Source organism: Phoca vitulina, unplaced genomic scaffold (genome assembly GCF_004348235.1).
Source record: "Phoca vitulina isolate PV1807 unplaced genomic scaffold, GSC_HSeal_1.0 scaffold1, whole genome shotgun sequence".
Classification (NCBI taxonomy): domain Eukaryota; kingdom Metazoa; phylum Chordata; class Mammalia; order Carnivora; family Phocidae; genus Phoca; species Phoca vitulina.
Genome location: NW_022589704.1, coordinates 44,899,968 through 44,972,056, shown reverse-complemented (window position 1 = coordinate 44,972,056; position 72,089 = coordinate 44,899,968). Strand labels below are relative to the sequence as shown.

Genomic DNA, 72,089 nt, shown 5'->3' with positions numbered 1-72,089 from the left:
GCAGGCACTACTGTTTGGCACCTCTTGATTATAAAATTGTCATTCTTATTATCCAGAGTATACATATGTGTGCATAAGGGTGTGTGCTTCTCATCAAAATGAGAACACAATAATATAAAATCTCATAGGGAATGCATTGACCTCTGAAAATTCATCTATTCCAAGTACAAGCAGGATGTGTTCTTTTCCAATTCTCTTTCTCAGGAATCTTACCGTAATTCAGAAAAAAAGAAAAGAAAAGAAAAGGATGCCGTCTTTAATAAGTTTATGCATAAGCCATTATTTTTTTTGCCCTGCAGTAGCATATGAGGCACATAAGTTTTATTTTGAAAAAATAAGTAAATATATACATTATATTAAATGCAATGTGTCCATGTTCTTCCTAATGGTATGACTCTGACTAAATATAAGGAAAAACATGAACTTAACTGACAACTTTGTTTTTTTCACATTCTTCATTTGAGTTTTGGTGGGAAGTGTACTCATTATACAGAATTATTTATTAACTAAAGAATAAATAGAGATTCAATGATCATAATCAAATTACAGGTGTAAATTAAAATTGAATTTATCCAACTACCTGTTTTCTTACATCTCTTCCTCCTGTCTTCAATTCCACGCCTAAGCCAGCGAGCACTCTGGTTCCTACTTCACAGATTTGCTCAAATGCTTTTTCCATCTCGAAATCTCACTCTAATCAGTTCCTTTTCCAAGTTAAGTCATACATTAATTTCACATTCTTTCCTCTCACTTCTCAGATTTCACTTTAACATATCAAGACTTATTGATTACATAAATCTAGAAATGGCATTGCAGTAAATTATTTATTTTGTGGTGAATTAATAGCCAACATATTATCAGATCATCTTAATAATTGCAAAAATGACAGCAAAACACTTACAGGATTACAGTCTAACAGCAACAATATAATATTAGATATTTGGCTTTAAATAATAAAATTTGATAAAGTTTTATTTTCTTACATTAATATTTCATAATTTAAGTCCTGTCTCCCACATCTTACTCTTTTATTCAGATAGGAAATGATTGCTATAGTCATAGATACCTTATGTAAGCAGCACTTAAAAAAAAAGCATTACACTAAAATGTGAGTTGGGAATATTTTGACTACAACAAAAAAATTCAAGACACAATAAAAAAAATAAGTAATAAGATATTCCTATGTAAATTCTTTTACATTTTGTAGTTATTGTGGTTTTGTTTTATTTTGTTAGTGTGAATATAATTTTGCCACTTTGGTGTGAAAGCAACAGTTCTATTTTATAATATATGGAAGTTCCTCATCAGCATACTTGTCTGAAGCATAAAGATTGAGTTTAGTTCTCTAATGATACCAGATGCTCTACTCTTCTGCAACATTAGCTCATGGTCTGAGGAGAATTGTAACATGTGGCAGACTCAGCAAAGAGATGGATTCCAAATCCTTAGCAGAGTTCTGAAAAATGGCAATAATATTTTGGCAAGGAAAAATCAATACACATGGTCTTGACAGCAGTCCCAAGCTCAGACTGGTTCCACCCTTTTTCTTCACCTACATTTCCAACTTTGTTTCAGAATGGTTATTGTTGCGGATCTGAGAGGAGGAACAAACAAAAAGCCTCTAAGGGCAAGCAGATAAAAAGTTTGATCAAAGTTGGGGGAAATAAGAGGGAAGTTGATCATTTGGTGGTTTGTGGTTGTTTAGGAAATCTGGAAATACTAGAAGTATTGTGGATCCCAGAAAGCTTTGGATAGGTAGTTTTACAACAATTGAGAACATGTATTTAACACAATGACTAATAATCTGTGGAACTTGATTGTCCAAGGGTTGATGCTTCCTGAAGATGTAGCTATTTTAATAGCAATTTTGAAGAAAATATAAATAATAAATACAGCTAGTTTAGAATTACTTTATTAAAAACCCATCATATCAAGATGATCTCTGAGGCTCTCCCATTCATTTCCTTTTTTTTACTTTTTTTATTAAAATTTTTTTATTAGCATATAATGTATTATTTGTTTCAGGGGTACAGGTCTGTGATTCATCAGTCTTACACAGTTCACATTGCTCACCCTAGTACATACCCTCCCCAGTGTCTAACTCCCATTCATTTCTATCCAAGGAGTCTCATAGTGAACACTAGGCTGGGTGAACCGTGTCCTGGCCTGGAGAGCATCTTGAATGCCCTCTCTAAAGTACAGTAAGTTTATTGAACAAACAATCTGTGTATATTCACAAAGATTACCTCTTATCTGGCTGTAAAGGAGAACAATCTTGTGAGTTATTTACCAGATATTAATTTGGTATCTGCTATGACCTAGGGAGCCTATTGGGTTATTAAAACAATAGAGTAGTTTAAAGATAATTATTGAAATGTTTTTCACTGGATTTTAGATGTGTTTTCATTATCCAATTAAAAAACCTTTAAGATAAGAAAATGTATCACCATGGGTAATCTAAGCTTGTCTTCTTTTAAATACAGAATAAAGTCTGATTGCCCCTCCACCTCACCCATTCATTCAATCTTACTCTTTCTTCAACTCTTTTATTTTCAACAAATATCAGATGCCTACTATAAGCCAGGCATTATGCTAAGCTCCAGGGACATGGGTGTGAGCACAACAAACAAGAGGACTACCTTCATGGCACTCAGACCCTGGTAGAGGACACAGAAGAATCATCAACTTAAAGAGTGTGTGAAGGCTGCATTGAGAAAGTGCAGGTGCTAAGTAGGTATTATCAGGAAAAACTGGCCTTTCTGTGTCTCAGGGAAATCTCCCCAGGGCAGGACTATCTGACAAGGAAGAATGGATAGGAATTAGTCTGATCACATGGGTTAGGAGTTAATCTGATCATGTGCATTGTGAGATGAGTGTGTGAAGCAGAATGTATGCTGTGAAGGTCTGAGGTAAAAGAGAAGGTGAGTGTGAGGAACTTAGTTTCAGATGGTCAGTGAAGACCAGAGTGTGGAGTGCTAAGACAAAGTGAAGTGAGACAAGGAAAGCTAAGGTGATTCTCCTGAAAAGGAAGGTTTTTCTTCTAAGAGTGGTGAAATGCAATTGGCAAATTATACATCAGGGAATGGCGAGGTTCAACTTGGATTTTAGAATAATTTATCAAGAGATGGGATAGAGAATAAATGTAAAAAGAAGAAAGATGGGAAACAGGACTGGAAACTAGGAGGGTGTTACTTAAATCCAGGCAAAGGGTGGACTGCAGTACTCTCTCTAGGGCAGAGATGTATGGCCCTCAGAAAAGATGTCAGAGGTGAAGTAAATGGGTAGGGTTTATTTATTCATTCACTAATTTTACAAATATTTATTGAGGATCTACCATGTCCAGGACTTGGCACTTGAGTATTACGTGTTGGTACTGCAAGAAACAACAAAACAAACAGAAGTCCTTGTCTTCACAGAACTTAGAATCTAGCTGTAAGGACAATAACAGAAAAATAAATAAAATATATATCAGAGGATATATTTTTTCACCACTTGATCAGAGGATCATAAGGGGTGAGAAAAAAATAATAAAGGAAAAAGAAGGCAGAGGGCTGGTAAGTTGTGAGATTTTAAATGAGATCGGCAAAGAAGTACTCACTGGGGTGAAATTGGAGCAAAGGTCTGTAGAAGAGGAGGGAGCAAACCATGCAGCAGATGCTGGGAAGGAGTGATCCAGTTGGAGGGACCAGCAAATGCAAAAGCCTTAAGACACGAGTATGCTCTGGGTACATCAGTATATGTTGGAGGTTAAAGCCATAGGATACACAAGAAGAAGGAAGAGGAGAAAAATGGGTATCTCAGGATAAAGGATATCTAGGTTACTCTAAAAAACAGACATTGAGACAGAACTCTTCAGGTAGAACTCATTTCTCAAATGCATTACAAAATTACCTAACTCCTTTAATAGAATATAATGTATACCATCTTTCTCGTACTGGTAAACATTATGAACAGTACTATGGAATAGCACTTGCTCAGGGGTTAAAGGCTTCATAGAGATTTGTTTGCTCCAACTCTGAATGCTTTGATGATATTGGGATTACGATCTAGAAAATAAGAAAGAAAAACGGATCTGCCTTTTAGATTTCTACCATCTATCCTCTTTTCTACTGTATCTCATAAGCAGGCTATTGGGGTATAAAATCTGAATGCAACTCTGTTTAATATCAATGAGAGGGAAGAAGTATTATGTAAGCTTTTTGATTCTCGGAATCTATCAATGTTTCTGATTTCATGTTTATAAGACTATTCTGGTTGGTTGAAGAAGTTAGAAATGGTACTATGTTCAATCTTTTCCAGATAGTGCAAGGGGGGGAGAAGGGTAGCAAGATCATTATAAAACAGGCTGAGGTTGGGATCTACATGTAACTGGATGAATCCCTTTGTGTGAGATTGGTGGAAAATATGAGGTGCATTTGCTACCTCACTTCCTCTAGAAAACCCATCTTGAGACCTAGAGAAGGAATCATGTGCCCTTCAAATGTTTTGGTACCACCTTTATCGTAGAATTTATCACTCTGAGTTGAAATTGCTTCTTGTCAGCCCTCCAGACCAGATTGTAGACTTCCTAAAGACATGGATCAGGTCTGTTTTATCACCAAGCCCTGTACATAGCATAATGCTCAGCACATAATAGGCACTCAATAAATACATGTTTAATTCACGAATGAGGGCATGGACCAGTTCAACAGCCATATCTCTGTGGTAGGATCAACTAAAACCTACAAACTTTTTCTTTTTCCACATCAACTACTACTCTACAGCCATATTTCTCTTCACTATATTTTTGTGCAATCAGTTTTTGATGATTGCCTTTATATTACTCTCTTACACAACTTTATTATGTTGATTTCAGCCCACCATCACTATACTTTGAGGTTTTTATTTTAATCTTAATGCTATCGTGCAACACGGAGCTTTGTATCACCTACAAATTTGATAAGAATTTCTGCTATGACTATTAGTCATTATTTTATAGGCATATTAATTAAACTTCGTTCATACCTCCCATTTCAATATCATCCCACGAAGATGTCTTCACTTCCCTGACAAAGTACAGTATGAGAGACTTTGCCAAAATGCACCGACATGAACTCTGTAGTGTCAGAAAGAGAACCAGCATCTCTAAATTAGCCCCAAACAGGTAGAATTGTTTAATCCCAAGGCATTAAGAGATTTATGTCCTGTCATTTTTAAGCATTTTCACTCTTCTCTACACAAATAAGGGTTACATCACTGTCAGCACTTTCAGCCAGAGTGAAGCATTTGATTAGAAATGCTTGAAGAATGCATGCATGCAAAACCTTGAGCCTTCTATAAGACAATATGAATCAGATTCAGTTGCTAGTATTGAAAAATAAATCAGTGTGACAGCCAGATGAAGGCTATCCCTGCCATAGCTCAGCAAAGTAGTCACGAATAGACTAACCACCCCACCTCTGAATCATGCATAATAGCAGTCCCAATATTTATGAAGTAGTTGATACTATTTTTACAAACCCTACATCTTTTGACGTGAATTTCTTCGAGCTCTTGGTATAGAAGGCATTATGGGTGGAATGAAAAAGTAAGCTTCTTTCTTCTCTTTTCTAGGCTTATTTCACTGAACTGTACACAACGGAAAAAAGTAGATGTCATCTACCATTAGTGGGAGAGTCTAAGCCTTATTGCCTCATTTTTAAACATCCCATTCGAAATTAAAACATCAGTTAATCAGGCTACTCAAAACAAAAGTGAACTCAAGAATAAAAATATAAATAATAACAGTATGGATTATTCTAGAGTTATGTATAATTCTCTATATTAAAGTACAAAAATTTCTAGCATTACCTTTAAGTGAAAAACATCCACATATCAACCCCAGAGAGGGTTTAAATAGCTTAACAGCTGAGAAAATACTTCATGTGCTGTTTAAAACACACACACACACACACACACACACACACACACGTTGGTTCTCTCTCTCTCTCTCTCTCTCTTTTTTAAGTTAATTGTTTTTTATAGTAATCTCTACACCCAGTGTGGAGCTTGAACTCACAACCCCAAGATCAAGAGTCACAGCTCTTCCAACTGAGCCAGCCAGGTGCCCCAAAACCTGTTTTGTTCTATTTACCTGTATTTTACAATAATGTGGTATAGGAAAAAGGATAATGTTCTGTTAAATCCAGAGAACAGATCTGTTTCTGTGGGAGCTATTTGGAAAACAGAAACTTGTCTATAAATATAAAATATATTACAAGAGAAAGGAGCACATTTGAATAAATAATTGAAATTTCTTTTAAATTGGGGGAAAAAAAAGCATACCATATGACTTTTTTAAGGGAACTGTTGAATGTTTAAACCTTATGGTTTAAACTTCAGTCAAATTATGTTTAACCTTATCATTTCATAAATGAATTTATGCTGAGTGGCTGAATGATTTGTTCAATATTAAATTATAATCTCTTTAAGGCTAAGGGTTGTACATCACTTTTCTGTTTTTACCCTAATAAACAGTGCAGTGCCTTGCACACAATAGGTATTTAAGTAGCGTGATTAATTAAGCAAATGGAAACTGCTGGAACCACCAATTAGATGCCACTATCCACCTAGAGGCACCTACATGAGTTGCTGGAAAGTAATTTGGAGGTAAAAATGTAGAAAGTGAATAATGTCCTTGAAAATCCAAATCTATAGACTGAGAGGAAATGACACATTTCATTACAAAAATGAAATAAAATTAAAAAATGAAATAAAATAAAAATTGGAATTTGGTTAGCTGCTTTAATTCATTTAACTGTCAAACCACAGTTGTCTCCCAGTTTAACTGTCTTACGTGTTCTTCAGTTGTTTCTTGTCACTAAAAAAAAAAAAAAAGTACATCAAAATAAGAATTTATCTGAAGGAAAAATTTTCTTTGAAGAAACTGAAAATTAACCAAACTCTGTTTTGAAAAAATGATAAAGAGAGAAAGTGATAAAGAGAAGGTCAAGTTGAGAAATGTTGGAAAAGTCTAGCGAATACTGTTCTAAAGAAAAACCTATGATCCTTTGGAAATATTTGTCTCAGGCTGTCATTTCGGGACAGCTCGCGCCACATATGTAAGTTTTGTTGGAAACTGTGTTCATTTTTGCGCTGTCAGGAAGGGATCATCTTGTACAGTTTACAACGTGGACAGGGCCTGAGGGGAGGGAAAGCCTGATTTTTCACTTTCTGGTTTTGCTTGACTAATCCTAGCTTACTATTGACTACAATAAAACGTGGACTGTCCTAACAGATTCTGAGAAAAACAAAAATAGGATTAAAAATATATAATTTAGTAGAGGACAGGTTCTACTCACAGACTACTCATCGTACAGACCTCTGCATTCCAAAGTATATTCACACCATCTCAATTCAAGGCACTAGATTTAAAGGACTCTTAAATTGGCTTTTAAATTCCACAGAGTACTGAGATTTTTCTTCATCCTTTTTATTCTCTTCTTTTTTACTAACACAACAGAAAGGATACATCTTTGACTCTACCCTCACATTATTAAAAAAGAAAAACACTTTTGGATCTCTTCTATGGAATTACCTTTGGAATCATTTTGCGAGACATACAAGAATATAAGAAAACCTTATATTCACATTTTGTTTTTTGATGCAATGTCACTCAACTTGTTTGCTCTTATTTATTCATCAGAAATTGCAGCAAATTGTTTTCGGTAGTCTAAAAAATCTAAGCATACCCTTAATGGCTCCGCCAATGGAAACATTCAATATATTTCAAACAAGTATGCAGTTCAGAAAAAAAAACTGAACTAAACATAGATATACAAAATATTTTATGGAAGATGAAAATGCTCATTTGAATATAAAGTTTCTGATCTGTTTAAAAGAATTTAATGCTATGAAACTCAACATAATATATGGACATTAAAAGAATGCCTTCTAGAACCAAACTTCCCAGGTTTGAATCTTGGCTCTGCGATTTACTAACCATGAGATCTGTGGCAGGTCGTTGTACTCATCTGCAAAACAGGTATAAAAGTATATGCACATAGGGTGGTGGTGAGGATTAAGTGAAATGTATCTATAATTTTTTATATATTATGTATTTTTAAAGATATTATTTATTTATATGAGAGAACAAGTAGGGGGGAGGGACAGAGGAAGAGGGAGAACAGACTCCATTGAGCAGGGAGCAGGATGTGGGGCTCAATCCCAAGACCCTGGGATCATGACCTGAGCCGAAGGCAGATGCTTAACGACTGAGCCACCCAGGCACCCCTATATATTAAATTTTAAGTATATTATATTAAATACATATATAAGAATTGCTATTATTATTACTGTTGTTGCTGTTATTAAGAAAGGCTTTGTTTATTGTTTTAATTGTGGACAATCACCCACCCACAATTGTTTTTCTGTGACAATACCCTTAAATCAAAACCTGTAAACCCACTTCATAATTCATTCATTAAACAGATATTTACTAAGCACCTTACTTGCCAGGAGCGGCATCAGGTATTAGGTATTTAATATTTTTCAGATTTTATTATGAGATGATTGAAGCTCTCTGCCTAACACTTTTTAGGGCTGAGTGCTTAAATGCACAGTCAACAACAACTTCTGAGAATATTTTAATTGAGGGAGACTCTCTTCCTCTTCTTCACTCAACCCCATTCCTTGCCTTTATCTATGCAAATTAGCATTTACAGGCCAACCTTTTTCTTGTAAGACTTTTAAAAAAATTATCTGTTGGATAGTGATCCAAAATAAACAGTTCAAATAAGATAGGCTTTGGGAAAATGTTAATAAACTTGCCTCAGGCAAATTATTTGAGTTTCCTTGCATTTCTTTCATTTGGCAGGGATTTTACTTGGGATTAAAAAAAAAGAAATGAAGAAAAATGTCACCAGATGGATACTTTTATTTTAAAGTGATGATTTTCTTATAAAACCCACTTTTCAAGATTGAGAATTGGGAGGTCTTCAATTTAAATTTAAATTATGTAAATTGGACTGGAAAACAATGAAATCACCAAAAAGCTTAGAATCCTTGGTATTGGACTAGATTCTCAGCATCTCATCAGCTGGCAGGTCTTTAGTGAGAGCCTGCTCTCTGAGGTCAGGTGCTAGGTGGTAGAGAAAAGGTGACCATCAGAATAGGCACAACCTTTTCTGTGTGGAGCTTAGCCTTACAGGAAATTAAAATGATAACTATGAGTGATCAAGTAAATTACCTAAATAAATAAATACCAGACAAGAAATTAAGCAGTTTGGGAATGTGTCCATTCAAGATGGCCCATACTTGGGCATTCTTTCTCAACACCTTAAAACCCTGTGTCTTATGACTTTTTACCCCAAACTTTTGATGCCCATTTCCCCCCAGTTCTCAGCTGTTGAAGAGAGAAAATGCGAAGTGTTGCCTTTATCCTTTTTTAGCCAAGGAGAAGAAAATTTAATGGGCACCAGTGTAGTGCTAGGAACAACAAGCAGGAAAGCTAACACCATGATGGGTACACAGAGGTGCGCAAGGTAGCTGTCACGACTGCTGTTGTTTCTTCCCGTTCACTTGTCACCCTTTCTTCTTGTGAACAGCCAGGAAGGATTTTGCTAACTAGTATTGACTGCATCATTAACAATTTGGTGAAGTTCCAAAATCCACAGCCCCTAGAAATTTTCCTGGATCCCCTACTTGGAGAAACACTGCAAGCATCTTACAGCACACTAAATCAGAAAGGTTGGCCTGGAAAACCATTTATGTAATTTCTCTGCTTTTGTTTTGGGGAATCTTCCAAAAGAAGTGTCTAGAGAATCAGATATAATTTTGAGCAGGGTATGCTAACGTGGCTTCAACAATGATTTTACTTCTTGTAATTTTGCACTCGACATCATTTTTTCCAGTGGTGTGTCATGCTGTCCCAATTGACTGTCTGGCCATATTTTGCTCTGTTGTTTGCTATAGCAAAAAGAACAGATACAAAATTACCATTTTTCAACATGGTGTTAATTTCAGCGAAATCTCCCAAGATGCATCCTCTCCCATTTTCCCCTCCTGAATCTACATGATTTCAAAGAGTCCATCCGTTCTTGATTATATTTTGAATAGGAAATAATAACTCTTTGGTATTTAAAAATAATCCAAGAGTCTTATTTTAGCTATGGATTTCTTTTTAATTAGCTAGTCATCATAACTAGCAAACATATTTCTTTCTTTTTTCTTCCTTTCCCCGGCATAAAAGTATGTTGCTTACACCACTTCAACTTGGGAGATGGGGAAAATCACGCAATTTTCACACAATCCTACCCAGTTTGATCACATACTGCCTCCAGCTCCTAACCTTTAGCTGTTGGCTTCCCATTGCCCGTCACACCCTAATTGAAGTTTTAGGACTGCTTGAGCTCACACCAATCAAAAGCGATACAACCCTGATGCTGAATCTAGGTCAAAGCCGCCGCCCACTTTGGAGCTAAACTTGCCCCTCACAACCAAAAACTGGATTCCAATTTCAACACACAAAGGACCTCTTGAGAATACCATTATCTGACTTCTATATATTCTTCAGCATGCTCAACTAACCAGACTGGTTTCCACACTGCTCCATGGCATTTAAATCAATAGAGCAAACAATATAAAGCAAAGCACTAAACAGTTGTCTTACATTATGTGTGGAGTGTTTGTGTTTGTGAAGGGAAGGGAAATTTCAGTATTTTGATTTGATATTTTACACTTTTTTTCCTTTTTAAAATTGCAATTGCAAGGAAACTGAGTCAAGGGAAGGAAAAGAGTTCAAACAAAAAAAGTGTGAGAACTCTTTTTTCAAGTAGTTTGTTCTCATGATACTCATTTATATGCCATTTTTTTGGTTTGTTTTTAACACCCCCCCAATAAAACACATTAAAATTGTGATGCATTTCTATTTCAATTATTTAAATTCATTGTGAAATGAACTTTTGGCTTTTCTGTCATTCTCTCTTACAATCCTTGGTAAATTACCTCTTTCTTTCCATTGTGCAAGTTACTTTTTTTTTTTTTTTTTAGTTCTCTGTCTCTTACTTGTGATACTTGTGATAAACACAGAGTTTTGCTGCTTTTAATTTGTTTGCTAACCACTTCTATTGTTTATTTTTTCTTATTCTAGAAATAAATTCATAACATCTGGAAGTTTTAAAAATCCATTATAAATCCAAAGACTTCCTTTGCTGGAAAGAGTGACCTTTCTTCTTTCAGAGTGATAGAAACACTGGGAGTTATTAACTTATTGAAAATTACATGGATTCTAAAGAATACAAAGGAATTAGATTACTTCATATGTATTTTGTATATTTTAAATCACATGCCATTTGATATTTATTAATCACCTACTATATGCAAGGCCCTATAACAACTACTATGGGGTATAAAAAGATGAATAAACCTGAATCTTACCCTACAGTAGCTTTCTGTTTAGTACAGGATATAAAAAGCTATAAATCAAAAGAAACCAAGAGCCATGGGAAAGGTAAGGAAAGTTAGAGGAGGAGGAAACTATTTTGACAGGGAATATCAGAGGGATTTCCTACATTAGGTGATCTGTGGGTTGAGTCTTAAAAATGCAATAGAGAAAAATTACATAGAGATGCATATTTAGGTAGAGGAAAGATCATTTCCGACAGAAAGGCAACACAAGGAAAGGCATGGAAACAAATAAATATAGGTTAGATATTAGAAAAAGGGAGCTATTCGATTTAAGAAGGTAGTGCCTAAATCAGGATGAATTGCATATCAGAAATTATCTAAGAACATTTAGCCTCTTATCGGGGAGGGGATGGAAAATGGAAAGGGTGGATGGACATGAAAGAATAAGAGTAAAGTAAGATTAGTCTATTCAGTATCATCATCCAGAGATTAGTACTTTGCATAATCAAGATGGCATAATTTTTATGTGGAAACTTTCTACTTGGAGTGGTTATTTTCATTAGTCAGATGTTTGGACTTAATCACCACATTAAATGTATCTAACATCTGTAAAATGGTGAAGGATAGAAGTGAATTCTTGGTGTGGGTCCTGTAAATTTGAAGAAATATCTATATTATTAAGTGCCTAGTATTTTTTCTACACTTATTTATTTACTTTTCAGTAAGTTTAAATCCTTAAGGGATGCACCATCATACAGATTCTGTGTCCAATGGCCTTAGCAGGAAGATTGCTTCAGAATTTGGCATGAACCATGCCCCTGTTCCCACTGGCACCTCTCTCCAGATCACTTTGGTTTTGTTTGGTTGGCCACCAGGAGTCACTGTGTGTCCTTTGTATGCCTAAGAACAATTCTTGCCCAAACAGAATTCAGGTGCATAAGCACCTTGAATTTTAAGAGGAGCTGTGTGTTCCCACTGGTTATGGAGACCCCACTGAAGCCAGTAAAATTGGACCACACTCTTCCAGACATACCTGCATTTTAGAAACCCCATTCCCAGCAGGCCTCCATCGGCCTCAAGTTGGCAAGAAAGAGAATGCCTAATATTTTAAATATTCCATTCTAATCCTGTAATTTTTTTTTTCACATTTACCAATACCTATTGTATTCGAGGGACTGTGCTTGCTGTTGAGCATGATATTAAAAAGAGGGTGAGGTAAAAAATAAGAATGACCTATGAGCAGAAATAAAATAAATACGTAAATAAATATAAATAGAAAGCAAAGCTATTAAAATGGACATTGCCACATGAAAGCTAAGATGCCAGAGGGTGACACGTGGGTCCTTGGAAACAAAAGGAGCCCATTTGCCATAGCCCCCTTCCACCAAGAATTTTTTTTAAAGATTTTATTTATTTATCTGAAAGAGAGAGAGAGTGCATGCACATGAGTGGGGGGGGGGGGGGAGGGGCAGAGGCAGAGGGAGAGGGAGAAACAGACTCCCCACTGAGTGCAGAGCCTGAGGAGCTCAGATGCGGGGCTCTTTCCAGGACCCCAAGATCATGACCTGAGCTGAAGTCAGCCGCTTAACCCAGGTGCTCCCACCAAGAATTCAATGTTGGTATTGTTTCATAGATCAATAAATACCTAAATGCAGAGCTTTTTAAAACTTGATTTAATGTACAGACAAAAATAAAGTCTTCAAGCAATTAAGACAGAATATTTTTTCATGAACAATAATACTAACTTGAGACGGGTTAGTTGTATAAAATAATAGTCACAATAAGTTAAATGTGGAAAGGCCGCATTTTCATTTATTTTGGGAGAGGGAGTCAGATGGCTCTAAATTTTGGTGTCCTAAAGAATTATTTGGATTAAAAGACCCTAAATCTGGATGCCCCCCCCCCGCACTGAATATCTGAATATAAAAATATTGATAGGAATTAAAGTCAATCTCCATTTGAAACATGCAAATCCAATGAGTTTGGCTTTGGCCTATGTACTGTTCTATCTGTAGATGGTGACTGGGGCCTTCTTTTTATCTGCGGACAGAATTGGCCACGTTTGAAAAGCTATTGCAGCTGTGTTGGATATTGCTGAAAATTCCTAAGTATGACTCAGATGACAAATTATATTTGATATAGAGTCTAGTGGGATTTGCAGAGAAGAGCTTCAATCCTAAGAATGATTAAGTTAACTGAAGACCCAACAGGGAACTCCTAAACTCCTACAAGATGTTGCATCCAAGCCTCTGTGTCACCTTTGTGGCAAAATTTATAAAGTAATCGCACTGTGCTGGGATGAGTCAATGTGTTAGGTAATGAGATGAATTTCAGTTTTCTATGAATTTTCAAATCTAATTACAATAATAATTATGATGGCAAATGAATCATCACTGAAACATAAGTATATAAAGATGTCATTCAAAAGGACATACTGAGACTACTTCAGAAACTTCTATAGTTCAAACGTGTACATTAAGGCAGTTTGCAGGAAATTGTCCTTGCTCAAATTTTTGTCAATCTTTAAAGGTGTATGTGTGTGTGTATATATATATATATATATATATATTTAAAAGCATACAAATATTTAAAAGTGTATATATACATATATACACATATGTATGTATATAAACATACACACAAACACACATATAAACACACTCAAACACGTACGTGAATTCTCCTACATGTCCTGAGTTTGGACTCCATCATTCAGTATAAATTAATGAGTATTTACTAAAAAAAAAAAAAAATTTAAATTACAGCAATACTGGAAATTATGTAAAGATTAATGGTAAGTCAAAAATCAGAAGAATTGTATTTTTTTTAATTGACCATTAACTCTAAAACTTTGTTCTTTCTCTTGTCTCCACCATTTCACAATCTCCCCATTAAAAGACATACAAAATTAAGTGCCAAATTTGCATTCACCCAATTCTTAAATTGCATAAAAATATCTTTACCACAATCAGTGACTAATCCAAGTGGAAAACAGCTGAAAAAAAAATTGGAAAGTGTGCTATTTAATTCCAATCCCAATGAGTAATTTGGAGAGTCATGTAACCTCTTTGAACTTGGGGTAATTTTCAGCTGAAAAATACAAGGATAGAAATGCAGAACCTCAGTAGTACCAGCACATGATAAAAAAAGAATAGATGGGAATAAGGATATTTAGTATCTCCAAAATGAGTACACTGTAGCACACTTCATTTTACTAAATGTCAAGGAAATGTGAATCTTGTCCGAAAGTAAAATTTCTAGGCTAGAGAGAAGTGGTTAGCAATATAGTTCTATGGAAACAAAAATAAGAAGACAATCAATTCTACCTTGCGGACTAAGAGGAAATTAAAGAAAGGGGTTTTGAAGAATTGGTCATAGTAAATCACTCAAATATTTGCCTATCATGGCCACTACCAATGTCATTGCCTCAATCTTGGATCTGTCTATGGTTAGATATGCCCAAGTTCTTTAACTACAACATATTTTTAACCATATTTCTAGCTCAACTACACACATAGTGGTATTTGTCCAAATTCTTTTAAAGGGAACACAACTCTTCAAGTGTGCTTTCACACACGTAAACTAAGTGAACTCACCCATTCCTCTATGACTAGCAAAGAAAATCTGCCTTGTGTTTTACAGTTGTAAATTACCCTATTTTAGGCTGCAATTCTGCTATGGATTCAGTATATTTTTAAGGGAATCTTATCACAGATACATTTTAAAGGCGCTTACAGTGATTTGAAAGCATATAGAAAATGTCCATAAAAAATACTGCATGCCCTTGGCTTAAAAAAGAGAATCATACATGAAGCAGTAGAAAGGAGAGCAAGAGTTCTCCTTCCATGTGTTTCTCATGATGGAGATAATTGATTTTCTTATTGCTGTTGTAGAGAGCATTGCTGACATTCACTGGCCTACTGAGTCCATCACAGCTGTGCTTATGCATCTCTCCCAAGCTGCGCTTTCCACTGAACTGGAAAAGATTGCAATTGTTGGTTGATAATTTGCCACACCCTCGTTTTGCCTCATCCTTCCAGTCACTCTCTTTGTGAAAGGAGAGCCAGATTAATCAGTGCTTTTGCTGGTGCAGGTGTTTAGATTTGTGTTAAAACTCCAAATGCAATCCAGAGAGCAAAATGACATGTCGGTGTGAGCTGGTTAACGTCAGGGCAGCCAGGGATGTATAGAAAAGAATAACAAAACACAACAGAAATGGTATGTGCAATGCCTGAAATAAAGCATAAAAAGCATTATTTAAAAAAATAATCTATCAACTTTTCACACTGCAAAATGATTTTAATGAAGAAATTCAACAAACTTCAACTTTTATCGACCATCTAAGACAATAAGATAATAGAGATATCTGAATTTTTTATGCAAGTGTCAAAGACACCGGAAGAAAAATGAATCATATTTCTGGACTAGTTTGAAAGCAAGGTTTTTTGTTTTGTTTTGTTTTTGTTTTTGATTTTTAAGTATAGGATGAAGATAATTGGAAGACAGAAAGATGTATGTAACAGTCTTTTTCCCCAACATCTCCACTATGATCCAGTAAAACAGCTTAATTTCATGACTGTTCAATAGTTACTTTTTTTTTTTCATCAAGTGGTGACTCTCCAATCTAAAATCAGAAGACTCACAAGAGATTGGTCCAACTGATTCTCTTTTCCTGTCATCAGATGATGTCATCTACATTGGGACATCTTTGTGCTTTTTGTAACTGGGCCCCGGGAAGCAAGCTAACCACTATCCATCCCTACAGAATAGATACATATACCTGGGAATATATGCATAACATGTGAATTAAGTAAAAATTGAGTAACATGAATTGAGAGAAAGAGAGAGAGGAAAGCAAGTTTAAAGAAGGACAGTTTTGAACTGGGTCTTAGAGATGTGACTTCCATGAATTGGTGTGAGGCAGAGAGAATTTTCTGCGTACATGCACACGTGGAAATGGGCACAGTTGAGTTAATGTGGAAAAAATGAAATAAATGCAAGTGACACTGACTAGACTTGACTAGAATTGAAGAGCCCAGGTAGAATACACGGATGATTGAGGAAAGTGTGGATTGATGATTAAGGTGTAAAGAAATACTGTGCTTACTAGAAATATCTTGATCTGTGGACAAGCATGTTTCTCTGGCCAAGATTTATCAAAGACTTACAGATGGTATTTGTCCCTCTTTCAAATATGACCCAGAAATCACTCCTTAGATCCAGAACTACATTGAAAAGCTATGTTAATGTGGCCTGGAAAATATACATATGAACATCTAAATTTATAAATATTTATACTAATCTTTATACCAATCCAGATAACATGAGAGCTTCTTCTGGGACTCATTTGATATGCCATGTAATAAACCCTTTCCCTTCCTGTTTCTTACAAAGCCAAAACATGAAAAAGCTAATTTCTTCTCTAGAAAACTCTGTCCTGGCTTTCGCAAGCAGCATACAAATTTGAAATCTCACAAGAAACCACGCTTTGGCTGGCTAAAGAAATTTGTTGAGAAATAGGAATAGCTATTGATGAGTATCTAACTTTTAAGATGCCATTCAAACATAGCTTAGATACTTAGTCTTTTGACATTTGCCTGAAATTGAACTTCTAGGACCCAGAGTGGGTGGATGAGAAGGAACAAACAGAGGCTTTTCTTTCAGTTAATCTCTTACAGTTCCTTATTTAAATTGAGTTAGGGTGGATTCTGGCAAAATCCCAATATAAAGAACTTCTAGGAAGATAAGATTTGCAAATTAGCCATGCCCAAGAAAAGGGCATCAAGCAATTTCTCAAAATCAAGCAGTTGTTAATGTTGTCAGAGGAATTGAAAAATATATACATTTAATTCTTCTATTAAAATGCAAGGCAGAGCATTTTGACATATATTCTTAAGTTATGCAAACATGTATGTAAGGAAAATATGTTACAAACTTAGATACAAACAGATGCACACAAACTCCAGATGTGTTTTTTCTTACTTTGTGGGTTGTGTCTTCTATAAGGGAAAAAGACATATTAATCATTTCTTTTACTGCTGAGGGGATGGGTGCTGCTCTCATATTTCAGAAAGGGGCTGGAAAGTGAGGGAAGCCAAACTTTTTCCTATTTAAGGCCAAAGCAAAGGAATCTCAGTGGCTGAGTTTTATGACGGGCCCGGTGCTGAAGGGCAGGGGACATCTGATGGTGCTACTTTGAACTGCTTTTCTTTTCTCCTTTTTGCACAAAGAGTCTCATGTCTGATATTTAGACATGATGAGCTTTGTGCAAAAGGGGACCTGGTTACTTCTTGCTCTGCTTCATCCCACTGTTATTTTGGCACAACAGCAAGGTGAGTAGGTCTTGCTTTCAAGAAACTTTCTGGGGTTTTTGTCTTTCCTTCTCCTTACAAACAGGGATAAAGGGGAAATTAGCCTCCGCAAAGTTAATTTCCTCTGTAAGCTCCCAACTGGGGAACGTAGAACTGAGCGTGATGGTGTTTTTTTGTTTTTTTTTGTTTTTTCACATTTGCATAGAAAGAATATTGTCATTTTTGTATTTGAAAGTTTTCTGGTTGTTTAAGATAAAGATGTTCTTGTACTAACTTGTTTTCATGTTAGCGGCACTGGAAACTTTTTAAATGGCTTTTAAAAAGTTCCCCTCCTGGACTGTTAACATCTTGGAATGCTTTCCTAGGCAGTCTGGAAGTTTTTGGTCTTTTGTAACAATTTTATACTCTCTTTTGTATGCTGGATTCTTTGTAAGGATAGACTATTGAGCATTCTTTTCTCAATAAGGTAATGCATTTTAAAAACAACATGAATTAAGGGAAATACACATTATTAGAATTATGGAATATATTTCTATAGAATGGCAACAAGCGGATACCGTCTGTGTAATTCAAATGGATACAAACTGCTAAGAATGTTTCATCGTCCCTATGTTTATTCTGTTTCAAACACTTCCATGGTTGACTAATACATATTTCTAATAGTTTATTGTTAAGGGTCTAGTGTTTTTCACATGTTCTACATTTTAGCTACATTTGCATTAATGAAGAGAATATTTAAAAAGTGTTTCCAACAGGAATGTTTGGCTTTTCTGCAAACAAGGTAAAAAAGATGCTGGTACTGTTTGACTTTAGAAGGTTGATTTGTTGTGTTTTCAAATAACTGTAAACAATGGTTTTCATGTTCTAATTTCCCCCAAACCACGCTTGTTTCATTATCTGGTTATGTGAAAACATTTCTTTTAACTCATATGTTTCTCATAGTCATGAAAATGCCAGACACATTGGAGTACAAACTTTCATAGAAATAAATATTTAAATGTTAAATTTAAAGATGTTAGAAGAAATCATTACACATCAGTTTCTATTTGCACAGAATCAAAATGTTTACATTTAAATTCAGTTTTTGCAACATGTGTCTGAAAATAGTTTTTGTTTATTCATATAAAATCTTTGATGTCCTTTAAGGTCATATATAAGTGGGGAGGCAGGGGGGACACCCAATGACATTGCTTCAGTTACAATCGGCCCATGGCCACGAAAGAAAAGGAACACCCATATTGCTTGTTCCCCATATATCCTTTCCCACTTATTCCTCTTTTCCCTTCCTGTCCCCTCCTTCCCATCTGTTCACCCCTGTTGGCTCTTTTGAACCTCCTCTCCCTTTTCATTCCTTCCCTCATCAACCCCCTTTCCCAGGCAAGCCCCTGTTTCCTCATCTCTCTTCCTCTTCTTCCTCTATCACTCCCTCCCTCATCCCCAAGTGTCCTCCCTGTACCTGCATCTCTTTTCTTTCTTCTTGCCTCCTCCCACTCTCTTTCCCTAGAACTCTTCCCTTTCCCTTCCCTTTCTGTCCCTCCCAGAACATGCTACAACTCCCAGTCCTTGGCTAGAGTACCAAATGCCTCCACCACACCCGTACCTCAATAAAGACATTTACCATTTTTATAGTTCTTAAGTTCTCCTGCTTTTGGGGCGGTGCGGGGGGGGGGGTGGTAGGGACAGAGTTGCCATTTATTGGAAAGACTACAAAACTTTGGTGTTTAGTTCAAAAGATTGACAAAATATTTCTAGTTGCCTGGTGGTTACAATCTTTTATACGCATTATGGCTATTTTTCTTTTTGATCCAACTTTAGAGGGGAAAAAAGTGTTTAATACCTTCATTATTTGTACATCACAGAAGTTCTTTTTATTTTTCTTTGTCTTTAGCTATAGAAAATAATAGTTATGAAATTTTGCTGATACATTTGTGTGCTTTTAAGCTCAAAAGAAGCTGAGAGGGATTTTGTTCAGCTTACTATTTTCATTTGTCATGAAAAAAGGTTAAGTATTTTAAGATAGGACTTCTTGTGTTCCCTATAAATTTTATAAGGAAATTCTGTAGGTGGATTCGCTTTGGAGAGGTCACAGACGGTGGCTGAATACATAGCACACTAAGAACAGTTCAATAGAGTTCTGGGGTATGGGTTTCTTACATATTTCTTGAGAATCCCAGAGAGAAATAGCACAGGCCTCAGGAATACTCACTTCTAGTCTACTCACACAAGTTTTCTGGAGCTTAAAAGATGTCCTCACAAAGTATTTGGTCCTTCTACAGATTTCTGAAAGTTCTATTTAATTCACATATTTTATTCCACCAATGGAGAGATGTGGTCTGTTTTATATTTCCTGTAGTTTATAAACATGCCAAATCTTAAGCACAAAGACTAGCCACCTAGTGGCTGACAGGGTTACCATTTACACGACCAGTGCCAACATAAATGTTACACAGCTGGATTCCATATTTTAGAATGAGATTTAAAAATATTACATGTGTGAATTTTAAATATTAAACACTACTTTCCTAAGGAAATAAGTATATTAGTGATAAAATACTGCCCAACAAACATACATACACACAAACACGTGGTAACAATATTCAGAAACTTTGGAAATGAGCTTGAATGTTATGGCCATTTTCAAAATTCCACAGGTGACTATTCCACATATAACATGTAACTATTTGTTTAATATTTGTCAAGTATTTTTATGTAGTCCTTATTTGACATAAGTATTCTAGCCACTGCCTATTAGATAGGTGGATAAATAAATAGATCAATATTATTAGTGATATTGCTTCATTAAGGGCAAGGACATAAACTTTATTTTAATTAAATGTATTGTAATGTTTTTGCTTATATTTTGCTACCCTGATAATTCCACCATGACAATGAACTGCGAGACTTTAATTGTTTTAGAATTACAAAATAAATGGACTTAAGAGAATCCATTCCCTATTACAGGTCATGAGAGTCTATTTTCCATTATGCTTAAGGAGACAATTTGAAATCCATCAAGTAGCAATCAAGTTTTCTGGTTTGTGTTGCCCCCAGAATTAAACATACTGAATGAAGAAAATATAGCATAAAATCACTGGAAACAATTGTCCCTTCAAGAGGAGAGAATTTATAATTGCTCATGTATTTCAGTGTCAGCATCCCACATGGATTCAGGGCTTTAGTTGAGATTATACAACCCAGAAGTGACAGCGTTAAGACTAGGACCGAAATTCGGTTAAATCCTAAGTAATTAGAGAACACGAAACATACACTAAATCTAGAGTACCTGACTTTTCTTATTTTTGTAATTGTTTCTCACTGAAAGGCAATACTAAAAAATTTTCTATTGTCCTAGAAAATATATCCATGAATGCGTTTCTCAAGGTGAGAAAAGGTAGATTTTCTCTCTGTTTAACACTCAATTTTGAATTGGTAAATCTATTCTTTAAACAAGAGAAACAAAATGTTCAGTTATGATTTAACCAGAAATTATCTTCAGTTCTGTAAAAATATAAACTTTAAGTAAATAAAGTATTGATACAAAATTTTGTGTTTTTCATTCATGATACCTTGCATTTTTTACCACCCACAGAGTATTCAACATCATATGATCTAAAGACCTATAGGTAAATAGTTATTCTCATTAAATTCTGGAATTAAACATCCTACTATCATAAGCGGAAAGACAAAGCCACTGGAACAATTCTGGGAAAGAAGGAAAGACTGTGGTCATGTGCCTTTTAACTAATTCAGATTCCTGGGTTGATGTCTGATCTACAGGTTTATTTTAAAAAATCAAGGACCTTTGGCTATGAGTTTTCCAAGAGTAGTTGAGACAAACTAAAAGAAAAGTCCCTATTTCACACCTACAGTCACTTGCCAGACCTTGAGGGGTCACTCAGAGAAGGGTGCCATCTACTGAAACCTCATGGTTTTCATTGTGGATGACTCTTTGGTGCAAAGTTCCAAAGATTTTGTAGCCCAGTCTTTTCTTTTGTAACATCAAATGATAGCACCGCCTTGAAGTCATTAAAGAGGATTGCTTAAGAGTTAAAGGTTTAAAGATGAAAGATTTGATTGCCTTTGCTGGACATGAAGAACATTTGTAAAATTTCCAGGTCTGCAATAACTTTTTGGAAATGTCTCAGTGGACTGTTTCTTGTAAAACGGTTTTCCCTGGAAAAAAGCTCAGTCCCATTGTTTTCCAGATTCAAAAAAAAGGAGAAGAAGAAGAAGGGGAGGAGGGAGGTGTGGTGTAAAAAAATCTAGAGTTTTCAAAGGGGGAAGCTTTGCCTGTTTTGTATCAAAATGACAACGGAAAAAAATGAGATAGCTACTCTTCCACAAATCATTTGTTAACTGCAGTTTGGGGAGTTACATTAACCACTAGAATGTCTGTCTGTGCCTAATGAAAACACAGCAGAAGTGGATTCCTTTCAGATTAACTAATAAAACCCTTGTATTTTCCATGACTGAGGTCAAGAACTGCCATTTAAAATGTACAATTAATGAACAAAACGAAAAGTTCAAAGAAGAAAGCAAAACTTAGAATGCCCAAAAGATCTAAAAAAATCAAAGACAAAGGATCCAGAACCTATTAAAAATTAAATTTGTTTTGAAAACTTGCATTGAGAAATTCCTGGTTCAATGAAATGTCATTTACTTTTCTGAAACTGTGCTTTCTATAGTATTTGGTGTGGAAGAAGGCAAACAGGGACTGTGTTTCTCAAGTTAATTAAAATCAGAGAAACACTCTTTGGAACTGCAAGTATGTCCATAATGTTCAAAGTTAGAAGGGAAGCTTCTAATGAAGTTAGAAGATCATTAACATGAGTCATTTAGTAACTAGAACTACTTAGTCATTACTACACTATATAGCTATGATAGTTGAAAACCGGTGTCTTAGTGAGACACCCTAAATATGCTTTTTTGTGTGTTCGATACCTAAGCCTTATCTGTTTGTTGCTGCTGCACCAGAGTTGCTATGAGAATCAGGCTTCTCTGGATATAGTAAAATGTATGCTGAGTTTCCCAAACACACACTAATTCTGTCGGTGGTCTGGATGTCATTAGGGTGGCCTTGGAGATACGTCTCTTTTTCATAAGGTCAGGAGAAAATAAACAACAGAACTTAACTCCAGATGCTATCTTCTTGTTTTGAGACCAGATAGAAAAAATATTCTGTAGGCGACTGTTATCCCTTAAGACAATAACAACCAAAAAAACCCCACTGTCTTTTTAGACTCTGATTCTGAGCTTGCAGGGCTTAGAAACCCTAATGGGGTAGAGCTTTGAAGTTGGCTTTTTTAACCCTACCTTGACCTTGAAACTGCAGAAAGGAATACAAGGCAGTAAAGTGTCAAATTTAGAGTTAGCTTTCTCAGGTTCTAATCGTAGCTTTACTCCTACCACGTAATCTTGGGAAAATTTTTCAACACCTCTGTATCTCAGATTCCTCATCTATAAAATGAAGATGATGACAGCACTCACCCATAAGGAAGATTAAGTAAAATAGGTGTACGGAGCCTTCAGAAGAGTGCCTACAACATAGGAGACACTCTACCAGTTCTGCCTAGTATTACTTTTACTGCCAGTGCAAAATAAAATTGCTGTAGGGAATGAAAGTACTTAGTGACCTAGCGATAAGGAAAGTAAGATGTCTGATGGTGATCAGACAAATTAGATCAAAATGACAATGGAAAAAAATGAGATGTTTACCAACTGCCACAAAGCAGGTAGAATATATTTTCTTCAGTATTGCTACAATTTGTCACTAATCAGTTTATGTTATAATGCAATTGCTGATTGTTAGATATATGATAATTTTAATTCTAATTCTCTAATTATTTTTATTTTTCGAAGGACAAAATGTTAATCACCTTAAAGGAAATTTCTAATTGGAGGCATAAAATCATAGATCTATAAAGAATAAAGCAAGGAAACATCTAGACATGATTCATAAAGTTTTTTTGGTTTTTGGTTTTTCTGGTGGGGACAAGAATAATCAGAATCCACCTTGTCCATGTAAAACAACATTTTGAAATTGAAGTTATCCACCTATAGAGGTCTACAGATATTTCCTTGAAGTTCTTTTAGTCAACTCATCTAATGTATTTTAAAATATTCTGATAAATGTAAGCAGCAGAAACGTATTTAACCAAAATGTATGTTTTCCAAACAGTGTCATTTAAAAGCAAAACATACTTCAGTTGTAGGCTATATACATTCTATATACTCACACTTACAAAATATTCAACTTCCTAAAGAAACAGGAAAATAATATTATGATAATTTGCATTTCACATCTGTTATTTTTAATTTTCAGATTAAAGAACACCTTTTCCCTGAAAAGGATTCAGTAAGAAGAGAAGAAAAAAAAATTAAATCTATCACTCAGGCCAAATTAACAATTTGATTGGATGCTTTGGGGCATATTATTTTTACTCCAAAAATGGATTAAGACAAACATAATTTATACTATTTGTTAGTCACAACAATAAAATTCTATCAAATCAGCATAAATTAATATTTAAAGAATGGAAACAAAAACAATAAAAAGGAAAGTGTTAAGCATATCTAAAAATATTAGATTATGTTACTTGGTTTTATTTTTCTCTGAGGTTTCAAAACAGAGAGCTAAGAAAGAAAAGCTCAGAGTGGATTATGTCATAGGCTAGCTTCATTTTGTTTTATAATTTAGATCCCAGTAAGGAGATGATTTAGTCTAATGCATTGCTTCTGTGGCCACAAATAAATTTATTTCAGGACTGTACTTTGTAATAAGGAACAGAAACACCAAGTGACATGAGAGGTGGGGTTTAAAATTAATTACTTATTGGAACAGGGAGACTTCATTTTAGCAATAACAATAAAGGAAGTAATTGGAAAAATCTATTTCTTGTCCAGTAGTAAAAATGAGATTATTTGCCTTTTATTTAACATTTTTGAATTTCTGAATCCCATTTTTAAAACCATTTCTAAACGCTGCAAGTGGCAAACTAGAATGTTATTCCTTTTGAGAACAAAACATTCTTTTTCTTGACTTTCCCATGATTTTCCCACAGATCATTAGACTATGGTACTAAAACTGAGGGCCATGAGACATCTGTGTAAGAGGTTTAGCTTCCAGGAGAACATATTGCCAACCATATCTTGTCACGCACAGAACAAGAAATTAGAGGAAACTGCCTTTCAACAAAGGTGACTGAGATAGAGTAACTGACTCTCAACCACAAGTTTCTACAGAAACTGAGTTTTCAGGAGAGCCAAACTTCTTTTAAATGGATGTGAAATAAGTATGGCAATAAACAACCTGCATTAATTCTTATTTTTCAAGCATTCCAACTTTCTTCTTTTCCTTAGAACAACATCACTTAAAAAAAAAAGAGATGTACAATAAAGTGACTCAACCTCTATATTGAGACCTCTGTGGTTTAAGAGGCATAATACATATGGTTTCTAATAAAATTTGGACACAAGAAGCTAAGTAACAATTTTCATTTATGCAACATTGGTTTTAACCCAACTCTAATGAATTCATTTACAATTTTAAAAAAAGTAAATATTGTGCTCACTTAATAGTTTGCAGAGCAAATGGAAAACACTGTATTTCTAGTGATGTGGTGATACTTTCGATGAGACATAAACAGGGAGGATGAATATATGAGGGAAAAAAATGTTAATTTTAGGGCAGATTAAGAACAAAGAAAAGATATTTAAAATATGAAATACTTGACTCTCCCTTTAACTGTTTTAATCATTTGTCTTTAGTAAATTATCAATATCCAATAGCTAAGCTTTGTAACATAGGTCCTGTGTTAAATGTAGAAAGATATTCCCAATCCAGAGACAAAGAGCTGAAGGAATCGTTAGTATAAATTAGTGCTATATTTTCTTCCCCCCCACAGCTTTACTGAACTATTATTGGCAAATAAAAGTGTGTATATTTAAGGTGTACAACATGATGATTTGATATACATACACATTGTGAAATGATTACCGCAATCGAGTTAACTAATAGTCACCCCACAGTCACATTTTTGTGTGTGTGCGGGGGGGTGCAAACACTTAAAATCTACTTTCTTAACAAATCTCTAGTATACGATACATTATTATTACTTGTAACCAACACTCTGTACACTAGTGGTATTTTCAGGAAGGCTGGGGAGCCTGAAGTCCACATTATTAATGGGGAAATCTTGAGCTAAAAATAATCTGTTGGAACATTTCCCATAACGTTAATTTAGAGAAAGCTTTAAAATGTTTCATTTTAAGAATCAGAAGCGAATCCAAAAACTGCAGAATGTATTTCATGCAATTTATTAAACTACCTTCCATCTAATTAAAACATTCAGACCTCTTCTGAAGAACAGTGAACTTAGGTCCCAAATATAAAATGTCAGCTCTGCTTAGAGAAAAATGAGTTTGATGCCTCTCCCCTCTCATATTATTATTGTTCATAACAATGTGAAAAAGATTGGGCTTCTCTTAAGCATATCTTTCATAATACTGTTTAAGTAGACCTACTTCATTTGCATTAGGTAAGCATTCTGGCATTCAGTTTTTATGCTCACTAAGTAGAAAGGAATTCTCCTCCGAAAGCTTAGACAGTATTTCTTTCCAATGTTCTCATATGTCTGTTTCAAACATGGAGGAAGAATGAGAATAACTTTTAAAATAAACAGATTCTTGCCTTCTTAAAATTGCAATAAAACAAACAAGCTTTCTTTTATTAGCTGTAGACCACTTTGGGTAATGGTCCCACACAGTAAGAACAGACTTTGAAACTTCCTGAATTGATGGAGGGTATTATAATAGTGCAAGATCGTTAAAGTCGTATCTGTGCACAATAATGGAAAAGACGAATGGAGGCCATGTCAGTCTGCAGGTTCTGCAATTACCCCTCTTTTGTGAACTTTTGCTAAACCGGCTAAACGTCTAAACCCAAAGTATATAGCATGAACCTAAATCATTATTACTTCAGATATGAGAGGATATAGAACTGGGAACTTATAAACGTGATCTTCATGGTCATATGCAACCTCCGATGGAAAGATTTTAGGACCCACTCAAAGGCCTCTTGACCACAAGGCAGCAAAAAGTATGGTTATTAAACTACTTGCTTCCTCCCAAGCAGGCCTCTTTCAGCAGACATTTTAAAGATGTTGGCTCTGAGGAAATAAAGTTTCACTGTTTCACAAAAATATAAATACTGAACAGTATATCATTTGTTGTTTGCAAAAATTTTTGCAGATGTTTAGAAACATCTTATTTATTTACTCAATTACTGGCAAACTATCATAATAATCCTTAGGAACTAAAGTTGTATTTAACCACAATCCACAGCTAATGCTTTAAGAATTGAGACCAGGTTTTGTTTTGGCAACCCCTAAGCTGATTCATTGTTAATATCTGCTGAAATTTGAGTACCTTACATATAATTAGGAAACAAGTTTAAAATTTTGGTTGAAGCAAATTTTTGACCATGTTAAGCCACAAATACACATGGCCATGATTCATATTTTTCCCTATTATTTTTACTTATTCCCTGCCCGTATTTATTTTTGAAAAACACTATTTATTTTTAGTGATTTGGAACTCTCTTTATATCCATATGGGCTATACAATATATTATGGCATATCATGTTGACCTACTAATGCCCAGTGGAGCTGACAGTGATATTCAATACATAAAGCAAGCTTTGCTAAACCTTTCCCAGGAATCTGGAAGGGTTTTATGCTGCCAAGAACAGCTGTTTTCCCCTGAATTTCCCAATTAGCTTAATAAAATCCAGAAAGTCTTCAGAGTTAGTGACAGAATCGTCATTATAGTTTAATGCTCCTGTCTACTATTAAAGCAGAGGATAATGATTGCTAGAAAGGCTTGTTTTCAATTACACAATTAATAAATAAATGTTTAAGTGTTGTGTGGTTTCCATTGGTGCTAAATTCTTACTATAATTGAAATTAAAATCCTTATTGGCCTTAAGGAAAATTTACTATGGTGTGCCATTTTGAAGCTAATAAACAAGATTTGGTATTTTAAGCAATCTTTTACCAGTTAGCAAATTATGTATAGAGAATATGATATTCTTGGTAATTTAATTTGTGGATTTTTTTTTTTTTTTTGCATAAGCATGCTTCTAAGAACATACAAATTAGTTTAATAAAAGGAAGAACTTATTGGTTTCAAACTACCTCCACTTTGGTTATTGGGAAGTCATGACAGCATAACAAAAATCATATTTCAGCAAAACCTAAGACAACATCACACCATCTAACTTACTTTCCAGCTGTTGACGGAGGATGCTCCCATCTTGGTCAGTCCTATGCGGATAGAGATGTCTGGAAGCCAGAACCTTGCCAAATATGTGTCTGTGACTCAGGATCTGTTCTCTGTGATGACATAATATGTGACGAACAAGAATTGGACTGTCCCAACCCAGAAATCCCATTTGGAGAATGTTGTGCAGTGTGCCCCCAGCCTCCAACAGCTGTGAGTTTAAAGAAAATCTGTACATCTTCAAGATTTATATTTTAACACATGAATCGTTCCTATACCATAGGAGCTTGAAAGGAGAAAAAAGTAATGTCTACCAACTATGTTGGAATTACAAGGAAAAGATGAATATTCTGGTTTAAAACTAAGGATTGGATGTAATTGGGGATAAGAAATAAATATGCAAATTGGGACACACTTCATGGGAAAGTTGCTCTTATGTCTTATTTAATCTGTATCTTCTCCATTTATTAGCCTCCTCGCCCTCCTAATGGTCATGGACCTCAAGGCCCTAAGGGAGATCCAGTAAGTAAACATTCTTCAGTAGAATGAAATGAGTTATTTAAGTAGTCTGCTTTTTTTTTTTTTTTTTGCTTCTTCTAATAGCCTTTTCATATTTGAGCCTTCATCATTCAGACATTTCCTTGACTACTACATTATTTAATGACACAAGAGAACTCAAACTGAGAATCCATAATTGTACATGTGAATACTTAAATTTCCCCAACATTATATAATGTCTTCATCCCCATTATCAATTTGAAAAATAAAATATAGGTCAATCTACAAAGAAATAAATCACGCTGAAATTATTCACATGATTTAGATAAAAAATATATGTATTCTCAAGAAAATTTATCACTTATATCGGTTCCTCATATTATAAAGCAGAGAAGCTACAATTTGATGATAATTCTGAATCACGAGGCCTTTTCACTGTCTTATGAGTTTTTGTCTTTGATTCTTTTAGGGCCCACCTGGTATTCCTGGGAGAAATGGTGATCCTGGTATTCCAGGACAACCAGGTTCCCCTGGGTCTCCTGGCCCCCCTGGAATCTGTGAATCATGCCCTACTGGTCCTCAGGTAATAAATTCCAGGACGAAAAGATCCCCTCCCTTTAAAACTACCTACTTCATTTTCTTTTCTTTAGCCTATAAAACATTTCACTTTTGTGGATTCCTTATATCTATTCTCTGATTGTATGTATTTAACAAATCCTTATTTAGTGCTTGTAAGTGCTGGACACTATTTTAAGTGATTTATAAATTTTACTTTTCCTCATAATGCCAATGCTATTGTTATTATATCTTTGCAACATTTCCCAACTTCTCAGCAGACATAGAATCTATCACTATGTTTGAGAAATGAGCCATCAACTCCCAAATGAATTAACCTGGAGTATCTAGGAACTGCTGTAACTGTGCCTTATTTTACTTATAATCCCAATGGTAGAGCCTCTGAAAGTTTGGACAAAAAGCAGTTGAAGAGCTGTGAATACTCCTTATTGACTTTAAGTCAACAGGATTATTCAAGCCTAGGCAAATACTCTTGCCAAGCCTTCAGAGCACATCCTGCTTCTCCTAAAAAGCATGGCAGCCAAATAACCCTGCATGTAAAACAACCAACCAAACAAATAAATGAGATGTAATTTCTGTTGCATGCGGTTAGGAGAAATTAGAAGCCACATATCTACAGATCACTCTGAGTTTTAAAAAATGCTATTCAAAAATCAATTCAACAGAAAGCAAAGCATACCGTCTATTTATTCTTATCCTGGTACCAAACATAACCCACTTGTAGGACTGGGATTCAAAACAAAATAATCTCCAAAGAAATCCAATAAGCACATGAGCTTTTCTATTATTCCTGTGCCTATTTTCTATGGGGATGCTTATTTGGAGGGTAAATTCGTTAGGCATATTAACCAGAAGCCAGGGGATACAAATTTCACTTTCATCATTAAATGTTGGTAAAGTAATTGACTTTTCCATCTTTTTTCTGCTCAGAATGAGACGATCAGATTATATGATTTCAAGGCTCTTTCAGCTTCAAACAGTCCATGATCCTATGTTTCTAAAGCTGTGGGTATCACGTAAAAATGGTATTTTGAGTAAGATCATATAGGAGATAATTATTTGGGAATAACATTGCACAGAGTTAGTTGAAGGGTGTGTGTACTACATAAACAAGTATTTCTGTAGAGTATCTACTACCTGAAGCAACAGAGAGACAGGATAAGCAAGATGATGAAATAATACATACCACATCTTCTGGCATGAAAACTCTCTGTCAGTGAATGGTAGATATTGCATGCACCTCTTCTAAATGCTTTTGGAAAGAACTATGACATATATATCAAAATGATCGTATCTACTTGGTCTCTTTGCTACAGAACTATTCTCCCCAGTTTGAGTCATATGACGTCAAGTCTGGAGTAGCAGGAGGAGGAATCGCAGGCTATCCTGGGCCAGCTGTATGTACAAGAGTTTCTCAGCATTCTAGAGCATGATGTAGTTTCCAATTTGTTAATTCTTGAATGATTGTTTTCCTAGTAATATGGTATTATTACATACGCGTACAAAATAGCTTATTCTCCATTAAGGCTGGGAAAGCAGATGGTAGGATTATCATGATCTTTCTTATCCTAACTCATTTTTTCCTCACTGTCTCTCATCTCACGCCTGTTCTGCCTCGCCTTCCTTCTTTATACAACCACGCATCCCAGGAGCCCACCTGCCTTAGTGCTTAGGTCTCACACCTATATATTCCCTAATTTTAACCAAAATTTGCTATTTTTCACTTCCATTTTTCCTCGTTCTAAGTTGTTCAGAATCTTTTTTTTATGTGCTTTCATCAATTAAGTGCTACTTGCTAGATGACAATCCGAGTGATGAATGTCCAATATTACAAGCTGCCCCACCTCAAACCCTGAAATCAAATACAAATATTTCCAGAATTTATTGAGTCTTTAAGTTTTCCTATTACAAATGATAGCTATTCACATTGTACCCAAAAGGTTTCCCTTAATGTAAATGACCTAGAGTTTTGATAGAAGAAAATAGAAAAAAAAAATCACTGAAACCTGGGCACCTGGGCATAACGCATGGTGTCCCACGTAAATGACCCTAATTGTAGACCAGGCTCTCGGGAGAAGCAATGTGGGAAAGATCATTGCTTCACTGCCAGTAACAGGTACATAAGTGTAAAGGAAACATGATGCTGGATTCTCAGGGATTATGGAAGGTTTCCAACCAGATCATTAGACACCATATTTGTGACTTCCAAAACTAGAGAGGACAAAATTTAGCTGGTAGATCCAAATGACCAGTTAAAGATAGACCCTTAAAATTGATGTAAATTGTAAAAAGAGAATTTTACAAATCTCTAAAGTTTTGGGGGATGTGATTTTTTTTTCTTTTAAAGCCAGAAGGAAAATTATATTAACAATGTAAATATCTGGTCTTATGCAACTAGATTCAAATTATGAATCTTATTTTTCAATCCTATATACAGTTTTTACTAAAAAAACCAAAAACTAAAAAAACAAAACAAAACAAAAAACCCACTACTTAATATTCCAGAAAAGAGGTTACGAGAGAACATTTAATTACAAACTGTGGTTTTATAAATTTGTTATCAGTATTTAGAAACAGCATGCTATAAAATGGAAGATTTTCTAGAGTAAGCTGTATTTCTGAGCAATGATAAATCAGTTGGTTCTAATTGTAATTTATCATCGTCCCATGTATGCTGATTTTCATAAGCACATCTAAATCTTCATGTTAACATAACTCAGTGACATAATTAAGAATTTTTGGGTTGATTTACATCATTGTTTTTAGAAACTGGGATTAACAGTATGTAGATATTTTTCCACAGGAGTTTGGCTGGCAGGCAAAAAAATGCTTCTTCACCAGGACAAGTATCATTCTAATTGCAGGGACTTTCACAGCATTTTGCATGGATTTTTCCAGATTTTAAACCCCTTTTTATGGAGGGTTCAGGCTAACATTTTATTGCATTTACTAATAATTTGTATTGATTCTGTGGGAATTCCATTTAGAGTGATGTTTTTGTAGTGAGATCTTTATTGTATATCTAATAAAATTAATCATATCCGTGAATAGTTACTACATAACGAGGCATGCTGTTCTCATTTTTTTTTTTAATGTCAGTATCATTTCTGAACAGAGGCATCTCTTTGATGCCTAAAAAAAAGTGTATTTCAGATACATCTATTTTGTATTTATCCTTTACAATTACATTCCAGGGTCCCCCTGGCCCTCCTGGTCCCCCTGGTACATCTGGTCATCCTGGCTCCCCGGTAAGTGTAGCCATTAGTGGTGCTTTCTTTTTCATGAATTTTATATAAATCGAGTTTACATAGATCTTGCTGTAATTTAGCCATTCCAACATGCATAATCCCACTCAAGGAGAGAAATCACACCCAAGAAACTATCATTCCTTCAAAGATGGAATTTCACACCTAATTCCTTTCCACAAACAACTATTCATAATGAAAACCTTGGTAAAATTAAATCATAGGCTTAATTTGCATGTGATACGGCTTCAAGTTCAAAACAATTCATTTTCAATGGAATAACGTGGATATAATGGAATAAATTTGCTTTCTTCTGATCTGAAAAATTTTGGCTTCCGTGTTTATAAATTGGAATAAGATTTACTGATTGCATTCACAAATCCTGATTTCATACTGTCTTCAAGAGGTAAATGCCTAATGTGAATATTACATTACTTTTAAAATATTTGCACATTATTCTACTCACTAGGGTTCTCCAGGATACCAAGGTCCCCCCGGTGAACCTGGGCAAGCTGGTCCATCAGTAAGTAACAATTATATCTGTATTTAATAAATTGACAATTCTATGTAGAAATCACTTTCATTTTCTAAAATATCATCATAGGTCCTATAATGTATAGATTGTTTATGCTCAAAATTTAAAATAATAGATAATATTTCTTATGATAGTTGAACTGGTTTCAAAGATCTTTTGGACTCTTTAGTGGTTTAGACTTCCTAGAGACACTTGCTATTGAATCTAGGAATTCCCGGCCTAATTAGCCACCATCATAGTTCACCTCCTAGTGTGGATACAAATCTTCTTTCTCTTAAATATAGATTTAATTTTCCTGTAATCACTCAGTTCACCTGCATATCTGCTTTTCTGACATACAATTTTTAAAACTTAATTTAGTAGAAATAAGTATAATCTAACAGAGTCCTCCAAAAAAAAACCATGCTGTATAAACAAGCAAGTGAGGTGAAGTTAGTTCAATTTAATATTTCAAACTATTTGGAAATACCTGTATATTAAAAAATTCAATATCTCACAAAATGTAAAAGTGCCTATGGGTTTATAAATGCATATGATATAAAATATAGATACATGATATTTTTAATTCCTATTAAAAATAAGTTCATTAAACAGTGAAAACTGGATATAATACAGGCATAATATTAACTCCATATGTCATTTTCATCATGAAAAATATTGAGAGTATTTTCTAAAAGGAGGTTCCTTTCAGGAAAACACATACTATGTAACAATAAGTTGTTGTAAGAGAAAAACCTATAGATACATTTGTTTTTTATTTTCTTATTGTCAGGGCCCTCCAGGACCCCCTGGTGCTATAGGTCCATCTGGTCCTGCTGGAAAAGATGTAAGTCTTTAAAGATTGAATGGAGATATGGCAAAATCCAAGTTGGAATATACTGTATGCTAGGCTCACGGGAAAACCTTACCAAAAAAATCATTGCTATCCTAATGACATTTTAGCTCATATTAATTTTTGAATGTATAGTGTTTGTACAACTGTAAATGCCATAATTTGAATTCCAAACTAACAGAACCCCTAAATGTGCTTCTTCACCGTCAAGAAGGTACACCCACTGAATAGATCATTTAACTGGAGGAGAAACAAGTAGCTTCTTTCTTCCTCTTGTAATGAAGAAATTGATATCAATACTTTATGAACTTGAAAACTTAAAAACACCTTTAATATTGTGTCCTTCTTCCTTTCCCATTTGATTTCCAATGGCAAATTCTTCTCAGTGGATTGAGAGAGCATCATAATATTTCAGTGAAGAGTGATGCGTGTGATGTTCATAAGTTCATATCGAGATGGGAGAAGTCCTCTCCATTCCTTCTACTAGGAAAGCTGTTCTAACAACTAAATGTTTAGCCTAACCATTTTCATGAGTCCTTGATGAGAAAAATGCAAAGTCATTGGTTTGCTAACTAGGCACAATGTGCTTTCTCTTCCACAATCACCTACGTATTTTTTATTTCTCCACCTAGGGAGAATCAGGAAGACCCGGACGACCTGGAGAGCGAGGGTTGCCTGGACCTCCAGTAAGTCTTTGGCATCCAGTTAATTACATGGAGTAGTCATGATGATCTTAGCTTGGAAATTATTCTATAATTAAATTGAATTAAACTTAAAAATGGAAGGCATTTTACAACTGGACTGTGATTCTATTTGAAAATTCATTAATATCTGTTCTATTCCTTATTTTTAGGGTATAAAAGGTCCAGCTGGTATGCCTGGATTCCCTGGTATGAAAGGACATAGAGTAAGTAGAGTTTCTAGATTAACAAAAAGCTATTTCATTTAACCATGTTTATTTGCCTAACCAATTTTATTGGGCAATTTGAGTATGTGCCAAAAATGGTTGATTTGATTTTTTAACAGTCAGTCGACTTTGTTGACCAAACCAACTAGTAATTTTACAGGTAGTAATTAGACTGATTTTAAATATGTGAAAAGGCTTGGGAAAAAATTATTTAATTTTCTTATCATCATTGCCAGAAAAAAATGAAAATGTATTATTGAGAGCCATGTGTTATTCATTGGCTTAGTCAATGTGATTTGCAATTGAATCAAGCAAATTAGTCTATGCAAATCATTAGGTAGATTCCACCAACTGACCCCCAAATCTATCAATTTAATAGAAATAAAATCTGTGAAGCTGATATTTGCTATCGCTAAGGCAACTTCCTAATTGAACTAGATTGTACTTGTTAATTCAGATTTTTTACTATAAAATCAATGTCAAATATCTTCAATCCACTTAAAAGAGTTTTAAATTATTCACATCAATGAATGTGGTAAAAACTAGTTATGAAAAATACAATGTAAAGTTTTCAACCATTCTAGATTGTTAACAGATCTTTAATATTTTTACTACTTTTATACGTTTCCTAGGGCTTTGATGGACGAAATGGAGAAAAGGGTGATACAGGTGCTCCTGGATTAAAGGTAAATCAAAACAAAAATCATATTTTTGTAAGTAAAGTCCTTTAAATGTTATAGCTATATTTAAGATTTATACTTTGGGGTTTAACCTTTTCTGAAATTTACCTGAATTTTGCATTCCAGGAGCTAAATAACAGTGACTAATTCAGATGTTCTATTGGGGCTTCCATGAAAGCTAATAGCTTGAACTGTCTAGATTAGAAATGATTGTGCATCTCTGAGTAACTCACTGATTACTTCTGTTTCATCCTCAAGTTTTTAAAATGCAAATATTGAGAATTATGGTAAATAAAATGCTACCAAAAATTTGATACTGCTAAAACATATCTTTTTCTTAGGTTCTATAATATTCTTCATAATGTGCTGCATTTAAAAAACTTTACATTCCTCTCTCTGTTCTACAAAATGGTAACATATTTTACATGTTTCTAGGGTGAAAATGGCCTCCCAGGTGAAAATGGAGCCCCTGGACCCATGGTAATTATATTTCTTATGTAATTTTCAGTTTTAGTTTATTAACCTCCATCTAACCCAAAACTTGCCTTGCTCCTTCCCCAACTGTTCTTACACATGGCAAGGTTAAAGTAAGACCATTCTTTCAACTGTGTTCTGTAGGGTCCCAGAGGATCTCCTGGTGAGAGAGGACGGCCAGGACTGCCAGGCGCTGCGGTGAGTCTTGCTACCAACACCGCACAGTCCCAGCCAGAATCCCAGATAAGGGTCTCATCCAGGCGTGCAGGCTGTGGCAATCGCCAGGAAAACCTTTCCCATGAAATAGCATTTAACGATGCCTCCATAAAACTGTAGCTGTAACTGTAGGGAAACAAATAAGGGTTTTATAGTTATTATCTCCTTTGAAAAATTTTTTAAGTGTTAACTTTGCCTATGTGATTAGAACGATTAATTCACATTTAGTTCTGTTAAACACAGAACCCAGTTCTTCTACATCAGATCATTGCTGTATACATCAGAATTTTAACAATTTGACTCTAAAAATATATATTTAGCAGATTTTAATGCACTGGAGGAAAAGTCAACTCAATGGAGTCAGAATTTTAGTCAGGGGGCGCCTGGGTGGCGCAGCAGGTTAAGCTTCTGCCTTTGGCTCAGGTCATGATCCCGGAGTCCTGGGATTGAGTCGCTCTCTTTCTCTCTCTTGCTCTCAAATAAATAAATAAAATCTTTAAAAAAAAAAAAAGAATTTTAGTCATTACTCGTGACTGGCTTTTCAGAATTAAGAAGATATTTGAGACAAACTTCTTTTTTTAGGGGGCTCGAGGTAATGACGGTGCTCGCGGAAGTGATGGACAACCAGTAAGTAACTTTTTATCTAACCCTGAGTTGCTTCAGGGTAATGAGAGATTATGTGGTATGGAATGTTGGAATAATATGGATTATAGGCCTAAAACTCAACATTGTCCATAAACATTTCATTCAAACTGACACCAGGTCCATAAACTAAATCTAGACACAATCTAGAAACACTAAACCCGTAAGTGAAATTCTGATACTCCTCATTATGCTTGGCCAGTTACTAACATCTGTATAGTGTATAGTGGTCACTGTGTCAGTTAATAACCACTACTGGACTTGGCAATTAAAAGCGCTCTGCAAAATAGATAATAATATTACCTCCATTTTATAAACAAGAGTACAAGAGTTCGGGCTAAGTAAATTGCACAAATCACAGAATTTGTGGTGGAAGGCAGGGGGATCCTACTTTTCTAACTTTAGATTTTACTTTCTTGTATTTTGCCACATTGTTTCTCTACATAATATTCACCCTTGGATGATAAATACTATTTTATCTGCATAATTGTTTTCTGTATTGTATATGTGCTATCTTATTATTTACTAGTTAGTGTTACGTTAGCTTCTGTTTACTTGATTAAGAGCTCTTGAAATTGTCTTTTTTTTCAGGGTCCTCCTGGTCCCCCTGGAACTGCAGGATTCCCTGGTTCTCCTGGTGCTAAGGTAAACATGCATTTTTATAGAAGAATATAAAATAGATCTTGGAACAACAGAAAATCTTTGGATTGTTTCTTCAAAATAATATATATATTTTACCCATCAAGTAGATATCTTTTTACCTATTCAGATCTTTAAAGCCCTATTTTTAATTCCCTGGCATTCAACTATTCTGATATCTCTTTGTCTTTTCCTAGTCTCTTTCTGAAAATCAGATCACATAATCACACACATAGTTAGCATTTTTCTGTGCCTACGTGATTCATGATTCTTTGCTTATGATAGAGCATATCATCATACTATTCCAGCATTTGGGAGATGGGTTTAAACTGGCTTAGTGATTAGAAATGGCGAGAGACACTGACTACTTAGGGTTTTCTACCTTAGGGTGAAGTTGGACCTGCTGGATCTCCTGGTTCAAGCGGCTCCCCCGGACAAAGAGGAGAACCTGGACCTCAGGGCCATGCTGGTGCTCCAGGTCCTCCTGTAAGTAACAAATATGGCCATTGAGGAGTGTTGCTACACTTCTTTCATGAAAGCATATGTTTTAATGTTGCTATCAACTGAAATATTTTTTGAAAAAAAAATTGTTGCTTGATGCTCTGAAATGACTCTACTGTAATAAATGCTGATTTGGTTAGTACTAAAATTCGTGGGTCTTGAGGTTTACCCTCTTCAAAATTCATGAATTTTATGTTTATTTGACAAAGTGAAGTAGAGGATGGATAGTTACCTGATACTTCAAAGAATGTGTTCCAACTGATCACTGATCACAAAAATTCAGAGAAGAAACAGGATTAAACACCTTTTCTATTTATTCCTTAATAATTTAGACCAAGTGCATACTATCTTTAATTTATTCAGATAATGATAATTCTTTTGCCTACATTTTATGTGTTATGCTGTAGTTGGAGGAATCACCGAATCTCTATAAAGCCCAACACCCATCAATAAATTTACTTTGCAAATGTATATTCACTAGTTACATTATTTTTACTAGGCTCTTTTCCCCTTCTAGGGCCCTCCTGGGAGCAATGGTAGTCCTGGTGGGAAAGGTGAAATGGTAAGTTGCCCTCACCCCCCACCCTCATTTCATCCACACCCATTATTGGATTCCTTTGCATTTTGCATGACAATCCATTTGTGATGTCTAAGTTAGCTCTTCAGAAAAGAGAGTTCAAGTTTAACTAATGTTAGTGTTCTTGGGCTATTTTTAGGGTCCTGCTGGCATTCCTGGAGCTCCTGGACTGATAGGAGCCCGGGGTCCTCCTGGACCACCTGGTACCAATGGTGCTCCTGGACAGCGAGGTGGTGCAGTAAGTTGCATATTTTTTCCCTAGTTGCCTGAAAGGTGTGGCTCAATTCCCACAACAGAAATATAAACAGCAGACTTTTTGCACTTGTTTATTTGATTTTATGTTGGTCTCCCTCTGGTTTTATCATTGGATCAGCAGCTGCCACTGCTGATTTTCTTAGTCTGTACTCCCTGTTTTTAAACCAAGATTTTGTTTCATTTAGGGTGAACCTGGTAAAAATGGTGCCAAAGGAGAGCCAGGGCCACGTGGTGAACGTGTAAGTGTTACCCCAACAGAATGGGTTATTCTTTATTTCCGCTAAAATTTTGCAACCAAATGTATCCCTTTATTGGCATCCTTTTTAGGGGGAAGCTGGTTCTCCAGGTATTCCAGGACCTAAAGGTGAAGATGGCAAAGATGGTTCACCTGGAGAACCTGGTGCAAATGGACTTCCAGGAGCTGCAGGAGAAAGGGTACGTTTCCCATAGGCATCTCCAAGGAGAAGAGTTATCACTTTCATCCACATAGAACTTGACCTTCAGGGTGAGGAAACCATGCTTTTTCTTAAGCTGAGTACTCAATCCCAAATGTGTTTTGGGGGCATTGTATAACATGAGAACATCTCTATTGTTACTCAGAAATTATGAAAAAGTTTTCATGCTTTGGGCTGAAACATTTGCCTTTCACTCTTTCCAGGGTGTGCCTGGATTCCGAGGGCCTGCTGGAGCCAACGGCCTTCCAGGAGAAAAGGTAAATAACTTTAATTTCTATTTTTATAAATGCTGGTACTACAAATAGTTATGTTCTTCCACACAGTTTCCCATTAACTAAAACCTAAATATCTGAAGGAAATATATTGGAGTTTAAAAATAATTATAATTCCCAGTACACAACAATGATTCTAGCCCCTGCTCAGTCCTTCTAGCTTTGTAACTAAAGCAAGTCACTTAACTTCTATGAGAATTCATTAACTTATGTGTCAATAGAGAATTATTTATTTCAGCATCATTGCAAGAATAAAGTCAATTAAAGTGCCTGAAAGTTCTTTGAAAACTCTAAAATACTATCCAAATATGATTTTATATCTTCAAAGATATTTGACTTTATATGCACCGAAGTATATCGTGATACCCACTGAATATTGCTGACATGTGATGTTCATCAAAGTTGCCTCAAACTACTCCCAATATGATAATCCGAGCTATTAGATAACAGTGATTTTATGGCATGTCAGCAGCATACCAACTCTCTTTAAGAGACAAAAGAAGGGGCGCCTGGGTGGCTCAGTTGGTTAAGCGACTGCCTTCGGCTCAGGTCATGATCCTGGAGTCCCAGGATCGAGTCCCGCATCGGGCTCCCTGCTCTGCAGGGAGTCTGCTCCTCCCTCTGACCCTCCCCCCTCTCATGTGCTCTCTCTCTCATTCTCTCTCTCTCAAATAAATAAATAAAATCTTAAAAAAAAAAAAAAAAAAAAAAGAGACAAAAGAAAGTTTTCTAATTGTAACCTAAAGGTGGTCAATGTCTAGGTCAATGAAGGTTCTTCTACATATTTGTTGATTTATTTCACCTTGTAGGGTCCCTCTGGGGAACGTGGTGGTCCCGGCCCCGCAGGGCCCAGAGGAGCTCCTGGAGAACCTGGCCGAGATGGTGTCCCTGGAGGTCCAGGAATGAGGGTACCAAGAAACGCTTGCTTGACACTGCCATTTAGTAAGAAGAAGGGCAAATAAAAGAGGATCAAAGACAACTCAAAGCAGACTATAATTTTACAGCCTCAAAACAAAACAAAATGCTCTTAAGATAACTTAAGATTAGAATTGATTGAAGAAAAACAGAATACTTGACTGAGACATAGACAGGAAAATGTGTGCAAATAAAAGGCTACCTATGAAATCTCAAAATTTTACAGATACATATATATATTTAATTATCATTTTAAATCACCTGACTGACTGACCTTTTCAATTTAGGGTATGCCCGGAAGCCCAGGAGGACCAGGCAGCGATGGAAAACCAGGGCCTCCCGTATGTACATTTTTAACATCTCATTTTATAGCCCAGTGAATAATGGAATGCATAGTTTGGCCTAACATTGATGCATATTATAGAGCCTTGATATATATATATATATATATATATATATACACACACACACACACACACACTCACACACACATATATACATATATGTGTATATATACATATATATTGCATATTTTGATGAGATCTTTATCAAACCCTTGTTAATGTAATTTTTTTTCTCAGGGAAGTCAAGGAGAAAGTGGTCGACCAGGTCCTCCAGGCCCATCTGGTCCCCGAGGTCAGCCTGGTGTCATGGGTTTCCCTGGTCCTAAAGGAAATGATGTGAGTTCCTTCCTTTATTTCTTCAATAAATATTTGACAGAAGGCTTTTCTTTTCCATATGGGAGTTCAGAGACGGCCAAAATTTGATCTCTATTTCAAAGCACAGTAGAATATATGAAAATCAAAATACCATGTGAGACAGGGAGTTTTTGTTGTTGTTGTTGTTTGGGTTTTTTGGGTTTTTGTTTTTTTTGGGGGGGGGAGTTCTGGGGAAAGAGTGGCAAACTTTATGAAAAACTAGTTCTAGAAAGTAGTTTTGGGTTGTGGATGCATGTATGTGTGTGTGGAAGAGGCAGATCAAAACTATCAGGGAATAAGACACTGAATGATTTCCTTTTGAGAATTAGTAAATACTGGCTACTTCTTTAGGGTGCACCTGGCAAGAATGGAGAACGAGGTGGCCCTGGAGGTCCTGGCCCTCAGGTACACAGTTTTCATTAACTTATTTCCAGCTTTCTATAGATGCATTCATTTCCGGCCTATGGCTTCTATTATCTCCGTTATCTCTGTTTCCCTAACTGCTTTTGTTTTTTTTTAGGGTCCTGCTGGAAAGAATGGTGAAACTGGACCTCAGGGTCCCCCAGGACCTACTGTAAGTTTGCTCACATAATTTGGAGATGGAAGTCAGTGGGAGTGGGGCAGAGGAAAGACTTTGGGGATCATAGTTATGTCATCATAGTTCACCAAAGCGGTTTTGAAGCTTGGTTACTTAGCTAGCTAAGTGCTGACTAGCTAGAAGTAAAGATTATATTGTCCATGTCTCCATTGCAACAGTTCTGTAGGCCAAGCTCTGCCCTCCTTCACACCATTAAGTTTTCAACTAAGCAATGAGCCTGTTGAAATGAAAACTGTGTGCACTAAATATGAAAGGATATTTTATAACAGAACATCTCATTATATTTTTCTACATTAGGGGCCCGGTGGTGACAAAGGAGATCCAGGACCCCCTGGTCCACAAGGATTGCAAGTAAGAACTTCTTATTTAAATATCACTGGGTTTCTGCTTCTACTAGACAATTCAGTCTTACCCTTGAGAGTTGTATTTGTTGAGCTAATTGAGTTCAATTTTTTTGTGACACTACTAAATTATAATTAATCTTAAGCTTAGAATTTGTGGGTCTGTCTTCCACCTTGAAATAAAATGACAGGCAATGCCAATAGACATTTCTATTCCAGAATGAGTGCATTAGTCATTTTTGTAATTAAGCATGCAAAATTTTTTATGCTTATATGTATTTTTATTATAATATAAATCCACATAGCTAAGTCCATTTTACCATATTCATCGATTTATTTTTATATACAGCAACAGAAAAACTAGAGGAAGAAAAACATTAAGTTTGGAAGATATGATTGTCACATCTCTGTCACTGGATTTTGAGAGCCACAAATTTTCTAGCCTTAAAAAGACTGCTAGGACCAGTTTGAATACCTTGCAGAAACATACATGTGAGAAGCTTTTCTGTAAGCAGTGTTTGAAGTGATTACACAATACAAATATGATTTTTTGTAGGGTTTGCCTGGAACCAGTGGACCTCCAGGAGAAAATGGAAAACCTGGTGAACCAGTAAGTTGCATGCCCTTTTTTAAAAAAAACTCAGAAACCAAAAGAATAAATCGTAATCATTTATCGGTTATTAACTTTTGCATTTTCTCATGCATGGTTTCTGAGTTTTAGCGTTTAGTTTTTAAATATTCAATAACAAAACAGAGAAAAATTATTCAATCATAGGTATTACATAGAAAGTTTCAATTTTACCATAAAATAAAGAGTACATAGCTCGAGATTGAACAAATTGTACAAAATGCAAAGAAGTCAAATGTGTTATTTTGCTTATATTCCTATAACATGCATTCTGATAGAGGCCTAATCATATAATGCCAATCTTCTAGGGTCCAAAGGGTGAATCTGGTTCACCTGGAACTCCAGGAGGCAAGGTAAATATTTCCGTTTATTTTCTAATTTCAACATCTTATAGAGCAATTGACTAGTGATTCAGTTTTAGTATATCAAACCAAAATTGTCTTTCTTTAGAAGCACAACATTGCAACTATTTGGTGAATACACTTAAGGTAACCCAAGACATTTTAGTAGATAAGATGTGCTTCATCTGGAAGATCACATCTTCTGACATGCAACAATACTACAGAAACAACTATGGGCCTGAGATTGCAAAAGACAAATCTTTCCAGGGCATTGATTCTGCATAGGAAAACTGTGTTGGTAGAAAAACTAAAAAAAAAAAAATGCCCTCGTGAATAAAATAATAACAACAGTGTCAGAGGCAGCTCATCAGACCAGGTATCAGAGTTTCCTCCTTTACACTGACTCTTTTTCAGTTTCCATCTCACTCCGTTGATCAAATGTCTTTTATAACTACCATTTCCAAATTGTTCAAAAATACAAGTTCCCCCATTGACCTGCATCAAAATGAATACAATTTAGCGTGGTTTTGTTTTGTTTTTAGCCTTGGGTTGGCTAACAGGGCTATTCCATATTCCTACCCCCAGGGTGATTCGGGAGCCCCGGGCGAACGAGGACCTCCCGGAGCCGTGGGGCCCGCGGGACCGAGAGGTGGAGCCGGCCCCCCTGGTCCCGAAGGAGGAAAGGTAACTCCGCACGATTCAGTTCACCTAGATTTTACAAAATGCACTCCATTTCCTTCTGGAGGTTTACTATTTGTCCTTTAACTTCAGGGCGCTGCTGGACCCCCTGGACCACCTGGGTCTGCTGGGACTCCTGGTCTGCAAGGGATGCCTGGGGAAAGAGGAGGTCCTGGAGGCCTCGGGCCAAAGGGTGACAAGGTACCAACTGCCGTGCTGTTCATTCTAGCATAAAACCCAACTTCCTAGGTTAAAGGCAAGAAGCGCTGATGCAGGGGCCTCTGGGTGGCTCAGTGGCTAAGCGTCTGCCTTCGGCTCAGGTCATGGTCTCAGGGTCCTGGGATCGAGCCCTGCATGGAGCTCCCCCTCCACGGGAAGCCTGCTTCTCCCTCTCCCACTCCCCCTGCTTGTGTTCCCTCTCTCGCTGTGTCTCTCTCTGTCAAATAAACAAAAAACAAAAAAACGCGCTGCTTAATGTTACCATTTTACAGGAAGTGAAATTTGAGATGTATTGCTAGAGGAACTATTAATGAGAACACCTACTACCTACCCATCACAGCACATCTTGAGGGTCGCTCTTCTTCTTGGCAGTCTCACTGAGGATGCTTCTAATCTGATGACTCTGGCTTTTGTTTGACAGGGCGAACCAGGCAGCGCAGGGGCGGATGGTGCTCCAGGGAAAGACGGGCCGCGGGTGAGTACTCCCCCTGGGGAAAAGCAGGACTTACCTCTCTGTGAGGTGGAAGAGTTCCTCATCTCAACTTCTATTGTTCTAAAAACTCATCATGATTACTTAGACCATGTTTTGCCATTTTCTGACCGTTAAGAAGACCCAAATGACTTGTTAAAATTCCTGCTTTGTATCTATGGTTACCTGATGGTTCAACAGTGATGTGAGCATAGAAAAAACCCTCAAAAGTATGATAAAGGTTACAAACTGAAGTCATAATGAGTCACTGAAATCCAAGATAATCAATGCTATGTTTATATACTCTGTTTGATTAATAGGAAAGAGGATGCTTTTTAATCTCTAAAATTAAAAATGCATTTCTATTTTCTTTAGGGTCCTACTGGTCCCATTGGTCCCCCTGGCCCAGCTGGTCAGCCTGGAGATAAGGTAACACTTACTACTACTTAGAAACAACAAGAAAATATCCCTAGTGTTTTGGATGCAGGGCAATATTTTTTTTCTCTTTTTTCAGGGTGAAGGTGGTGCCCCTGGACTTCCGGGTATAGCTGGTCCTCGTGGTGGCCCTGTAAGTGTCAAAGTCACCTTCAGTGTGCTTTTTAACCCCACCTGGGCAGCGGCCATCCCTGCTTCCTGGTTTAGCAATTCTGCCCCCCAGGCCCCAAGTCTCAATGGCAGGATGCCGTTTTCAGGAATCCTATGACATGCAAAGGAAGGTCAAAGTTCTTAAATCTAAAATTCACAAAAGACCCTTTTAAATCACGCCTTCTCCCCTAAATAATTCTGGAAAAAATTTTTAAAAGGCACAAATAATATACATTTATAAATAATATTTCTTAAACCTGCAGGATCTTTGCCTGAGGCACCTTCCAGATCTAAAATTTTCTACCTTCAGGGTTTGCAACTCAGGACAGATACATAATAAATGGTCCTACTTACTTAATTGATTGATTTCTCAATTAACCCTTTTAGTATATTTTTAAATGCTGACATTTTTTAGAAGTCATATGATTGCATGTGTTAAACACTTCAAAATTCTCAGATTATTTTTCTTGTAAATAATATCACCATCAGAGGCAGAAAGAACCAAAGGTTCTGGTGTTGTCCACTCCTGATTTTGTTGAGAAGTGGAAAAGTCTTCACAAGTTTCACCGTGTTGGTTAGCTTTGCATACTTCCTGCCAAAGGCAAGATAAGATGATGTAGAGGATGATATATCATTGTCCCTGTGGGAAGGTGTCTTCACCGTGACCAACCGTGACCAATGAGAATGCTTTTCACTTCAGGGTGAGAGAGGCGAACACGGGCCTCCAGGACCTGCTGGCTTCCCTGGTGCTCCTGTAAGTATGAATACACAGCCCAGAAGCACTCTCTTGCTGAAAAACAGACGTTTGAATCCGGATTCTAGTCAAGCCTCAGCTGCTCATTCCCTATAGGGTGACTTTACCCACCCCTCCCTTTTTTTTCTGTTTTTTTGTTTTGTTGTGTTTTGTGTTTTGTTTTTTACTTCACTCTTACTCTTTAAAAGATGGAGATAAAAACACTTGACTTGCCTTTATGCTTCATTAATGAGACTCACATGATACCCTAGATTTTAAAACACTCTGAAAATTTAAAAAGTTATTCCATTGTAAGATGATACTAATTAAAAGTTGCTCTAGGCCTTATCTTTCTCCAGTGAATTTACTGGTGCTCATTTTCAAAGCACAATCCTTGGAGAGGCTTTCTCCCTTAGGACAAATAACATCCATTTTAACATTTTCTTGATAGTTTTCTTTTATCACGAAAGCATTTTGATTCACTTTGGTTTGGCCTGTCTTCAGAGAACCTCCTTTTCCAATTTTATTTCAACATCTTGCCACTTGAAGAATTCTATTTTCTGAAGAAAGAGTCTGATAGGCCAAGTGTATTGGGAAGGACGTCAGCTCACAGGTCGTTGTCATTTCTGAATGTAGGGACAGAATGGTGAGCCTGGTGCTAAAGGAGAAAGAGGTGCTCCTGGTGAGAAAGGTGAAGGAGGGCCCCCTGGCATCGCAGGACCCCCTGGGGGTGCTGGGCCTGCTGTGAGTATTCTCTTTCATTCAGTTTTCAAATGGAAAGCACTTTGGTGTATCCATAGTCCAAGACTTCATACTGAGAGAGCCTGTCAAGGTGACAAGAGTATCATCTTCCTAGGAGTACAGTTCTGACTTTGAAGCTTGGCTCTAATAGTCTAGATAGGACCCCAATCAAGTTGTTCTAACCACTTCCTACCCAGAGTTACTGTTTTGTTGATTTTTGTTTGTTTGTTCATTTGTAGGTCTGTTGTAGTTTTTCTCCCCCAGTTTTATTAAGATACAATTGACATATAACGTTGTACAAGTTTAAGGTGTACGACATAACGATTCGATATATGTATACGTTGCAAAATGATTATCACAATAAGTAGAATTCCTGTTTTTCAAAGGCTGAATGCTTCTTTCAAATTTTGAGTGTGGTGGAATTCTGATGAACCATTTCTACCTCCATTCCATATAGGGTCCCCCTGGTCCCCAGGGCGTCAAAGGTGAACGCGGCAGTCCTGGTGGTCCTGTAAGTATTCACTCTCTTAACTAGTATTCTCTAAACTGTGATTCAAAAGCAGTAATTAATACCAATCTGCATAAAAACTGCCTTGAAATCACTAGATCCTGAAAGAGAGTATAAAAACTATAATCCCTTAATTGTATGTTATATGTAAATTCTAAAAGGAAAAAAAAACAAACCATAAATGATCCCAGGGTAGAATGCAGATCACATTTCTTATCCTTTATATTTGTTTTTAGTAGTTTATTATTCCTTCTGCTTCACTTTTGAAATTCAAAAATATATTATCATTTCCCAGGGTTCTGCTGGCTTCCCTGGTGGTCGTGGTCTTCCTGGTCCTCCTGGTAATAATGTAAGTATTTTTTCTAAAAATATTTTTTCTTTATTCCATAAAGAACATTCATATATGCATAGGAGGAGAAACTTACCCATTGCTACTTTTCTCTGTGATTAAATCCCATCTAAAATGCAGGTAAAAGAGGGAGGAAATATTCACTTTTCATTATAAAACACTCCAATTTCAAAAAATGTCTTTGTAGGGTAACCCAGGCCCCCCGGGCCCCAGCGGTGCTCCAGGCAAGGACGGGGCCCCCGGTCCACCTGGTAACAATGGTGCTCCCGGCAGCCCTGGAGTGTCTGGACCTAAAGGTGATGCTGGCCAACCCGGCGAGAAGGGATCCCCCGGCTCCCAGGGCCCCCCGGTGAGTGGCTGTGGTGCCCTATGGATTGACAATACTCTTTTATTTTGAATTATGAATTCCACAGAGGAAAACCTAATCACAGAGAGAAGAACTAAGGCTTTCTTATTTGTTCAACAGGGACTTCCAGGCCCACTGGGAAGTGCCGGGATTACCGGAGCCAGGGGTCTCGTGGGACCACCGGGCATCCCGGGTCCTAGGGGAAGCCCAGGCCCACAGGGTGTCAAGGTGAGTGTGGCCATCTTGCCCTGGACTCTGGTTTCCTTTGATAGCCTTCGGAGATCACTTAACCATAGCAAGCGTGTCATGAACAAATTTTCCTGTAAAAGATGCAAATTCTTGATATGTTCAGATTTTCAGGAAGCATGCATATTATCAAAAGGCTGCCGAACACAAAAACAATGCACATCATAGGGCAGCCTTGAACATAAACACTAAGAAATTGATAACACAGAAAATATCTTGCCACCCTAAGTACCTCCGTTAGGAGATGTGTGAGCATTCTTTACTTTGTTGACTGTCAGTTTTGAAGAGGGAAATAGTCAGTTTATAGACCTGTGAAAGCCTTTAATTAATACCAGTTTTCCATCAACTCAATTTGTTTCACACTTCTAATTTTCTTTCCCTAATATTACTGTAACATCCTAGCATCTTATACTTATTTGTCTTAAATATCCATTTACCAAAAGGGGTAATAAAATTCTGTATTATTAGGGCTCACATTTTGACACTTTGAGCACCTCTTTAAACAAAGTGTCATATAATATTGTAATGAAATGAAGATATAACATTTAAGCATATTCAATTTATATGAACATATCTGGTAAATGTATATTTTTTAGATAGAGCCAGATGTCCAATATAAACTAATTCTGATGGTCACCATAAACCTATAATTTCACGATGGTTAATCATTATTTTTTTCTCACAATGGCCATGTCTTATTTATATATCTCATATTAGAATGTATTCTAAATAATATAATCATTGTCATTACTTAGCTTTTTGGTATCCAGAGTCACTGGGAAAGTTGGAAAATACAAGAAACTTGCTCTTCCTCAATGATAGGGATAGTTTTAGGAACAAATTCAATAGAATTTTTAATAAAACAAAGTTTTTCCTTGAAAAATAAGAACATCTCATAACATATTGATTGCTAAGATAAAATAAGTTAAAAAAAAAGTTTAAAAAATTTTTAAAGTTAAAAAAAGGTAAAATAAGTTAAAATAAAATGTCTTTTATTTCTTTATGCACAGGGTGAAAGTGGGAAACCAGGAGCTGCTGGTCACAATGGAGAACGCGGTCCTCCTGGACCCCAGGGTCTTCCTGGTCTGGCTGGTACAGCTGGTGAACCTGGAAGAGACGTAAGTACTAGTTCTTAGGAAATATCCAATTGTCCTGGTAGTGTTTGGTAATGTATTTAAGCAAGGGTCAAATTGTGCCTTAATGTCTAAGAGTGTAAATATTGTCACATGCCAAAGTTCTCCTTCTTTTTTTAATAAGATATCCCTTCTATTACAATTTAGAATAATCTTAAATGTTCATGTTCATTAATATTTACCCAGTGAATGATCATTAATGGAGAAGAATATGGATGCTAGCTAAATAAAGACACAAGTTGGGGATGGGGAATGCCCCAATTTATAGCATTCCTCCTGCATGAAAATGTGCTGCATGTTATTTGTGATTAAGTCTTTTCTTAAATTGTAGATTTCTATTATCAGCTTAAATTACTGTTTCTTAAGCTTTTATTTGTTATCTCTTTCCAAAGGATTTTTTTTAGACATTTTTCTTTCCTAATCACTTCTCCCTCTCTCACCTGTGAAATTTTAGTGCCATAGGTATACTGCTTATCTGTTTAGGTATGACCCTTTGAAGGGCCACAGCTTTTGTAATATCTAAGATTTTTTTAGTCCTAAGAACCAATTTTTATCCTCTTTAGGATGCTGTTGCTACCATTGAGAATACATGGCTTAGCTTGTATTTGAATGGTTCGAAAGAGTTTGATTTCTTTTCTCCTTGTTTTTTTAATCAGGGAAACCCAGGATCGGATGGTCTTCCAGGCCGAGATGGAGCTCCTGGTGGCAAGGTAGGTATAATGAACATAGATACAGTGGGTTTGTGTACTTAAAGTGATAACTGCTGATCACATTTATGTTGGATCTGTGAATTTGTCCTCAGGGTGATCGTGGAGAAAATGGTTCCCCTGGTGCCCCCGGTGCTCCTGGTCATCCAGGCCCCCCTGGTCCCATTGGTCCAGCTGGAAAGAGTGGTGACAGAGGAGAAACTGTGAGTTTTTCTTTGCTTACCTATTTTCCTCAGTAAAGGGATTAGTAGGTGGAAGGTACGATGTCAGATCTGAGAACCAAATGATCTACTATCATTTCTTTTTGTTTTTATGCTACTCTTTCCTTAGGCAACTGGGGTAAAAAAGGTATCTGCTAAGTTTCTGGCAGTAGTCAATGAAGAATTCGTTACTAAATTCAAAGCAGCATTAATCAGTCTAAGTGTATATTCACTGGGTAAATGCGAGGCGGAATTAGCAAGACTCTCTCAGCTTTCCTGTTTAGACCCCTTGGTAAAGATATAAACAGAGAAAGCACTTTGAAGGAGAAAATGGCACTAACTTTCAATAATCATGTGCATACTATTAGTCCATCACAGTGAAGTTAACTTCTAAATAAAACAAAGCTTTATCAATAAATAAACAATTCCCTGTGTGTCTTGTTTTTATTTCAGGGCCCCGCTGGCCCTTCTGGTGCTCCGGGTCCTGCTGGTTCCCGAGGTCCTCCTGTGAGTTGTTTTTTAACTCATTCTAGAGTCTAAGAAATGTTCTACTTTCTGGCATGTTCAGGAAAAGGGGATGACAACATACACAACTATGGAACAGAATTCTAACTTTCTTTTGATGATACAGAAGGCAATTCAGGATCTAAAATTCCTTGGGGCCAAGGACCTTTGTAGCAACTACTGGGGTTTCATGCAATTATCAGTCCAAAATCAAAACTACAAGAACAGTCTTCAGTGTTGCATGTATGCAGTGTCCGTGGGATTTCTAGTTAACAGAATGTCATGGACTGGATTTAATTGCTATCAATTTTATTTTGTTTTACCAATATGTATGTGTGTTTATGACCTTAATTTGAAATGTGTCTGTAAAGGGTCCCCAAGGTCCACGTGGTGACAAAGGTGAAACAGGTGAACGTGGTTCTAGTGGCATCAAAGGACATCGAGGATTCCCTGGTAATCCAGGTGCCCCAGGTTCTCCAGTAAGTGCATCCGCTTTGTTAGAAAATCCCCTTCGGTGCGTGTTAAGTGATGAGCTAGGCAACTCTGGGAGACCAGAAGTAGAAAAGTGCTCATCTTTAAAAGTTTATGTTAAAAGAGATGAGACATGGATTCGAGGGCTTGGTTGAAATAGTAGTTGGCATGAGGCAATGGGGAGATTAAAAAAAAAGGCAATCATATTCCATCATGACCCCCATGTTTCTTGATTTGATCTTGAATGTACAGTTTCCTAAATCTTTGAGAAGTCTTCCTTCATATTTACCCTTCTTTTCCTCTCAGGGTCCCGCTGGTCACCAAGGTGCCGTTGGTAGCCCAGGACCGGCAGGCCCGCGAGTAAGTGGCATAGAAAGATACTGGAAGATCCATATTTTTCAGATATTCTAGCAGGAAGATATCCTAGCATTGTGATATCATGATCATTTTTTAGGGACCTGTTGGACCCAGTGGGCCCCCAGGCAAAGATGGCACGAGCGGACATCCGGGTCCCATTGGACCGCCAGGGCCTCGAGGGAACAGAGGTGAAAGAGGGTCTGAGGTAAGACTGCACTCACAAATATCCGGGTTTAATTTGCTACAGTCTTCAGGTTTCAGAAATGCTTTGTAAGATTTGGAAGCTAGATAGTGAGTTCAGTACAATAGAAGCACCCAACTTAACTTAGAAAATCAAAATGACTTTTAGAGATTCTCTACCCTTTCGCCATCACACTATAACAAGAGAGAAAAAAAAAAACAAACCTTTTTTACCGTTTGATCAGAGAGCAGTCATTATCAGAATAAAGACAAAAGCCCAATTAACCAAATGAACTCTGCAGGCATTGATCTCACGCTGGAGATCGCACAATTATGACCATCGTAATGAATGGCAAGCACGTGGCACATCTTCTCAAACAGCTTCCATGATTCCTGTTTTGCTACCAATACCATCATTCCCAGTACCTTCCTATCCCACATCTTTGGTATAAACGGAATAAAAACCATTATCCCCATGAGTTACAAATTTGGTAATTGAACACAAATAGTAATCAGCCCAAAGACACAAAGTTAATGACAAATCTGAGATGAGAATCTACGTTCCCTGATCAGATTCCCTCTGGCATGTCAGAGTTAGAAGTGTTTACATCATTTATTCAGACGGAAACATGATAGAGTAAAATTTGTGCTCTCACTCCACTGATTTGTACCCAGGGGAACGCAATAAATTTCATGGCAACAAATTTATTATCATTGGTTATCATTTGATCACAAAACAACTCAAGTAAACCTTTCTTAAAATAATTATGTTGACATATTGGTTGTTTCTAATGCATTGTATTGACCCAGCAACATATTCTTTCAGCAAAGAGCAAGTACACCTCCATGATGCCTGTTCTTACCCATCCTAGGGCTCCCCAGGCCACCCAGGACAACCGGGCCCGCCTGGACCTCCTGGTGCTCCTGGTCCGTGCTGTGGTGGTGGGGCTGCTGCCATGGGTTCTATCGGAGGGGCTGAAAAAGCTGGTGGTTTTGCCCCATATTATGGAGATGAACCGATGGATTTCAAAATCAACACCGAGGAGATTATGACTTCACTCAAATCGGTCAACGGACAACTAGAAAGCCTCATTAGTCCTGATGGGTCCCGTAAACACCCTGCTCGGAACTGCCGAGACCTGAAGTTTTGCCATCCTGAACTCAAGAGCGGTATGTGGGGAGTCTTTCAGGCTCACGGCAACAAGATTACAGAGAAAGCTGCTTGGATGAGAATTGGGGGAAGAGAAAAGTTTCACTGTGAAGAGAAAATATTTTATAGCAGAAATAGTACTTAAAGAATGTTGGTTGAATTGAAACTGCTTGATACTTTCAGAAAGTATACACTGCAGGTATCCTTAAGATGGAACATAAATAGCCCAAATATTCCAAATGTAGGAAAATTTCAAGATAGTCTTGTAGAAATTTTAATGTAAGTCATAGTTTGGGATGTTTCTGCATATCATTCTAAAGTTGTTTGAGTGATAAAGCAACATAGATCACGGTGTTTTCAGGCCAAAATTTATATAACCTGATACAGACATAATTTGCAACTTAACTTTTGCAATCTTTATTTAATGAGATTAATTTTTGCGACAAATCTAATTATTAGCTTTTTCATATTAAGAAACAGTTAAATGAAACATCCCAGACTTATATAAAATTAAATCAAATACCGTAATATGGTAAGACTTTACATATATCGGGTTAATTCTTTCTGAAAGGCAAAAATTATTTCAGCCTTTCAGATACCTTGACATGGAACATTGCCTTTGTTAGGAGTCATTTCTGAAAATTACTTAAGAAAGAAAACAACATCAGTCACAGGGACTTTGGGTTAAACTTACTGGCATAAATCTAGATTAGATGGAAAGCTTACATTATTTAGCAAAACCACATTAAACAGATAATCGTCTTAAAAAGAGGGGGAGATTTCAATAAATACAATACACCAATCAGAATGTCTTGGCTAAGTATATCATCATTGTTCCATATCAAGGAGCTATATTTTACTTCAGTGCTTTCTAATTATTATACCTAACGCTTTTTAATCTACACAATTTCAATAAAAAGTTTCTGTATTATATTGTACTATAAAATACAAATAAATTAACAAACAATATTATGAATGCTTTACCAGGTAAACAAACAAAATCATTCTGGCCACAACTTCACTACTGGATTTTGTAACCAATTCCCATTATTCTCTTTTGTGACTATTCAGGAGAATATTGGGTTGATCCTAACCAAGGTTGCAAGTTGGACGCTATTAAAGTATTCTGCAATATGGAAACTGGGGAAACGTGCATAAATGCCAGTCCTTGGACTGTTCCACGTAAGAACTGGTGGACAGATTCTGGTGCTGAGAAGAAACATGTTTGGTTTGGAGAATCCATGGATGGTGGTTTTCAGGTAATAATGGATATACCGTTTTTTAACTAAGTCATTCCTACTTACCTAACTTTTTTGATTCCTCCCAGTTTTTCATCACAATGCTGAATTAGTTAATAAATAGGAGAACCCAAATGGCTTTATATATTCAGGTGACTATCTTTATAACTTTTATACCTCCTCTCCCAAAGCTAAGTTAGATTGAATTATTTGTTGTATGCAGCCACCTTTCTTTCAATTCTTAACACCTTTTTTACTCTAGCATTATATGTTACACACACAATAAGAACATATCCACATATAAAATATTCATACATAAAATATATGGATAACCTGCGTTATAATGACCATACTATACTACATGAATCCTTAGGACATATGGTTGCAACGAAGATGTTTGATCAGCTGTGTTTTTCCCCATCACAGTTTAGCTATGGCAATCCTGAACTTCCTGAAGATGTCCTCGATGTCCAGCTGGCCTTCCTCCGACTTCTCTCCAGCCGGGCCTCCCAGAACATCACGTATCACTGCAAGAATAGCATTGCATACATGGATCATGCCAGTGGGAATGTAAAGAAAGCCTTGAGGCTGATGGGCTCAAATGAAGGTGAATTCAAGGCTGAAGGAAATAGCAAATTCACATACACAGTCCTGGAGGATGGTTGCACTGTAAGTAATAGCATTTTTAAAGGCATGGACCATAATGATCTTAGCATTTCTAGTTTAATCATGCTATTTTGAAAAGAAGAAAAAAATAATGAGGGTGAACAAAAGATAACATTTGGTGTGAGTTATGTAGGATCTACTGGTTCATTGCAGGGAATATTAAATACCACACACAAAAATATATATCTTCTCAACCTCCAGGTGAAACGAGTTGAAATGAAATCAGTAGAAATTTAAATTCATCATATAAACTTTATTAGATAATCTGGGTGGTTACCATACATTCTCCATAATAGCTATCATATGGACTCAATCTAAAATCTCTGCTTTCTCTTTAATTTTAAAGGTTAGCTTTAAATCTTTTCTTTGTTATTATCATTTATAAGCAAAGGGAGAATTCACTTCTAATACTAGCAAATTCCATCATGAGAGACTTACTCACTTTTTAGTAAACCAACCATATACCTGGTAGCAGTGACCAGACAGAGCCAGGCCTCCTGAACATGGGCTGGCTATTGGCAATCTCTACTGAATGTACCTTAAAGCTCCATAATGCTTTTGGTTAACAATATGGTTTATTAGGGTGCCTGGGTGGCTCAATCGGTTAAGCATCCAACTTTTGATTTCTGCTTAGGTCATGATCGCAGGGTTGTGAGATCAAGCCCCATGTGGGGCTCCGCACTGGGGTAGAGCCTGCTTGAGATTCTCTCTCCCTCTCCCACGACCCCTGCCCCCTCATGTGTACATGCTTTCTCTCTCAATCTCTAAAAAAGCCCAATATGGTTTATTATCTGGGATGATTATAACTTTAAAATGGAAGAGGTCTCATATGCATGGAAGATAGCATGGCAGGTTGGCAACACCCTTAGGGCACACTATGTTTTTAAACTTGGTCAGTCAGAGGAAGTGTCTAAGTAATTGTAATGTCATGATAGCTCACATTTTTTTCCTCTTTTTTACAGAAACACACTGGGGAATGGGGCAAAACAGTCTTCGAATATCGAACACGCAAGGCCGTGAGACTACCTATTGTAGATATTGCACCCTATGATATTGGTGGTCCTGATCAAGAATTTGGTGTGGACATTGGCCCTGTTTGCTTTTTATAAATCAAACTCTATCTGAAACCCCAGCAAAAAATTTCACACTCCATATGTGTTCCTCTCATTCTAACCTTGTCAACCAGTACAAGTGACCAACTCAAGTCCAGTTATTTATTTCCAAAAGTTTTGGAAAAAGTATAATTTGGCAAAAAAAGGATTTTTTTTTTTTTTTGCTGTTACACCAAATACAGTTCAAATGCTTTTTGTTCTATTTTTTTACCAATTCCAATTTCAAAATGTCTCAATGGTGCTATAATAAATAAACTTCAACACTCTTACAATAACACTGTGTTATATTCTTTGAATCCTATCCCATTTGCAGAGCAATGACTAGGCTTACCATTAAAAGATAATCTTTCTTTCTGAAATAGTCAACATGAAATTAGAAAAGACCTCCCTGTTTCAACTACCTCAACCTGGTCAGAAATACAGATGAATTCTAGAAGTCCCGGAAGATGAAAAAATTTATATAATTGAACAATAATTTCCTAAAATACTGGCAAAAAGTATAGTACAAGAATTTGAAGAAAATTTTAAAATCTACAATTATTTTAATCTTGGATATCAACTGCTTTTAAAGGTGCTTTTCTCTTTTCTTGTCATTGCTGAAATTATCAAGATTACCGATATTTGGGAAGGCTTTAAAGACACATGTTATGGTGCTAATGTATTTTCACTTTAAAAACTCTAGGTCAGAATTGTTGCCTTACATTCAGAACATAAATGCACAGCATGTGTACATGTCTCCTGTCAAAAAAATTTATTGGTGTGTCACTTCGGGACTCTCTCCCTTGATCCTGTAAAAGTCAACAACAACAAAAAACAAATAATGGGGCTTCTTTTGTCACAGTAACACAGAGAATGTGTTGAAATTTAACTTTGTGAGCTTGTATGTGGTTGTTGATCTTTTTTTTTTTTCCTACAGACACCCATAATAAAATATCATCATAAAACATTCCTGGTTTTTGTCACTTTTAATAGATACAAGAAATGCATGTGTACACTCTAGAACTCTGGTGATCTTCTTGAAAAAAACATACTGAATTCTAACTCTCTAGCTTAATAATGCAATGACCTCAAGAATATGAGATAATAAGCTATGTTCAGAAGAGAGAGAATGCTCAATGGGGAATCTTGAGGATTTTTAGATCATATTCAGTGAAAACTGAGGGCATGCTCTTTGAGTCAATCCCTGGAAATAATAACATAGTAAATTCAGTTGTCCCCAAAAGGGAAGGAATCAGGGAGGAAGATGCCAGTAATTTATTAGAAGTAAGGAGGGTCTGGCAAAACAATTAAGAATAATTCAAGTTGAGGCTTTTCTACTGCTGCTACACACTGTCTCATTGCCCTCTTGGCCCTTTTCCACCTTCAAATTCTTCTTCTTTTAGTTACTGTAAGTATGGTCTTGCACATCTGACTTTATAGTTTGAAGTTTGCTTACTCTATATGGTTTATAACAATAATACTACTTTCCAAAATAAAAATTCTACCAGCCAAATGTCACATCAAGACATCCACTTACCCTCCATGTTAGAGGAAACCAGTGTTAACAGCTTCTTGTGCATCTTTCCAGAAATATTATATATACACATACACACATACAGAGATATGGAGAGACAGAGATAGACAGAAAGAAAGCAAGCCAATTTGCATTATGCCTTAAAATTAAATTACTTGGAGTTTTAAATTTAGGCATCTTCAAAGCCAGAAATATTTGGCCAAGTCTTCCTCACATTGCGTCACACTGACAGTGGCTCTCTTGTCTCCCTCTTTCATTTATAAGGACCTTTATAATTACATTGGGTGCAACGGACAATTTAGGATAATCTCCTCATCTCAAGGTCATTTGATGACCAACCTTAATTCTGTCTGCAACCTTATACCCAAAATAGCATCTAGTGTCCCGTGTTATGATGATTTCACCAGGCTGCTTTTGGGGTATGATTTTGAATATGGCTCTGAAAGTGAGCCTTCTCTTCATATATGTTTATTTTATGAGCCTGGGTTCTATAGCTTTCTCTGAATTTCCCTGAAATTTAGACAAAATCTATAAATTACATTTCTACTTAAAACAGCCAATGTTCATTTAGGTGGTTTGTAACAAAGAACCCTGACTAGGCCAGCAACTGATAATAGCAGTAATGGCAGTGAGCAGAAATTCAGGAAAATGGAAAAACTCTGGGATCAAATATTGTACTGGTTAGGGGTAAACATAGGAAAATCCAATTTGCATTCAGAGATGAGAACTTTTCAGTCTGTGGAGATAGGGCTCACATCTGTGGTTGCCTGGAATGATTTGCAATGTGAAGCTAAGGCTGAAGAGGGTGAGTGACCTCTGCTACACAACAGGATATTTAAATTTCATGAGAAATTGCAGGACAGCATGTAGGTGTGTTTGCTTTATTGCTGATCCACAGGAAGAGAATGACAAGTTCAGATCCGTATCTTCTTGGCTCGACATGCCGAAGGAAAGCTATGGCCTTTCCCTGACTGTGCTAAAATAAATATATTAACATGAAAAAACATATTTTAGAACTCATCTCTTTGCAAAGGTTTGAGATAACCAAAGAGCAAATATAAATCTTAATTTATTGCAGATCAGCAAACTTCAACATAAACCTAAATGGGTTTTCGAATTCTTTGTTTGATTGGTACATAACTAGGAAATAATAGGACCCCAGAAATTTGCATGGGGTTTTTGAAAGAATTCTCTTCAAATATTCCTCTTTCACATTAAATTACTCTAGCCATTTAAAATAGGACCCTTTATTTCCTGCCTGCTAATATTTCTGCCTTTCTTGAAATGCAAGATGCCTGCAAGAAAAGACTAATTCTCCTCATACTTCACTCCCACCACTGCTTATTGTCTCCAGATTTATAACTAGAGTCAGATCCCAGAATGCATTGTGTAACGATTAAGAAGTCAATCTCAGGAGGAGGCTTACACATAAAAAGATTGAAAAAATTTCATTAAATAGTATTTTCTAAAATCTGGGCAATATGTGTGGAAGAATTGTGCAATTCGGGTTAGACAAAATTCACCAATATGTGAATGTTAATAGAAAATTCTAGAAAGGCTATATTATTAACATGATTGGTTGACTGAACCAGGCCTCAGAGGCAGCACAAATTAAATGAACAAATGATTTGAGACATTGCAAACATCCTGCCAGATGGAGAATTAAAGAAGAATTAAGATAGAAATGTTGGAATGGCTTATCCTATGTGAGACATAACTTACCTTCTAACTATATTCTTAGGATGGAACACCAAGGTCTTAAGAAATACATAGTGAGATGTTGCCAGACCTTTGAAAACTTCCTTGGAAGTGTGTCTTTAGTCTAGAGATGGAACTAGAAAAAAACCAGCTGAAATAAACTTCTTGGTTTCATTGGAGATGACAGGAGTGGGCAGAAGCCAAAAAGCATCTCTAGATCACCAGAAACAAAGTGAGAATAACTATAAGAGACAACAGGGCTAGAATGGTTTTAAAAAAAAAAAAAAGGCCTAACTCAGAAATATCATATCTTTGGTGGTGGCTAATTAAGAAAGGGTCTACTGTTTGGGTCCTGCTAGATGGGCTGACTGTGACAGTTGTACTTAGTTTTTTATAAACAATAATGACAAACAATTCTAGTGCTGGTAGAAAGAGAGCTTGGTTGAACAATCATACAGGATATGACTTTCCCCCCAGTTTCCAGACTATGAGACAGTTCATAGATCCAGCACCCTGAATGAAGTTCAGAGCTTCGGAGGAAGTCTCCTACAGTAACAACATAACTGATGAGCCAAGCATTATTAATATGACCAAGCATTGTTCTAGTCACCTTAAACTTATTAATGTACAATTCACTTCAATCCTATGAGGTACTATTATCTTCATTTCACCAAACAAACAAACAAACAAATTATGAAAGACTAGGTAAATTGCCAAAGGTCACCTAGCTAGTAAGAGGTTAAAATTTGGGGTTAAGATTTTAACCCAAACAATCTGAATTTAGAGCTGATACTCTAAGCCATGACAGCAAACAGTCTAAAAGTTACCATGTTAAGGATACATCCTCTTGCCAGTCATTAGTGTCATTAGTCTCCCTAATATCTCCCCTGGACAATCTCAGCTATATCCAAAACTTCAGTCAGCACTTTCACTGAGGATAACTCACAAATTTACATCTGTATTTTGTAGAACAAATGAACCATGTTTTCAATGGCCTAACTGAGACCCCCACTAAAGTTTCTAAATGTCTTTCATGAAGCAAGCAATATGGAGATCTTGAAGAAGATCATACCAGACAGAGGGAAGAGCAATTGCAGAGGTACTGAGAGAGGGGTGTTCTTGGTGTGTTCAAGGAAGAACAAAGGGAGACTGATTGGAGCAGTTAGCATGTGGGAGAGTAGTACAAGAAAAGACCACAGAAAGAGACAGGGGGGTAGATTGTATGGAGTCTTAGAGGAAGGGTGATCTTTGGTCTAGCTTTGCCTGGGAGAGCACTATTTATGGGTACTTTCTTGATGTCTCATGACATTCAGCATTTTAGAACTCTCTAAATATTCTGATTTTATGATATTAAATGGCCACCCGACTTTTATTTGGTCACTGTGAAGGTCTTGGCCTTTGCTCTCAGTGAGATGAGAAGTCATTGAGCAAATGGACAGCATGATCTGGCTTAGAGTTTTAGAGTGTTGCTGTGGTTGCTCTTTTGAGATAATAGTGTAGCTTCCACCAGGATGGTAATAGTGGAAGTGATGAAAAGTAGTTGGGTTCTAGATAGATGTTGAATATAGAGGCAACAGGAATTGCTAATAATGTGGATGTGTGGTCTAAGAGAAAGGGAGATGTCAAGCATGAATCCAAAGCTTTCGGCCTGAGTAACTGGAAGAAAAGAGTTGGCAATATCTGAGATGGAGGAGACTGTCAAGGTTAAAGATTTTGAGGGGTTCAAGATTTCAGGCTGGGAAGGTTACATTGGGGATGCCTCACAATCACCTAAGTAGACTTGCTGAGGTGGTGGTTAGACAAATCTAGAGGTCAGAGGAGAGATCCAGGCTAGAGAAACACACTTATGAGTTTCTGCATAGGCATGGCTTCTACATCCATGGAAGCAGATGCAATCATCAAGTAAGTGAGTGTAGAAAGAAAGGAGAAAGGGAAGAAGGACTGAACTCTGGGGTAGTCCAATATTTATAAGTTGGAGAAATGAAGAGGAAACAGCAAAGAAGATGGAGATGTAATGAAAGGAAACCAGAAAAGTACAATGACCCGCACAGCAAGTAGGAAAAAAGTTTGTTGTCTCAATGTTAAATTCATAGCATATTACAAGGATAGGTAAGCTTAGAGTTGATGTATTCCAAGGCCGCTAATCACAGATTTTAAAAAGTGAGATCAGGTGAGGTTATATCAGTTTTCCAATGTCCTATAAACTACAGACAGTGATGTGATGCAATCCCCCAACTTATATTACCACTTTAAAGCCATATTATCACTTAATTATCTCTTACTTGTTAAAAGATTGAATACAACTCTCTTTACCTTCAATCTGGCATTTGACAACAATTATTTCACTTCCTTGTTTTATTTTTTTATTATTTATTTATTTTTTTTTAAGACTTTATTCATTTATTTGACAGAGAGAGACACAGCAAGAGAGGGAACACAAGCAGGGGGAGTGGGAGACGAAGAAGCAGGCTTCCCGCTGAGCAGGGAGCCCGATGTGGGGCTCGATCCCAGGACCCTGGGATCATGACCTGAGCTGAAGGCAGACGCTTAACGACTGAGCCACCCAGGTGCCCACACTTCCTTGTTTTAAATAAAATTTATTTTATAAGTCTTGAGGATGAAATTTATACAGACATTATAACATATTTGGAAAATGCAGACAAGTAAGAAGGAAAATTGATTAACCTTGTCCCATATCAGTGGACACTTCCTTATTCTATGTATATTCTAACATAATTGGGACAATACTACATATGCAATTTTGTATGCCACTTATTTCATTTAATGGGATACCGCTTTATTTAAAATTTTTTTTAATTTTGGTAATAATTGGGAAAAACACAGAAGAAGCTATTTTTTAAAAGTAATGGCTATGAAGTTAGAAATCACACTAAAATATCCTTTCTTTTGTCTAGTTTATATTAAAATTTTACTTGTCTGAGTTCTATCTTAGAGAAATGTGCTTATTTTTAAAAGTGAGTCATAAACTGTGAAAAATATTTTCCTTTCAGACATAATTCTCCATTGAGTCATAACTCACTAAGTGAGCTTGATAGAATATTAGTGAAACATTCTATATGACAGTGCACAGATGAAAGCTCTCACCAAATCTTTGTGTTCCCCAATCTGCCACATTATAGTTTTCACAGATCTTATAAAAGAATCACTTGCTGAGTTCATGCCACAAAGAAAAAAAATGATATCATCCGTGGCCAATATTTTTTAAACAAATTCTTCTCTGATGATAATTTTTCTCCTCTTTTTCTTCTCATCTCTTTAAACATTGACCAAAGACATTTTTCCTTTTAAAACTCCTTCATGTTTTACTAAGATGCACAGAATTACTTGGTATTTTTCAATCATATCTGATATGATTCTTATTAACAGAAATCAGGCTACCCTTTGTGGTCCATAAAATTTATAAATGGGAATTACTATATTTCACACAGTTTAATGATGATGTGAAAACAAGGATATGCTCATTGCAATGTTGAAAATGAGACGTTTCATAATTAAATAGGTGGGAGAAAAAAAAAAGGATTTAAGCTCTGTCTTAGATTGGGTCCTCTGGAAACAGACTGCAAGGTAGCAACTTGTGAGCAGAAGATTCATTAAGGAGTCATTTCGGAAAATACAGAAAGGCAGGTTTGGCCTGAAGGAGAAGATGACCCACATGCAATTGACACCGAGGTCTCATACAATCCTATAACAAGTTCTGGAACTGAGGTGACCTTTCTGAGTTGTTATAATTCACAGTAAGGGGGATGGGTCTGTGCATCCTTGACTCAAGACAGTCATTGACTAGACCAGAACGTGCAAGGGGTGGGAAGTATGTTTAATAAGGCAGTCTTGGTGACTAAAAGCAATTCTCAATGAGGGGAATGGCGGTGAATCTTCAATAACAGGCATTCTGAGGGGCTGTCAATGCTTTGGCTTTGAAGAGAAAATCTGAGTGGAACAACATACTATCTACTATAACCCCTACTCTCTGCTCAGCGCTCTACTAAACACTATAGGGGGATATAATATATAATTGCTCCTCCTTAGAAATGTGTTGTCTATCAAGAATTGGTAAGTTGAACCCATATGAAATGGTACAAAAGCATTCAAGATGGTTAGCAATTAAGTGCCAAATGGTGCTGGACCAACCAAGGAGATATAGATACTACATCAGAAAAAAAGAAATGGCCAATGATGATTATATTGTCAGGACAGTCTTTAAGAAGATAAAACTTGAGCTGTGGAATAAAGGAGTATGATTTGGGCAAATGGTGGAGAAAAGGAAAGCCATTTCAGACTAAGAAACAAAAGAAAAGAAATAGAAGCAGGAATGATTATTCTATGCTCGTGGAATAGTGAAGAATCCAGGCTACCTAAATGCATTCATTTCAATTCAGCGACATTATTGAGCAATTATTAAATGCAAGGCCCAGAACCAAGTGCTCAAGAAGATTCAAGGAGAATGAGATACCATGCAATTTAGAAAATAACATGTCATGGGACTCAACATGATAACTTGTATTAGAGAGATATGAGGTACTAGAAAGACACAAGGAAGGAACAATCATGTCCACTTAAAAGGCTATATGCAGAGAGTGGCCTTTGAGGCAGACTTTAAGTAACAACATTTTCAAGGAGAAAGAGAAAGGAGGTTCACAGAAAATACTGTAAAGAAAGAGGTGCAGAGTTATGAAGTATATCTGGTGTTTAAATTAGCCCAGTTTCAGATGGAGCATAGGTTTCACCGGTGGTGTAATAAGATAAGGCTAGAAGTATAGTCTGGCCCAAAGAGCTTACAATAGTAAGGTGACAGGGTTTTTGTTTTTGTTTTTGTTTTTGTTTTTGATCTGATTCTTAATGTAGAGCCATTTAAAGGTTTTAATTATTGGAAGATTCTTGCTTGAGGAGAGTCCAAGGTCGAGGAAAGTGTGGGGAGACAAGATCAGATTAACAGGCAGTGAAGACATATCTATTGTGAAGAAGGAAGAATGAATCACCATTTTAGGGAGGAAGTGGATAAGACGAAAAAAACTTGACAAAAAAATCAGGGCACTTTTTTTCCCCCAAAGACTAGACTAAGGAGTCACAGAGTGTAGACGTCCTTGCTGGGAAAATTAGGTTAAGAGGGGAAAATGGGGTCAGCAAAAGGAGGACATCAAGAGTCACGCAGGAGCTGTTTCTGTTTAAAAAAGGAGGACTAAGTGGAAAGTTACACAACTCCAGTCTTACAGCTTTCTACGTGGCGGTTCAACACAACAGTGATTCACTTGGAAGAGCGGTTGAACATGATAAAATGTGTGACTGATTGCAGAATACGAGGTCAGGGGCGGCTAAGCAGATTTGGAAATTACCCTTCTACAGATGGTGGATGAAATCATCTGGCTCCAGATGAAATCATGAGGGAGCAAAACTTCCAAAGGAAAGAGGGAAAAGGCCAGCGTGGTGTTTGTGTGGTGGGAGGGAGGCTGTGGAGGGAGCAACGGCAAGAGTCTCATTTGGCATCCTGTAGCTTTTAATGGCTGAAGAAAGGAGGGTTTAATTTTGAGGGCTGGATTGTGATGAAGTTAAGGGCTATGAGCACAGAGAGGAAACTGAACAGAAGGAAGGTATCATTAATGCTCTTGACAAAAATGATTCGGGCCTGATTTTCAAATTTTGTCTTGAATTTAAACCACCTGGAGACTGTTCTCTGTGGAGGCGGCAAGAGCACAGATTTGAAGGGATGCAGGCATTCCCTGCCTGGGAGAACCCACAGAGCAGAGAGCACAGCATCCCGCGGGGAAACACGTCGGACGTCCCGGGGGGTGGGGGTGAGCAGGGACTGCAGTGCCTCTTCCTTATCTGAATCTTTAGGGCTTGCGTTTTGACTACAGATGTGTTCCTTTCCTGTTATGTTGTTCTCATTAAAGTGGCTAATAATTGTGATCATTCTGTATCTCCGGCTGCCTTTCATTGTAGAGCTTATTACCGTTTCAACTGCTGGGAAAACTGTTCACACTGACATTACAGTTCTACCTTCCTCTGTTGATTACCATCGAAGCCGCCTGATTTACTTCACATACGTACAGACCAATGTCTTATAATACTGAGGGCATTTAACCATCCTTGCTTATGTGCATAGGCTTTTGGTATGCACTCCCTAAATTGCGGTAAATCATATTCTTTGATAAAAATAAATGCAATTCGGGTTTTTGGGTTTTTTAACTTGTAAGATAGTCACATGGTAAGGCTTTAATGTGCATTGCGTATCATTTGAGATGTTTCTTGATGGCAGCAAAATAAAATCCAGCAGAGAATTATAAGCATAAATTATATAGAATTATGCTGAATTAGTGCAATTTCATCTTTAGGGCTTCTTTTTTAAAAAGATTTTATTTATTTATTTATTTATTTATTTATTTATTTATTTGAGAGAGAGAGAGAGGAGCAGAGGGAGAGGGATAAGCAGACTCTGCTGAGCGAGGAGCCCAGTGTGGGGTTTGATCTTACAACCCTGAGATCAGGACCTGAGCCAAATCAAGAGTCCAATGCTTAACTGACTGAGCCACTCAGGCACCCTTTTAGGGCTTCTTATTATAATAATCTCACTGGTGTCTTTGCCTAGATTGATTTTTCAACCAGAATTTTCATCTTCATGTTTTTTTTCTATTTGTCTCCTTGATTTTAGTCATGAAAGTGTAAAGATGAGAACAAGAATGCAGGACAGCATCAGAGGTGGCTTTCAGTTCTCTTTCCAAAGTTTGTGGTTACTTTTAACAACTAAATCCCTTCCTGACGCCTCTTTCTGCTTCTTTTATTTACTTCCCTGTAATGCCCTGCATTTAGTCCTAGTGCCCTGCCTTCTCACTTGGGGTTCCCCAAACAAATCACATCTTTTAAGAGCTCCATGCCTTGATCTACATCATTCTTTATGTCTGGTCCCTTGCTCAAGACACTATTTTCATCGTTCAAGCCTCAGGTATTCTTCTTTGCTTCCCCTCCTTTCCAAATCCCAGTCTAGTTTAGATGGCTCAGTCCTGTGGTTCCACTGTGAATACTTCGTTAAAATCAGTTATCATCACATATTTATTCAATTCAGTTGGTGTGTTGTTCTGTTTTACCCACTAAATGGTAAATATACAAGAGTGGCTTCCTGTAGCATTGATTGGATAATCATTTTACATTCCAAATAAAAAATGCCAATATTCTTACATGAAATACACATGCAAATCAAGCACCCACACCTGATTCCTAGGCTATAGTCTAAATCAATCTGCCACCATTGTGAAATCGGTTTTGTCATGTGTTTTTAAGTTCCACTCTGTTTAATATCAGTTCTTGTAATTTTTACAAATGATATTTTCAGTTACTTGTCATCCTGTAAAATTAATGGTCCTGGAATATACCCCATTGTATCCTGCTCTTTCTCTTTCCCACAGCTCACATCTGGTCACAGCCCCTCCTCATACTAATAGGAATCTGAATAAACCAATTTGAGAAAATGACTTTAACTATACCTTCCACATGCAGTGAAAAAAAAAAAAAACAGGCAAAAAGTATATGTTTCCTTGCATCTTCTTTTATACCCAATACAATCAGACATTTTAAAATCTGTCAAATTCTGATAGAGTTTAATTTCTTATTGTTTTGGTTGCATTTTTTTCTAATGATATTAAATATCTTCTACATGTTTATTGGCCTTTATACTATGGCTTCTGTGAATTCTCTATGTAGGATTTTCATATTTTAATTTTTTTCCTTCCTGATTCCTAAGGAATTTTTGCAAGTAAATCTATTAAACATTTTCTGTCATATTAAATACAAAAATTTTCCCAGTTTGAACATGCTTGTAAGAGTTTTATAATCGAGATTTGAAATTCATTTTAGAATCTGATCTTCCAACATTTTAATTTATTATTTATATATTTGTTTCATTCTCATTCCAAGATTATTAAACTGCTCAAAGTATTTTATACTAATACATTTAGAGGTTTTTCTTTTCAAATGGAAATATTCAGTCCATTTGGGAAATGCCTTGGTACGAGGACTAGAGAGGGAAACATGCTTTAAAATGATAAATGTTTATCAAGTTTCTGTAATATAATTTACTGACTACATGAGAATTAATTATATATTAAATTGTAACATACATGCATATATATTAAATTGTAACATCTATGCATGTATGTTACAATTTAATATATAATTGTAACTAAATACTCTTAGTATGTAACTAAATACTATTTAGTAATCTAAATACTCTTCTTTCACCATGGCCAGTAGCTTTTTATTATATTTTTTTCATCTAATTTTATCTAGTAGGGCCAGTGACCCAACTTTACTCATTTCTGTTTTTTTTTCGGGGGGGGGCATGCTTTATCATTTTTCTTGCGTATTTTTTACTCCAATGAACTTTAGAATGATTTTGTCATGTTCCGTGTTTTTAAGATCCTATAGGGATTTTGAGTGGGGTTGTATTTAATTTAGGCATGAATTTAGGAAAAAGAATTACATTTTTCAAATACTGAGCTTCCCTATGTGAGAATAAGGCACATTTATTCCCATTTTTATCTTATTTTACATTCTTAGTGAAATGTTATAGTTTTTTAGTCAGGTTCTATAGACTTCTTGTCAGATCTAGTCTTTGGTGTTGTATGCTGTTACTGCCATTGGGGATAGAATCATTTCTTCTATTGTGTTTCCTATTCAATAATACAAATAATACATAGTAATAATGATACATGCTTCACACTAATACATAAGTCAATTATTAATACTCTCTAAGTGTACTTTTCCAGTTACACAGTATATAATTTCTCATCATTCACTCAATGAATATATTTTGAACAAACACAAATATACCAGGCAGTATGTCGGGTCCTTATAAATAGCCCCTGTGCTTGTAACAAATACAGTAGAGAAGACTGACCCTAATCAAATAATCATAAAACTGTGTAAAGCATTGTAATTGTGCTATAAGGGAAAAGTACAGAGTGCCAAGAAAATTTATAACAGGGACTTTATCTAACCTAGGTGGTGGTGAAGGGTGAGGATGTCCTTGAACAGAACTCTAAAAGATGAGTACAAGTAAACTGGGAAAAGGAATACATACGCAAATAGACTTTGGCAGGATGGGGAACCCTGTTTTGGGGAAATGGACAGAAATCCATTGTGTGTGGAGCAGAGAGTAGGGCAGATAATGACAACATGAAGCTTCAGGAGTCAGGTGTCAGGTCATGGCAGAGACTCTAAGGATTTTTATCTTTATCCTGGAAGATACCACTGAAGTTTTCTAAGGTGTGTGTGTGTGTGTGTGTGTGTTGGATGGAGCGGAGGAGAGTGAGGTGACATATTCAGACTTGTATTTCAAATTGACCGCTCTAGCTCTTGGGGAAGAAGGGCTCAAAAAAGAGCAAGAACGGATGCCTGAAAACCTGTAAGAAGGCTATTGAAGGAGCCCAGGAGAGAGGAAATGATAATGTGGACAGTGTCGTGGCAGAGGAGACAGAGAGAAACATTTATTAGGCTCACGACTTCAAAAAAAGCGAAAGCGCCAGTTATTTCACCAGCAAAATGAGTTTATTTGCGAATAGCGATTCGGGACCCGCACACTATGGCGAATCATACGCAAGTCTGGAGAACAGAGGACAGGGGCTTGCTTTTTTTTTTTTTTTTTTAAAGATTTTATTTATTTATTTAATTGACAGAGAGAGAAAGAGACAGCGAGAGAGAGAACACAAGCAGGGGGAGTGGGAGAGGGAGAAGCAGGCCTCCCGCGGAGCGGGGAGCCCGATGCGGGGCTCGATTCCAGGACCCTGAGATCATGACCTGAGCCGAAGGCAGTCGCTTAACCGACTGAGCCACCCAGGCGCCCCCAGGGGCTTGCTTTTATAGGTGAAGGGAGGAAACTGGGAGGGACTGTTGCACTGAGTTCTCATCAGCTGGGCTGTTGCTGGGCAAGGAGAAATCCTTCCTCCTTCCTCCTGCTGGGGTATGTAAAGTATGCTTCTTTTCTGTTGGGAAATTCAAGTTATGTTTCTTTACAGCAAGTGGTACTTTGTGCGAGCTCCCCCTTCAGGGCTTTCCAACTCCGTTTTAAATTAGGTTTCTTTTATTTTCACAAGGCAAAATTGAAAATACTTAGCCATGCCAGTATTCTGGCATGGTGAGGGAGAGAAGTGTCAAGAATGACTCACGGTTTCTGGCCTGATTAAATGGATGGATAATGAGACTATTGCCTTGAGATGGGGACCACAGAACATAAACCAGCTTTGAGATAGGAATGACATACTGAGCTACAAGTACCTTTGAAACTCAAATGAAGGTGGTGAGTTAAACATTTATGTATGCATTTCTCGAGCTCCAAGGAGAGATTTGTGCTATGTTATGCATTTTGGAGCTACTGACACATAGTAATTACAACTGTGGGCATGGATAAGGGCCGGTGATGACAGAGTATTGGGTGCGAAGGTAAATAGGAAAAGACTGATCCCTGGGGAATGCTGACACTTAAATTTGGATAAAATGATGCATTGATAAAGGAGGTTAGGAAGAAAAGCTGCTCTTGGGTAAGCCACCCATTTTGATAAAAAATCAGCTTCCTGACACGTCTTGTGCTCCATAGACTTGTGGTTGTCATATGGTATCATGGCCTTGGTTTACCATTGTTGGGACTCAGCCCCAAAATTAGCTTTTAAGAGATTAATAACATACTATATGTTAATTAATTGAATTTAAATTAAATTAAGGAAAAAAAAAAACAAAACCAGAAAAGAAAAAGAGATTATTCTTAGTCCCTCCTGAAATCTTCGTAATTTCAAAGAAAAACAGTTAGCTTGAGATGCTCTTTATTCATAGTGGGATAAGGACTCTGCAGTATTTCTTTTTTTCCCCTCAGAATTGTTTGCACTTGCTCCCAGCCATATAACACGATTCTGTTGAGAAGGGATGTTGTCTACAATTTCCCTGAATCTCTTGTCAATTTGGAATAAATTACATTCAACTTGGCCATGATTTGCCAAATTTTATGAGTTTGGGATTTTTTTCAGCATTCTTTATGCTTTCTTTGCTATTTTTCTTCTTTTTCTTAATTTCTGTTAATTTTGGAAGTTTTCATTTGTATTTTTAATAAATTCATAATCAATGAATGTCACCATCCTCCCCAGATGTAGATTATTTCACTTTTGATCATGTAGAGTTTGAGGTATCAGTTAGGAAGGTAAAGAAGTCCACTAGTCTAGTGGGACCTATGGATCTAGATCTCAGACAAGTAATTTGAGGGCCTTTGGAATTGTCTAGGTCAACCTTTCATTCCTGAGCTCCAAATAAGAGCTGGTATTTCTGTAGCTAGAGATTATTAGTGTTTTTGACTTAACAGAATCACCACATATTTCTGGTCCATCTATCTGAACTTGTACAACCTGTATAGGTTGGACTTGAAGGAAGTTTTAATACAAACCAAACTCACAAATGTCTTCAGGTACATAAACATTCAAATGGAAGATGTAGAGCTCAAATAATAACCAATTTGGGAAAAAACAATGTTGTGAAATAAATATTGAAAATAAAACTCTGAAATCATTTAGGCTAAATTCATATGTGATATACTTTGAAGCATACATTTTATTATCACAGTTTATTCAACCATGAAAAATCAGTTGCTTTTCTCTTTTTATCAATAATACTACCCTGAGATTTTTAAGGGCATAGACAGTGATAATTAGTGTCGTGTTGCCTTTGTGGGTGATGTTGAAAATTGATTTTCGTTTCTGAGCCATTATATACACAATGGAATGTACTTGTTGTTTTATCCTTTAAACAAATGACAAAAAATAACACTTTAATTTTCACCATTGGAAGTAAAATGGATCTAATATGTTCAAAGGAATTTCACAAAACAAAAACCATTGACATGACAAAAGCGTGCATTTAATTTGATGTTTTGCAAAGATACATGACTAAAGTTGTGTGCATGGCTTGGCCTTTGGGATGGTCCCAGCTGTTTATTTTTAAAGAAAAAATAAAAATGGAGCCAACAAATGCAATTAAGGGGGAAAAAAACCTTGAGACACAAGGGGACCTACATGTTCTGGTCTAAGAAACATGCAAGTATCACAAAACATTCCAGATACAGTATGACAGATGAACAATGAAAAGGCACTGGAACAATGCTCCTTCTTTCAGAAATGGGAAGTCTAACAATTATTTTTTCACAAATGGTATTGATGAAACCATCTTTATTTTTAAAGAATTTTATAGAAGGAATTTTAGCACCATCATTAGAGGAAAAATAATAATACGTTTTAGCCCTGCCTATCTCCAGTCTTGGAATAATAACAGAAGCATAGCACCTTTTAGTATCTAAAATATAAACAAGAATAGTAAGTCCATCCCAGCTTCTAGAGATGAGGTAGCTCATGCTAAGAAATGTTGGGTCACTTTTCCTACAAGAGTTCAAAGGCCAAATGTTCTAATTCCAATCATCACATTTGATTAGAGTCAGCTCCACAACTTGAGTTTCTAAATCTTTTTCTTCATTATAGGCTTCAGGATGATGAGATTGTACATGTGGAAGACTCTCGACTTTGGGTCCTGGACATATGTTTATAAAGTTGTACATGTAAATTATTTTGCATTCAATGTCTTCTTAAACAAGAAAGTGCAAATGTATTCAATGGTATACTCATGTAACTTCTATCTACATTGATAGAGTCAAGAGGGAAAGATACCTTTAAATTTGAATGACAAAAAAGTCTGAACTGACCACACTTTACAAAAATTTAAGGTCACTTTGTTTTCCAGAAATCCCACTGAATATATATTACTTAAAAATTCCATTTGAGACACTGAGAAACTGATTTTTTTTCCCAAAGTTCTCTTTAAAGAGTTTTTATGGTAGTTAAACAATATCAAGACATGCATGTGGGTTTCAATCACAAGGATAAACATTTTGATTTCATTTTTAATTGATAATCTGGGAATGAGAGGTCACAGAAGGGCACTACTTTCTATTTTTCAAACTACAGCCAAGTGAAATAAACATGTATTGTGGTTTTACATACCCCACTCTTTAAGCTACCTGCCAGGAAGAAGAATTTTCTCATAAATACTAAGCAACTTTGTCATTACATTGAAATAAATTGAGGAAAACGGAGATTCATTTATTCAATCAGTTTACTTTTTTAAAAGGTGGTCATTGTCATTGGTCATCTTAAACCTAAACTGCTGTATTGAAAAATATTTTAAATCAATTAAAACTTGAGGATTGTAAGTAAAATAAATATTCTGAAGGAAAGGAGGCCAGGCACTTAAGACCATATATACAATGCTGATGCAGGATCAGCCATTATTTCAAGAGTCTCAGGATCAGCTTCAAACAGTCAAAATTCTTGTGAATGGGGTGGTCATTGATGGCGGGGGTGGTGCTCATTGTCAACGTATCTTGGCTTGCTTTACACAAAACAAACTGGCCCAATTTCGATGCCAAATTCTTGGTCTGTGCTGCCAACATCCACAGGGGCAAGATCTA

At 36.4% G+C, this 72,089-nt stretch overlaps 2 protein-coding genes across 3 annotated transcripts in view; one reads left to right on the top strand and one right to left on the bottom strand.

Moving 5' to 3' along the window:
- The first annotated feature begins 17,501 nt into the window (after positions 1 to 17,501).
- On the top strand, positions 17,502 to 55,646 carry COL3A1 (collagen type III alpha 1 chain). The gene is made up of 51 exons (XM_032406323.1): positions 17,502 to 17,696; positions 27,965 to 28,167; positions 28,426 to 28,476; positions 28,922 to 29,035; positions 30,345 to 30,425; positions 32,223 to 32,276; positions 32,743 to 32,796; positions 33,581 to 33,634; positions 34,273 to 34,326; positions 34,494 to 34,547; positions 35,180 to 35,233; positions 35,663 to 35,707; positions 35,846 to 35,899; positions 36,500 to 36,544; positions 37,151 to 37,204; positions 37,586 to 37,684; positions 38,217 to 38,261; positions 38,416 to 38,514; positions 38,717 to 38,770; positions 38,859 to 38,966; positions 39,190 to 39,243; positions 40,068 to 40,166; positions 40,461 to 40,514; positions 40,755 to 40,853; positions 41,223 to 41,276; positions 41,392 to 41,445; positions 41,767 to 41,820; positions 42,367 to 42,420; positions 42,747 to 42,791; positions 43,365 to 43,463; positions 43,551 to 43,658; positions 44,098 to 44,151; positions 44,521 to 44,574; positions 44,660 to 44,713; positions 45,431 to 45,484; positions 46,100 to 46,207; positions 46,662 to 46,715; positions 47,008 to 47,061; positions 47,249 to 47,410; positions 47,528 to 47,635; positions 48,664 to 48,771; positions 49,443 to 49,496; positions 49,589 to 49,696; positions 50,147 to 50,200; positions 50,569 to 50,676; positions 50,975 to 51,028; positions 51,123 to 51,230; positions 52,078 to 52,375; positions 53,427 to 53,614; positions 54,020 to 54,262; positions 55,222 to 55,646. Exons 1-51 carry the CDS (start codon positions 17,618 to 17,620, stop codon positions 55,366 to 55,368), a joined length of 4,401 nt encoding a protein of 1,466 aa, XP_032262214.1. The 5' UTR covers positions 17,502 to 17,617; the 3' UTR covers positions 55,369 to 55,646.
- Positions 55,647 to 70,296: 14,650 nt separating this feature from the next.
- COL5A2 (collagen type V alpha 2 chain) overlaps positions 70,297 to 72,089 on the bottom strand; it is a 381,179-nt gene continuing 379,386 nt past the window's right edge. For both annotated transcript variants that reach the window (XM_032406281.1, XM_032406275.1), the window contains one exon: positions 70,297 to 72,089. This exon is cut by the window's right edge and continues 70 nt beyond it. In XM_032406281.1, coding sequence (XP_032262172.1) covers positions 72,013 to 72,089 — 77 coding nt within the window. In that variant the 3' untranslated portion in view covers positions 70,297 to 72,012.

Excerpts from the sequence above, each read along its gene's own strand:
- COL3A1 (XM_032406323.1), top strand. The coding sequence starts at position 17,618 with ATGATGAGCTTTGTGCAAAAGGGGACCTGGTTACTTCTTGCTCTGCTT. Across the intron at positions 35,708-35,845 it reads ATGGAGCCCCTGGACCCATG|GGTCCCAGAGGATCTCCTGG; the intron begins GTAATTATATTT and ends TGTGTTCTGTAG. Across the intron at positions 35,900-36,499 it reads CAGGACTGCCAGGCGCTGCG|GGGGCTCGAGGTAATGACGG; the intron begins GTGAGTCTTGCT and ends TTCTTTTTTTAG.